Raw genomic sequence first — 63,371 nt, 5'->3', positions numbered from 1 at the left:
CACATAGATTGATAGATAACAGTCATAAATTATAATCAATGACTGCAACTATCACCATTGTAAAAGCGGTCTCAAACTTTCTATTAGAAACCACGACAAAATATAAAAAAGGTAAAAAGAGAAGCCTGTGTACAAATCTGACAATTACATTAACTATGGATAGCAACAGATGTTGAAGCTTCGACCAATTATATGTTTGTGTATCAATATCATGACATTAACAAATAAAGCTATTGCGAGTTATAAACCAACTCTTCAATCCTAGGCTTAATGCCTTAATCCATCCCAATACAGCTGTCTGATATGTAAATTCAAACAGAATATTAAACATTCCATTAATTAAAAACTGAATTTGAGTTGAAATTATTGCTATCAGACTAATGAATGTCACATAGAACTCCTAGGTTTCAAGATCATATCATTTGGCATAAAAAAAAAAAGGAAAATGGAATGGAGTTGAGAGAGAGTTACCTTTTTCAGAGTTGATATACCAAGAATACAACCAGCAGCTTGATTGTAAATCTTGATCAGAAGGGTCAAAAAGAATTTCCACCAGCAAAATGAGAGCAGACTGAAATTGAAATTGAGTAAACCCATAAAACACAAACCCAGTGCTTAATTTGTGTAATGCATAAGTGGACATATGCAATCAAACTTGTTTTATGGATTAAATCTGTATGCCAATCGACAAACCCAGCAAACAAAAACCAATTCCCAAAACAAAATATGAAAACTTTCATTGTTACTTGAATATGAAGATCAAGAATCGAATAAGAACAAAGAAGCCCAAATATCTGAGTTCCAAATCATACCGTAATCCTTGCTGCAGTCTTTGATTTCACCTTGAACTGCAAGCGGAATATGAAATCAACAATGAAAAACACAAATGGAAACCGAACGAAGCAGAAGGAAGAAGCTCAGGTGCTACTGAGTCGACAACGAGAGAGGCGAGGTGGCGAGAAGCTGAGTCGAGGTGGCGGAGCCGCGGAGGTGTTGCGAAGTTGAGGTGACGGAGCCGCGGGGGTGCTGCGAAGTCGAGAGATGAGTCGAGAGAGGCGAGCGCGAGAGTGACTCTCTGTGAGTCTATATAGTAAGGAACTAACTTAGTTCAACTAAGGATTAGGGTTAGATCCACTCATCCACAGATCAACGGCTTAGATCAGTAGTTTTAATTATTTTTTATTATTTTTAATATAACTCGGTTGGTACATGGTATACTGTATTTTGAAAAAATTTGTACCACGTACCAACCGACTTCTAAAACTTGGTACAGTACTACTCTACCGAAAACTCGGTTACCAACTACTTGGCATACCAATTTATTTGGTACGGTTGGTACATGGTTGGTTGGTATCGCCAGGGTCCAAATTGCCACCCATTGTGCGCAGTATGTCTGACAAACGATAGCGACTCCTACGCTGACTTTGAAGAATGAGTACAAAGACAGAATCTCCAACAAAATAGGAGATATAAAATCGATCACTTTCAATGTTGATCATATGTAAAATATTCGATTTTATTTAAATTTTTTCATCATTCAGTTCAGTAAATGAACTATAGTTATCCCATATTTTCCCAGTTTAATTATATATATCGTAATTTTATTCTCATTATCCTAATTGACGATACTTGTAATTGGGATTCACATCAACTCGTCTTACCTATATATGATCCCACAATGGATATTAAGAAGAGTAATGCTAGATGAACCACCATTTGGGAACCACCATTTGAGAACCACCTACAGCCCACCTGACGTGGCAGCTGATGTGGCATACTCATGTCATCAAAGCTTAATTCTTAGTCTTATATATATATATATATTATTTATTTTTTTTTTTACTTATAATTCCGTTTTCTTTTTAGTTTTGTAATTACTTAATTATGTTTTTATATGCATCCTTATGATATATTAAGTAAGGATAATTGGTTGAATGTTCAACAATTCTAGCAGCGAGATGCGTTCCATTATATGTAGAAGTCCCTGGTTCATGTGTTTGACTTGGATGTTTTATTGATGGTGTACATGTCTCAAGCATATCTGTTCTATTTGATATAATTTGTTCTTCAATTATTCAGCTATTTTCAACTAGCCAGCTCGTACGGTCGATCAGTAGCTATCCTCCTTACCATAAGGAGGTGATAAGAGGATTTAAGTACTTTGCATTATTGATGGGTTTGGATTATTGGTACTAGTCAATGCAAAGTAATAGATAAGTTTATAGGCTTATCACGTAGCTCGATACTGAATATTATACTACCGAAGTTAGAAGGCAAAGAGATGTCATTGAGTTATGTGTTATCATAAAATACAGAACTGCGGAATTCTAACTTCATAGGCTTGAAGTTTTGGTACCTCTAAGATTAATCCTTCTCTAATGTAGTAGTTTCCGTAACTACATAGGCTTGAAGTTTTGGTACCTCTAAGTTTAATTTCTTCTCTAAGATATATTAATTAGTTGTAAATGGTTGAGATGCAATGGTGCATACTGAATGGAGAATCGGAGATGCATTCACCCTATGATAGCATGATGCATAGCTCACCAGTCAGGCAGTCACCTGCCCATCATATATAATCTAATTCTCGATTTCTCGATCAAGAAATAGATATCTGTTAAGGACCTGTGAGCACAAATATAATAACTCATTATTAGCATAAGGATGCCCATTGACATTGAAGTTAGAAGTCAACTTATTGTTAGAGATTAGTAGGGTATAGTAAGGATTAAAATATCGGTATTGGTGTATCTATCGGTCATTTGAAAAATAGAGATATCGGATATATCGGGAAAATCCGGGAAAAGTTATCGGGATTTTGGAAAGAATTTTTTTTTTTTGAAATATTTAATTTATTGGATTTACATATAAATATTACAAACATCAACTTCATCAACATCCAGAATGAGAATCTAAGTCATTGATAAGACGCACGTTGGTCTACAAAAGTACAATAATCAGACCAAAACATATGACTCATATAGTACGAATTGTAGTGTTGAATATGATAATCATATATGTCTTTGGAGCAGCCGACTGTTTCCCCTATAAATGGATAATAAAGATGAATCCAACTGGATGACTGATCACTGACTTCCGTGCATTGATTATAGCCATAAACATTATAACCATATTGATTGTTATCTTGGGATTCATTTGAGGTTCCAGTCCCACACTCCCACTACCTAAACTCAAAACTTAGCGCAACTGAAATAATATCTTGATCATCATTTGGACCTCTAGTCCCTCCTCTCATACATGGTATCCTCTTGCGCTCCATACTTAGTACTTCTATAGCCATGATCATGGGAGGCATGATCGTAATTTTCTTCAGATGAAAAATTGTTTAATCCACCAACTGTAGAAGATTGTCCATATACAAACCTGATATTTCCACCACATTTTCCGCTTCCACCGTCTTCATCATCATCTTCTTGAGACCACCACTCTTCATTGGGATACGTACACCTTGAGGGAATTATTTCTCTTTTGGAAATCACTCAAGACCCTAGCTCACTCTTCATTGGGATATACCTCAAAGGAATTACTTCTGTAACACCCCAGACCCAATTTTACCTATTTACTGGGTATTCTACGAGTTACTGAGGAATTTAACTGTGCTCGGTAACCTAGTAAGTTAACACTCAAGTTTATTTACGAGTTTTTCTGGAAATGTCAAATTATTCTTTTAAGGTCTCGGTGTCGTAATTCGTGTCGACACGGGTTCTCCGGTCGTTTTGGTTTATTTTCGGAGCTCTGAAGTATTTTTCTACGATTTATTGAAGGTTTGGTAAAAGAAATTAATTTTCTGAAATTAGAATGGCCATTTAATCTTGGCCGTCGGATCTTTAGGGTTTTGATCTTAACCGTCAAATCAAGTATAAAGGGAAGGGAAGAGTTGACCGAGTCAAGAAGCCACACTCGGGCGTTGACCCGAGCTCCAGCCTCTCTTTCCTCTCTCCAGCTGCGTCAGTCTTCTCCGGCGCATCGTCGCCGATTTCGACCACCACTCACCGCCACACCGGTCTCAACATGACCGTCTCATTCTCTTCTATCTAACCCGGTCCATAGCACTCGACTCTAGCCCGATTCAAAGCCAAACCAAGGGAGAGAAGCCTCGACTGTTTTCCGGTGAATCCTCGAGATTCCGGCCACGGCGTGACGAGTGGGAGGTAGGGTTATCTTCCTCTCTTCCTACTTCACCTTCTGGTACCTTTCTTTTCGCCAAATCGTGCCCTAATTGAAAACCCCTTTTTCTGTGTTTTCCGGGTTTCGAGCTCCTAGTTCCGGCGGCCGGCGCTCGGTGGTTTCTGGCGAGTTCTTCAGCTTTTTAGTAGGTCCTATGAGCTTGGTGTGAAGTTGAGACTGACATTGGTGGAGTTGCTTATCGATCGGGACCGAGGCAGTGGTCTAGTGTGCTTGACCGGAGAGGATCCGAGGTGAATGGTGTTGTCGCAATGAAGAATGAGGCAGCGGTTGTGGATGTTTGGGGGTCCTGCATATTGAGTCCGGACCAGGAGAGTTCTTGGGATAACATTTGAGATCGATGGAAGGTAATCTTGATCTCCTTTGATGTTATATAGTTGTTGTGTGGATATTCAGACTGATTGGATGCATTTTTGGTGTTGCTTGTCGAGAACTTGGTGTATTGAAGAATTGAGGGAGGTCATGGTGAAATTCCGGCAAGAGGCCGGAATCCGGCAGAATATTCCGGCAAGTCGCCAGAGTCTAGCAAGGGGTGGAGCTGGCAGAAATGATGGAGGTAGTGATCGATGTTTCCTTTTCGTTGTATGTCGTTTTAGTAATAGGAAAGTTTGTAGGTTGTAATCGGAAATCTTTCTAAGTGAGGAAAGTTTCTATTTTAGGAAACTTTCCTTTTTTGGAAACTTCTTATTTATGAAAACCCTTTTTGGGTGCCCTTAGTAAATTTTAGGGTGAAGTTGTGTAGAGAGGAAATGAAGGAAATTCTTGGTTTTGTTTGTGAGCATGTTTGATCGTAGGGGATCATAAAATAATTTTGGAAGTATTTTGGTTAATGTGTTAAGGCATGGAAATTGATGGTGACTTTGATTATTAATATATGTCGGTCAATCCTGGTCAACCCAGGATACTTAGTCAATTTAAGAAGTTGAATCAATGATTATTTCGGAATCTGGTTTGACCGATTTATTCTGCTGTTTATCATCAGACGTGGGATTGACTCGAGATTGTGAATAGTGGAGGCAACGCTTGAGGAGTATGCCGAGCATTGGAAGGCTTAGGCCTAATACTGTGAGTGGACTTTTGTTTTAAATAATATGCATGCTATGGTTCATGGTCGAACATTTAAATTGTTGGAGTTTTGACGTCATTTAATTTTGACGCTTTTATTTCTCTTGGACAGTTACCGAAAAATAGGATTTTTCGGGGAGTATAAATATGTATATTGAGGAGAGTATGTATATAAATGCTAGCTAGCCATATGTGTCTGTCCACCTTAATGGCGTAGCATATAGCCGCATTATGGTGTGCCGTGAGCGTTGGACGTGAGCATAGTAACCCTATATGAGTGTTTAATTCATATAGGGGGTATGGACACATATTTATACACCCGTCTGTCCACCTTAATGGCGTAGTGTAGCACCGCATTAAGGTGTGACGTGAGCGTTGGATGCGAGCGTAGTAGCCCTATATAGACCCATGAACTTATATAGGGAGTATAGACGTGTGTAAATACATACATATATGTTAGAGCCTGAGAGGCTCGATATTATGAGATGAAAGTTTTATCGCTTGCATCATGCATTCGATTTTTCTTTGAAAATTGATTTGGGGAAACATAAATATTTTATTTATTAATTTATTTTTGTCCACTCACTTTAACGTTTTAAAATGTTTTCCCCTGGGCCCTTCGTTTTAAAAATGCCCAGTTTGCAGGTTAGTATAGTTGAGGTCGGACGTACATGGAGACGAGGCATAGTCAATAGCATAGCTTCTGCTCATCTTTATGCTTCTGTCTCTTTTTCTTCACTATTAGAATGGCTCTGAACCTATGAGTGGTTGGTTATAATATTATTTTTTTTTTTGATTTTCAGAAGTGCTTGCAGGTGTTTTAGGAAGGGTTGTCCATTTTCAAGGAAGGTTTTATCGATTTTTCGGTAGAATCTCTTTTGGAGGTGGTCCCCGCAGGGTTTACCTCTGGTTTCAGGGTGAAATTCGGGGTGGGTCATGACAACTTCTATCCTAGATATCACTCCAGACCCACACTCTTCATTGAGATATACCTTAAGGGAATTACTTCTATTCTAGATATACCTCAAGGGAATTTCTCTTCCGGAAATCACTCAAGAGTCAAGACCCTCACTCTTCATTGGGATATACCTCGAGAGAATTACTTCTATCTTAAATATCACTCGAGACCCACATTCTTCATTGAGATATACCTCGAGAGAATTACTTCTCTTCCGGATATCATTTCAATTTTTTTTACAGATATTTTTTTAATATATCGGTGATATATCGGAAATATCATAAATATCAGAGATATTTCCTAAATATCTGAGATATTTAATGGTATCGGAGAAATATCGGGGAAATATCGTAGATACGGTGGAAGATAAGATATTGACCCCTATAAATATATCGGTCATTCGAAAAAAGGAGATATCAGATAATATATTGGATATATCACATATATTTTAATCCTATACTTCATCTCAGCCTAAGGTTGACGTTTTAATTAGTTGGAGCAATATATCCAAATATTGAGTCATGTTTAGGTAGTTACTTGATTCAATGCTTACTATCTTTGGATCTACATCAAGAGGGAGAGAATAAACTCTGAGGCAGATAAACTAATTCCAACCATTAAATCATGAAACCTTTGCCAAATAACAGGGTCTAGAAGCCGCTTCTCTAGTTAGGCCTCCATAACCACAATAGCCTTGAGCAGAAAAGAGTGTAGTTGCGACCCTTTGGACTTGTCTACCCTCCGCGTCTCGATTCAAGGTTTGCATGCAAAGCCTAGCTGCATGTCGATCACAGTCGCAACGCACAGACAACTACCTACCTGAAGTCGACCTCCCTCTATGTTTAGAAAAACAATCTGCTTCGCACAGCAACCAAAGAGATCTAGCAGCGAATGAACAAAATCCCATACTAAAATCAACATATGAGCACTGTATAATGCCCAATGCCCGAACATCAAGATGATGCGCACCGGCGCAGCGAAGTTGAAGACTTCCCTGCTCGACATAGGAACGCTAGAGCTAGAGAGTTGCCGCGCTGCAAGCTTTGAAACCCTAGGGTTCCTTCTCTCTGTCTTTTCGAAATATTAGAGAAGAGTAAATCAATGGACAAATGTGAAAAACACCAACTTGGTGGAGTAATCTTTAATTTATGCAACTCTCGAATTCGTTTTCCTCACTATTTCCTGCCCTCTCAACACTCTTGTATGAAAAGTACAAAAGTACAAGGGTCTATTTTATGAAGACAAATAAGAGCTGCTATTTTTAGTTAGATTATCTGTGAATCGGACAGACACAATAATATATATGCATACATATATAACATCTGCCAACATTCTTATCTATTTGTCCTTACCAAGCGAAGCCGATCCAATTTGGATTGACGTAATACACAGTCGACCTCATTTTCTTATTAAAATTGTAAAGCTCTCATAAGATATCAGCAAGAACACTTTGTCTTTGTAGCTAGCTCTTCCTCTCTTTCTGAGGAATTATGAAACGCCGGAAATACAGCTCCCTTCCAATGCATTCCCGACAAAGACCAAGTCGTGCATGTTGTCCGCATCCCTCTTTGAGTAACTGAAAGGTTGTTTGTAATTATATATCATTTAGTATATGACAATGTATGACTTGGATTCTTAATTAAATGAGGAATTCTAATCCAAATGAAGAAAGAAACATACATTAGAGAGGAAGATGGTTCATCGATATCATCCTTCTCATTGGCCATCGATAGATGACTTGCATGTTGTAGGGTTTGAATTTTTCTAAATATATCTGCAGGGTTTAGCCAGTAAGACTTGAAATAATTTATTGGTTATACATGTCGGATGTCTAGCTCATAGAAAGCTAGGGTTTCGAATTTGGTTAATCTTAATTTTAATTTTCTTCTTTTTCTCTTCTGCAAAGAAGACGTTTCAATGAATTGCCAAGTTGTTACATGCAATCCTTGGATAAACTACAGATCGATTACTGAAAAACTTTGAAGGGTGAGCGACATCCAAATGATGCAATCCATCAAATTAAGCAATATACGATTGGAATTTATAGCCGGCCGGACTATATAGCATACATAACTATCTAATAAACTCACAGCAATGTTTGAAATGTACACATACGTTATCCAATAATTAAGCTAAAGAAGAGAAATATGATTTGATGTGTGGAAATTAGGCTACAATGTGGATGAAGAAAACACTCGATTACTGTTACTTCCTATAGCTATATGCAACCTTACAGCTCATAAATCACTGTTGTGAATAACAGCCAACGGTGCTTATTGTCCCTCCTTCAACACGGGTCGATCAGATTGATTTAGGCAATAAGAAATATATAGCAAATTGCTTCTACTTGCAGACCAAAGTGAACACATTAAGAATTAGCATGAATGTAAACACATATAAAACAGTTGGGAACTTGGGGGCGGTGATTGATGAAACTAATACTATTGTATGGTGGTGACGGGTGAGGGCTTTTGATTCTTTTCCCTAGTCCGAAAGGGTAATCACCTAAACAAAGAAAAACTACCCCAATCCAAACAAGTATTATTGGGTTAATTATTTAGCAAATTAGAAGACAAAATTGCTGGGTTTATAAAATAAATTAATATTATGTGCAATATTCCACTCCATTTTGCTTGATTAAATTGTTTAACATGCAAGTAATTAACGTGCTTGGATTTCTTGTACTAAATTGACAAAAACTGTATATCCATCACAGCGAAGTGTACAAAAATCAACTAAAATAATACGGAATGATGTTGTATCTAATTAGTCATTTGAATTTTATCATGAAATACAGAAAGATTAAGGATAACATAGACATGCCCATAATGTATGTTTGTATTATCGATCTGCGAAGATAATATCTCTCTCTGTCTTTAATCTATGCAACCAATACCTTTTGATGGTATTTGTATTCTGCGCATGGACCAATGTGCTGAGCTAAGATTTCCGAATAATTAGGATATTCATTAGAATTAACAAATAAGATTAAGGTATATAGTATGCAGTTGGCTAGGCAATTAAACAGCTGTTGGCCTATTAGACTGGTTATGTGATCCTTTGGGATATACGATGAGACCATTCCTGTTCATTTCAGATGCGGAGAACTGAATCACAAACTCTTTTAGAATATATTTAGAATCTTTCTCGACTCTTCAGAAGTTCAGAGCTATTTACAATGTCAACGCCAAAGCCCTATATAAAAGCCACACTCCCTTCTTATCTTCCTCACACAGCATCACATCTCCATTTTAATCAAGTACAAGTTTCTGCCTCCCGGCCCTTTCTTCCATACTCGAGATCCCCAAAACTCGAAACCCTAAATGGCGGAAGTGGAAGGAGAACCAGGAAGCTCCATGCATGGAGTCACAGGAAAAGAGCAAACGTTTGCATTGTCAGTGGCTTCACCTATTGTCCCAACCGATAGAACAGCAAAATTTGATTTGCCAGTTGATTCTGAGCACAAGGCTAAAGTCTTCAAGCTTTTTTCTTTGGCCAATCCTCACATGAGAACCTTCCACCTCTCTTGGATCTCCTTCTTCACTTGCTTTGTCTCGACTTTCGCTGCAGCTCCTCTCGTCCCTATCATCCGAGACAATCTCAACCTCACCAAGCAAGACATCGGAAATGCTGGAGTCGCTTCTGTTTCAGGTCAGAAATTTCCTTAATTAGTTTCCTAAAATTTCCTTTTCAGATTTGTTCTCTTTGGAAACTATTGACATCTATACACTCCATAAATCTCATTCATTACCATTTGTAAACTCAACAATATATTTCTTGACACACAAAATGAGTTCTGGGACGTATATCCAAACACTCTCCCTAAGTCAATATATTTCTCTTGACACCCTATTCTTTGTTTGTTTCACAGGGAGTATATTCTCTAGGCTTGTAATGGGCGCAGTATGCGACTTACTTGGACCACGATATGGATGCGCATTTCTCATAATGCTTACCGCACCCACAGTGTTCTGCATGTCATTTGTTGCTGATGCTGGGGGTTACTTAGCCGTGAGATTCATGATTGGTTTCTCTCTTGCTACATTTGTTTCTTGCCAGTACTGGATGAGCACCATGTTCAACAGCAAGATCATAGGTTTGGTCAATGGAACAGCAGCAGGTTGGGGTAACATGGGTGGTGGCGCCACTCAGCTCTTGATGCCTATTGTGTTTGATATCATCGGCAGAGCCGGAGCGACTCCTTTCACTGCTTGGAGAATTGCCTTCTTCATTCCTGGTTGGCTTCATATCATTATGGGGATCATGGTCCTGACTCTTGGCCAAGACTTGCCAGACGGGAATCTTGGTGCCCTACAAAAGAAGGGTGAAGTTGCCAAAGATGAATTTAAAAAGGTCAGTTTAATTAGGGTATTTGTTTGTTTTTCTTGTTTCTACTGTTAAAACTTATAAGAATCTGTTAAAACTTAATTAATTAGGAGATTCAATTCAAGGTTACCGAATCTGTTGTTTAAATTGTACAGGTGTTGTGGTACGCTATCACAAACTACAGGACGTGGATCTTCGTCCTTCTCTATGGCTACTCTATGGGGGTTGAGTTGTCGACTGATAATGTCATTGCTGAATATTTCTATGACAGGTTTGTTGATTCTGAATCTTATTTATGTTCTTAATTGATTCTAAATCCTATTTGGATAACAAGTAGATCCTAACAAGTAATTAAAAGGCAAGCTAAACCTAACCAAATGTCAAACCATCTAATAATAGGTTCAACCTCAAGCTCCACACTGCCGGGCTCATTGCCGCCACATTCGGTATGGCCAACTTCTTAGCTCGACCCTTTGGTGGGTTCATTTCCGATCGAGCAGCCAGGTATTTTGGAATGAGGGGCAGGCTATGGACACTCTGGATCCTACAAACCCTAGGAGGAGTCTTCTGCATCTGGCTCGGCCGGGCCAACACACTCCCCGTCGCCATCACCGCCATGATCCTCTTCTCCGTAGGCGCTCAGGCCGCCTGTGGCGCAACTTTCGGAATCATCCCATTCATTTCTCGACGATCTCTTGGGATCATATCAGGTCTCACCGGTGCTGGCGGCAACTTTGGCTCCGGACTGACCCAACTTGTGTTTTTCTCATCCTCAGCCTTCTCCACAGGCACTGGTCTATCTTTCATGGGGGTTATGATAGTGTGCTGCACTCTACCAGTGACTTTGGTTCATTTTCCACAGTGGGGAAGCATGTTCCTCCCAGCTTCTCAACACGTCGAGAAATCTACTGAAGAGTTCTATTATGGGTCTGAGTGGACCGAGGAAGAGAAGCAGAAGGGTCTGCACCAGCAGAGTATCAAGTTTGCAGAGAACAGTAGGTCTGAGCGTGGTAGGCGTGTGGTCTCAGCTCCGACTCCACCCAACACCACACCTTCCCATGTCTAGTCAACAATAGTTGAATAACTACATCAAGGTGCAAGATGATCCAAGGGTGGAACCGACGACTTATACGATTGTATACTATAGTGTACCTCTATCAATGTATTTCATTAGGTTTACAAGTATTTTGGCCTGTTATATACAATTATCTGTCCGTAAGGCAATTTCAAAAAACTGTGCGGAGGCTCACTATTCCGAGGCAAACATTGCTTTAAGGTTGCAGTGTTCTTTGAGCTGGGTTCAAAATACTCCTCCTTTGCTTCACGTTCTCCAATGAATGCAGTCTCTGCTCCCCATGAGGGCTTTGTTCATGGTTTTTTTTTTCCTGTTGATTTCTTCTTTTGTTTAGGAGTGGGCGTTGTGCGGTGTGGTGCGATTTGAGGCCGAAACCGCAGTGCAGACTTGTCATGACTCACCCCGGATTTCCCCCTTGAAAATCCGGGATAAACCCTGCGGGACCCACCTCAAGGGAAATTCTACCAATATTTTGGCATAACCTTCCTTGAAAATAGACAACCCTACTTGGAAAAATAACCAACTCCAAACAAAACACTTCTAATACCAAATCAATCATCATCTCCTGGAGCCACCCGCTCCCTCAAATAAACAACCACCACATCACAAAATATTATCTCAAAGCAATTTCATAATTTAACCTCTCATAACATCAACACTAAATAAATCTTTCAAATCACTTCTACGTTGAGTCATAAACTCTTAACACAAATAACCATAAATTAATACAACATCCCATGGTTATCAGAGTACGTAACTAATTGAAGGAACCGAGAAAATATACAAAATATTTTCATAATTTCATCCCACATCACAAAATATTATCTCAAAGCAATTTCATAATTTAACCTCTAACATCAACACCAAATAAATCTTTCAAATCACTTCTATGTTGAGTCATAAACTCTTAACACACATAACCATAAATTAATACAACATCCCATGGTTATCAGAACAACTAATTGAAGGAACCGAGAAAATATACAAGTAGGTTAAATCGGTAACATATGAGTGAAAACTGGATGAGGTGGAAAATATGACTCATCTCCTACACTTGCCGAATTGAGCTCTGTAGACTGGGCAATTAAAAACGAAAGGCCCAGAGGAGAAGTATTTAAAACGTTAGCGTGAGTGGACAAAAATAAATAACAATAATATTAACTTAAATATAAAACAATGAAACCAAAGTTTATGCTTTCCCAAATTTTCTGTTGAGAAACATTTATATATGCATGACACTCTTGAAATTTTCCAATAATATTTAAGGATAAAAGTGATGAACCTATCCCATTGGTTCAATTAAATCATAAAAATGGGGAAGAGGTTTCACCATAACGATGAGCCTCCAAGGCTAAGGTCGGAGCCTCCCAGGCTCTAATAGCGTCCCACGCTAAGCGCTCTACTCACGTATGGTCAGGACCGCTAATAAAGGCTAGCTAACAATAAATATAAACTGATCGGTGCCTCCCAGGCTATAATAGCATCCCACACTAAGTGCTCTCCTCACCTATGGTGAGGATAGCTAATAATGGCTAGCTAGCAATAATAAATATATATATATATATATCAACCATTTTATGGTGAAGAAAAATAATAGAAATGATAAGAACAACACTTCCCCAAAAATATAATAAATCAATAGCGCACAGTACAATTCCCAACTGTACTGTACTTAGAAATATTACGTAATAATCACGGATGTTGTAATAATATAAAACACTTGACATGTCCCACATGTCAAATAAAATTAGCAAGAGTTCTAGAAAACAAATGGAACTCATTATTCCAAAGAAAATAATAAAACTCCAATATGCCTTTGAAATTAAGGAAACTTTAGCGCATGCATGATGTTAAAATCAAAAGTCCACTCACAGTGCTCGGCTATGCCTGCCGACGATCCTAGGCTTCCTCCACACGAGCTCCTCACGTCCTGAACAGTAGATAATATTAAATCTCAAAACTAAATTGATGCTTTAATAAAAATACCAGAATAAAAGTGAGCCTATAAATTCTTCTCCCTTACCCAACTTCTCCACTTTTAATATATTATGGCCCGAACTTCACCACAAATATCAATAGCCTTAAAACAACATTTTAAAGTTTAATTCATGCTAATCCAACGGCCGGATTTTTATTTTAACAACCGCCAAAATCTTCAATCTTTGAAAAATCTCAAACCTAACCAAAACTTCTCCAAAAATTACAAACTTCCCACCATTAGATTCCTCTCATTATAGTTCCCACATCAGTTCTCAGGAGTCTGTTCCTGTGGATTTTGATGCTGGTTAGCTATCTTTTTGTATCCCTGAACTTATTGGTTCTGTTAATATATATAGTTCTCTTTCGTCAAAGAAAGAAAAAAGGTAAATGGTTTTCTTAAGATTGTAGAACAAGTTTTGCCAACGGATTGATCGTTGGACAAAACTTTCTTAATTAACATTAGTTGAACAAAAGAAAGAACCTTACGCAGAAGAAATGCCAAACTTTCTTAAATAACATCAGGTTTGGCATTGTTTCTATGTAAGTATGGGGTACGTCCATACCTTCTCCCCACACTATAAATCAAATTTAGAGAGGATGTGTTTGTTCTGTTCTATCTGTTTTGAATGACTCTATAAAAATCTCATTGCTTTGTTTGATTGTTTGTAAGTAATGTGTTGGTTTTAGTTTTATTGGTTGATATATGGGTTGTGTGGTTTCTTTGCAAAAGAAGTAATCTTAAAGTGATTGATAGTCAGAATCCAACTTATTGGCCAACACTGTTCGGCTCTTGGAAATTCTGTAGTGATGTGAATGTGTTTTTATAAGAGGAATGAGGTTATATCCTTAAGTACCTGAACTTCTCTATGATTTGAATTCAACTTTCTAGCTTAGTCTTTTTGCTTTACACAATCCAAAGCATCCAAAGCAAGTATTTACAAGTTGTGATCATCTGCTGCGTAATAGGCAAGTCTGTTACATTCTTGGCAGACATACAAGTCTTGAAATTTATATTTGTAAACTGTGTCTTCTCCTCTCTCGCGCACTGGGGGTAAATTATACAAGAATCGAAGTGTGTTAGTTGTCTAGTTACCTTAGTGGAGAGATTTTGTTAGGCACCCTTAATGAAGTGGGAGGCATAATGTGCTTAGGGTAAGAGCTGCTTTCATGTCCAAAAGTTTATCATATGGTACGAGTTCGCCAAGTTGGGTCAACTTTAGCTGGCTTTGATATTTTGATTCCTATAGTTTTAGCAATATAGGCAAATCAATGTCTGGGAGAGCTTCCCATTGTGATTTAGAACTTTACACGAGTTGTAACTTTGATATTTGTTCTCAGGAGTCTGTTCCTGAATTTTGATGCTGGTTAGCTGTCTTTTTGTATCCCTGAACTTGGTTCTCTTGTATATTGTGCTCTTTCGCCAAAAAGAAAATGGTTTTCTTAAGATTGTAGAGCAAGTTTTACCAACGGATTGATCGTCTGAGAAAAGCTTTCTTCAATATCATTAGTCGAACAACTTCTGCCGATATCTACGAGAAGAATCCCCAAGGTTCAATTGCAGTTTTGCTCATATCCTAGACATAAGCATGCTTATTATACTGTGCTGCTGGAAGGGGAGCTTTCCAACATATGAGAATCGCTTTCTCAAAATCGCTTTGCCTAATGCCTAGGCGTCTTCTAAGTACTTCCCTATGAAAATCAGGTTTGGCTTTGTTTGTATGCAAGCATCAACTATACCGGTTTACCATAATTTCTCCCCACACTATAAAGATCAAATATGATTCCAGCATTATTTTCATTCACAATATGCTAGCACTAATCAAGGTCAAATGCGAAGCTTTGAATTGAATAGGGATAAACTGTAAAGCCACATGAACAAATGACAGGTGGCCAGTTAACCTCTTATTTGTATGCCTCCATTTTTTTTTTTGATCAGCAAGACAGAAGTCTATAATTACCATTAATTATTAGGAAAGTTTACGAAGTCTAGGTTCAGTGAAATTTAGGTTCACGCTTTTTATCTGTTACACTTGATTTCTACATCAACGACCTTGTGCTCTACTTTGGTCTTAGGAATGGCGATGTAGTCATGTAGAGAACTGAGAACACCATTCTTGAGCTCTGCGTTCACTTTGCTCTTGTCACAGTTATCCGGAAGCTGAAGTCGTGTGTCGTAGGAACTGAAGCTCCTACTAGACCATGCATCATCCTTGTCCTCTTCCATGTTTTGCTCACCCTTTTGTAACAAGCACGTCATCCTCAATGGACACCTTGACATCCTCTTTAGAGAGCCCTGGCATGTCGAACCGCATTTTGATCTCATTCTCGTCGTCTTCGATGTCCCAATACGCACGAATCTCACCTCCTGATCGGCTTCTGGTGCCGGGGAGGATCACATAGTGTCCTCGAAAATACGGTCCATTGTGTCCAGCATCTGGCGCATTGTCCTCATTGGTGTCATGGGATCTAATAGACCAAAAGGTGAAACATCCACAGCCAACCTTCTAGCACTAGGCCTCTTCTCCATTTGAGTCCCTCTGTTACTACTACGTACCCTGATTCACAGCCACGTCCACACTGCCATCTCCACTGGCCTGAGCTCGCAGCGCCGGCAGCCTACGTGGTGGTGAAGGAAAGCTGGCTGAGTGTGAAATACCAGTTGGCTTAGCTGAAGGCCTGAAGCCAATGTTTTGGTTGCTACAAAAGGTGATGATGATGGCAAGGCAAATGTTGAAGCCATAGTACTAGTGAGTAGTGATAGACAAAGTTGTGCACAGAAAGAGATAGATTAACGGTTGAAGCTAAAGTTGTGCCATGTTGCAGCTACGTACTATAGTTCAAGTGGGAAGAGAAAGCTTCTACCTACAGACCCATTTTTCATGTCTTCGATTTGTACATGTTTCCAACAGCCACAATGAGTTATAAATGAATGTATGATTCAATTTGTTTATGTCAAACATTTTGTTTTCGGCAATGTGAATAGATTGAATTTAGAATCAGTGTATCACCTATATCTGATACCCATCCAATCTGTTCATGAACCAACTTATTATTCCTTCCAAAGCTAAGCTGTTGCTTCAGATAGTTCCTTCTGGGACAGGTTTAAGTGATCAAATCAAAATACTCGATGATGTTTATATATGTCACCCCATTATATAACAAGCACCAACCAAAGTAAATAGCACGCCATCAAATTAGCTAATACTCAAATATTAAGTGGACAACCTTTACTAATTTTCCTGCTTAATTAATCTATAGCATCACTGTGTTAGACATTTTTTTTTCTTTGTTTGAGAATGATCACTGTGTTAGACACTTAGACTGTTAGTGATGAAATTAAAGAGAGAAAACTTCCCCCCAATTGTTTGCTACAACTTACAAGGGCTAAGTTAGGTCAATCATTCAAGTAATTCTTACATAACCATTGTGATATGTACGTGTACACAAAGTTTTGTCCGACCATTAGCTTTGTAATTATCTTAATCCAATGTCTTTATCAAACGGGACACTTATTGATGAGGCTGTCCTCTTGTCATTCAGAATACTCCAATTTGCAGAAAAATCATATGAAAGCATATTAGATATGTTATATGTAGCTCTCTGTCGACTTCAAAACGTTGTGGGTTTTATAATTTCCTTGTTCGTTTGTTTCTCCTAGTACCTGCCACCCAATTGAGGGACTAGTGAAGTCTCAATCTATAACAAAAACCAGTTTGTTTGTTGCATAAAAATAGTTAATCTGGACCTAAACGACCTTCACATTATTGGTTACCAATTTGGTCACATTGTCATCCAAGTAAGGCACTACCCACCACGAGTCTCAACTGAGATATAATGGAGGGGGGATGCATTATAATCTATGGTATGTAGTGCTTGTTTGTTCATGAAGTTTTGTAAGAGTCGAATTAGGTGATATGACATTGCGACTATGAGAATAAGAAGTATCCAGGGTGCAAGTTCGATCGGCAAGTCACGCCAACTTTAGCCGGCATGGCTTTGATATTTTGATTCCTACTTTCCTAAGGTGTAACCAATATGGTCATATTCGAATTCCCAGAAGGATATTCGAGTGTAGATTCTAATTTCTAACTCCCATGCATGTTTCTTCCAGATAGAGATAAACCAACTCGATAAAAACTTGGTGGATTTCCTGCAAGTATACAGGGTGGATGTAGTATAGTGAAATGGAAGAGAAGGGGTTATCGTTCCCACGAGGATATTAGTTCAATTCAAATTATGAAATACCTAAACTAACTATACTAAAACACACAAATCACGATAACAATTTAAAGAAACAAAGAAACAATAAAATAAGTAAACAAATAATGATAAATGAATCTAGGGCGTCAGAATCAACCACTAACAATCTTATGTATGCTTTGATGCAACTAACAGACTCTTTCGTTTCTCTAGATGACAATTCCCGTATCTAAGTCCTTCTCAGGTACTCTAGACCATAATTTTCCTTAAGTGTATGATGCTCTCCCTCTCGGGTAAAGGTCGTATATCCTAACTATGCAGTTTATCCTTCTCAGGTATAAATTTAACATGCAGGACTCATTACGTACTAGAAAATAAGGGAATCAAGCAAACCATTATTCTTTCTCAAGCAACAATGTAATTCACCACACTTAACCACAAGAAGCTATATAAATTATATTGCATCTCTGCTTCAAATTTATCTTCCAATTACTAAATGCAAAGCCCTAAGGTGATCAATCAAAGAACTTAAACATCAAGCATAAAATTCAACCAGTGATCAAGCATTCATCATTAAGAAACTATAAATCTATTAATTAATCATCAAAAACATAAACAATCATGCTAGGGAATCATCCTAACCCTAGAAAAGGTTTAACTAAACATGACTAAATAAAACATAACAAAAACATAAAAAGAACGAAAAGGTGAAGGGTGGATGGATGGATGGATGGATGGTCTCTGCTCATTTAGGCGTCTTCAATGTGCTCTCGAGACCTCCCTTTCATGTGAAATTCGTGCTCTCTTATATAGAAAAGTTTCCTGCTCATCTTTGGCTTCATATTTCCTTGTAAGACTTGGATTCAGACTCCTTTCTTGATATGGAATGGGAAAACCTTGAGATATCCCTTGTAGAACTAGGAATACATGTACTCATTGAATCCTCATCTGCGTTATTGTCCTTGAAGCTTTAGGGTTAATGATCTTGTGCCATAGATCTTGAGTTCTCCACAAAAGCTTGTAATTCCGAGCAGATTTTCTGATCTGACCTATCTTCATTCAAATGATCATAACTCGCTCCACAAGTATCCAAATCGAGATCCGTAAAATTGTACAGAAAGTAGACTTCCATAGCTTTCCAATGACATAAGGCTCATTGTCTGATTTGATATGAGTAGTTCCTTGTAATTTGGCGAAGTTGGATGTTCTGCATAGGCAGATTTTGGCACTTGGGACTGTAGTCGCCTTTCAATCCTTATTTGCTCGTTTTAGCTCATTTTCTTCTCTTTATGACACAAACCTACAAGAACACTAAAATAACGTAAATCAATCACAAATAAGGAAACTAAACACAAATATCAAGATTAAAGGGCTTAGAAATATAGGATAATATGAGCACATCAATTCCATCGGCAACTATTACATAGCAATGAGCAACTCTTGTTTAAAACCATATGAACGTGCTTGTTACTCAAATGTGGATATGTTATTTTCAAATGGTTAGGAATCAAGTAAAGGAAAGCACTTCTATGTCAATAACTAGTACTCTGATTCTCCCATAAAACAATTGTTCTTGACCTATACATATAACACAATAGTTATAGTTTGGTTCACAATGGCCTCCACACAAAGGAAATAGAGCAGAGGTCTAAGGAGAGATTCCGGTGTTGTATGCAGTTTAGGCTCTTAACTGGGTTTAGATCGACCCCAAATTGTATCCTTTTCAGTCCCAGGTATCCATTCCTAGATCAACCTTCCAACAAAACAAGCAAAGAGTTTTCTACTATAATATTGCAGGACAACATTTTAAGAGGGGTTTCTTGAATACTAGTAAAACAATCTTGCCTGATGAACCAATGGGCAATGGGTAAATGGTGTTCTTAAAGCGGGTGTAGAGCTACTTTAACCAAAAAATTCATCTTCGGAAAGGGGATTTCTTGAATCAGATTAGTTGAACAGCTTCTCCCGCGCCACTTTCGGCGTCTGCGAAATGTATTGTTTTCATGGAATGTCATTCCCCTGAGGCTAGAGGATATGAACAGAATCCTAATGTAGCTTTGCTTGTTGCCTAGAAATAACTATGCTTAATGTAGAACTGAAGTTTGGTTATTCCCAAATACGATAATGGTTTGCCTAGAAAAGCAAAAATTGCTTTGCCTAAGCATCTTCTAGATATATGACAATTAAGTTTGGCATGGTTTGTATGCAAGCAGTCAAGCATCACTGTTGGGGTTTACCATATTCTCTACTTACACTAGACAACAAATCTTGAAAGACCAGTTCTGATTCCAGAAGAAAATTCACTCATTCATAATATGCTGGCACTAATCAAGGTCATATATGAAGCTTTGAATTGAAAAATGATAAATTGTAAAGCCCCAGGATCAAATGACAAGTTGGCCAGTTTACCATATAACACTCGCTCAATTATTCACAAACTGAACTTAATGCCTCCATTTGAAACAGAGGAAAGGAGACTACATAAACATCAGATCCCCAAATGGGAAGACGACCACCAAGCTAAAAGTAATGCTGTGATTCTCTATACGCTCCAACAATAGATTGAAGTGAAAAAAGACAATGTAATATGGTAAGAGAATAGCTTTTTTTAACAAAAAGATTTGGATATTTTCAGTCCAACTCCATCAACAGTTTGACATTTTTCTTGGCCTCAAACTGGACTAATAATTCATTGCAGCAATCATAGCAGCTATTATAGTACAAGGGGAAGGTGAAGGCTTCTACCTTCAGACCCACTTCAAGGTAGACCCATTTTATATCAAGAACAATCTTTTCCATCTAGTTTCTAATGATTTTTCCTCCCCAATTATACAATTTAAACAGATTACAGTAATTGAATTAGACCTTGTTTTCCTCGATGGATATCTTGATGTGCTCATGACAAACTGCAGTACAGCACCCTTCCCTAGCCTCCAAATCAGACATCCTACCTCTGCATCAAGGACTGAAAGCAAAAAGAAGAGAGATGAGGTTTTCTATATCAAAAAAATGTATTACAACCTACTAAAAACATAATACAATCCATGGTGACATTAATTCCATGAAGGTAAAGGCTTCTAAAAGGAGGCTAAAAGAACATGTTCTCATATTCGATTTACATCAACATAGTAACAAATTAAGGATTCATGTAAATTATGTTGTACCCATGGAAAAGAAAACGAATAGAGTTTATCGTTATGAATTGTGATCTCTTACTAGATTGATTAGCTTATGCTTATTCTGCCATAATCATCCAGTGAGACTATCATAAATTATTTCACTGGTTGCAGGTGAATGATATCCTTTTTTCCAGCCATAACTCGTATTTTTTTGAATCCTTTTTCTTAAAATATATAAATTTATGTATTTAAGAAACTGAATCAGAAGACCAATTGACTGTAATATACTTATAAGATGTATAGTTTACACCAGCAATAGATGTTTCATGGATACAAGATTCTGCATAACACAAGGTTTACAAACAAAAAGGAAGTTTGTTTAATGGAAAAAACATAACAATTAAACCCATATTTAGTTATGACCAGAGTGATTCTTCAGTGGAAAAATGAAGTGAAAGAAACAAAAATAGCTTTGCGAAATACTTGTATAGAGGCATTACTGGTGAAATCTCCCGCAGCCCATTTCATTAAAATGTCCAAGATACTAATCCAGATTTTAGAAACACAAATTTCAAAAGTAGAAAATGCATACTAGCATAGAATGATGAAACTTCAAAGGTTTAAAAGCAAACAAGTAGCTTCATCCAACCAAATGATTGGAACCAGATATATTGTACAAAGCAAAAGCGTGTCTTAACTGTCTTCCTACATGTAATCTAAGAAAGATGGAAGGAAGACCATGACTCTAGTGCAGTCTTACTTCTTCGTGTTATATACCCTAATAAAAAGGAGTAGGCAAAGTACTTAGCATTTACCTTGACTCCTGCTGGAGTATTGCTAGGCTTAGCTGTAGTTGTGCTCCCAAAAACACCAGTTGAAGAATTTCCAGGCTTAGCTGTAGTTAGGCTGCCCAAGTTAAACTTCGCCCTTTTGTCAGCCGGTTTTAATATTTGGAAAGAGCACATCAATGTGTCGTCCACGCTCATCATGGCACCAGCATTATCGAACTCCCCACAATAATTAGGTGCTGAAAATATCGTCACAAGTTGGCGGTTGGCAAATAACTCATACCCATCCTCCACAACCTGCCAATAGTAGAGTGAAAAACATGAATATTTATATGTGAGCATGGAAACAATTGAAGATCCATATCTTCAATAGTCCTTGCAAGACTTTATATAAAGAACTACGCTAAAACACCAATATCATCACCATAACAATATTGACATGGTGATGTTTGGCTCCAGAAGTATGTTCTCTACGGTCATGCAAGTGTATGGAGGATATGAACACAACCCAGAAAACTACAATCAATACAAACCTGGTGAGCACGACAAACGAGATCCAAATCATGCTTCTCAAGAAACTCAGTAACTGTATCAGGACCAAATGTGTAGGACACTCCCCGGTCATTCCCTCCCCAACCTTGCACATCTTTACTGGGATCAGACCAGAGAAGATCACAGAGTAAACCTGTGTCTGGTACATCAGTTGGCCGGAGTAGAGATCTAATTTGATCTAAATTATTCAGCTCAGGAGAAAGACCCCCATGCATACAGAGAATCTTTTCATCAATCAGGGCTGCAACTGGTAGGCAGTTAAAGCACTCCGTAAATGTCTTCCATAGCCTCACATTGAATCTTCTCTTACACTCGTCATAAAATCCATATATACGGTTTATAGAAGCACACTCATGGTTTCCTCTCAAGAGAAAAAAGTTCTCAGGATACTTTATTTTATATGCAAGGAGAAGACATATTGTTTCTAAACTTTGCTTTCCTCGATCCACATAATCTCCCAAGAACAAGTAATTGGCATTAGGAGGTAATCCCCCATACTCAAAAAGCCTTAAGAGATCCGAGTATTGACCATGTATGTCACCTGAAAACATAAACAGAGTGTACATTTTAGCATAATTATGGTTAACTTTTGCATGTTTAGCAATTATAGTCTCTTAGCTCTTTGTGCGGAATATGAAAACACACTTCTGTATTCAATCTATTTTGGCAGGAGCAAAAAGAAAAGAAACTTACATTACTTGACCTAACCATAACATGCTGAATAGTGCCTCTGATGAGGGATAACTTCAGTATATTCTTAGGTGGAAAATGTTATCCAGTAGATATCATAGATGCAGGACAAAAAATAGCTATATTATCTGATCTTAGACGAGCTCAAACTTTGACTTTATCTTCAGTGACCTTATAACATGTCCTAAATACTAAAGCATCAGACTACAAAGAACTTAGTGAAATACTTTTCATATCCCTATCCTTCTGCACCTGTTATGTCTTTTGATTAAAAATCATGCACCATGTAGCAAGTGCATGTCAAAAGGAGATGCAAACCATCCCTACATCACCTGTAAACCAATGCAGATGGAATTTAACATTCCAACTTCCAATTAAGAAGACCTGATAAAAAGTAGATTCGAAAAAGCTAGGCCTCCAAAACTATGCAACCTATCGATAAGCACACTAAAAAACATAGAGCAGAAAAAGGATCACTGAGCTAGCACAGTGCACCACAAAGCAAACCTGACTCAATTTAATTTTCATAACAATAACAGGGTTTTCATCTTACGAGCTTCAAATCTACAATTAAGCACTTGCATCCACACGAAAACACCATATCTTTTGTCCAGATACAAATGACCAGAACAACAAACAAACGTTACAGCGAAAACATTCCCACCTCCTAAACTGTTAGAGAGCTTACCAAAACAAACACAAGCCATTCTAGAGTCATCTAAAACTGCTCACTCTAGCAATACAAACTTGAACTCCTCTAAAATCTTTTACCACAATAAAAATACAATCTTTAGTGAACACCAAACTACCAACACAACCAAGCAATCCACCTAACCAAATCAAACAAATGCCTTTGCCAAATTAACCAACAAAGGATTCCAAATTCAACCAAGTAAACAAAACACAGTAAAACAAAGACCATGAAAAACTGAAACAAAGAACAAAGCTTGGATTTTTACCACAAATCTTGATGGGTGCTTCAAGCTCTAACAAGTTGGGTTGTTGCAAAAAGATGTCTTTAGAGGCAGAGCAGAGTTGCCGGATCTCGGACTCGGATAGCTGGACCTGCTTTCCGGGTCGGCCTCGGACTTCAAGAAGACGGCTGATTATGTCGTCAAGAACCGATGGGTCCATTTAGTCAACGCCGGGAAGTCAACCGCTATTGAAAGACTGAAACTTTAAGGAGGAGAAGGAGAAGGAGAAGGAGTGTGTGAGAGAAAAAGCATGAGACGTTGTTTTTCTTTGGTTTGGGGGAAAATGATGGGTGTCGTTTTGTGGGGAAAGAGGTGTCGTTTCAAAGTGGTGGTGTTGGAGAGAATAGAGTTTCTTTGTGTTATGAGTAGGAAGAGGAAAAGTGGGGAAGTGGCTTTTTGAGTTTGGAAGAGAGGGGAAGGAGACCAAATAGGAAACACAAAATGGGTGATCTACATTGTGTATGCATTATTGTATGGAAGAAAGTTTTCTTACTTTCTTTTTCCTTTTCCTATTTTCTTCAACTTTACCAAGAAAATAAAAACACGATCAATATAGAAATACACAAAAAAGACAAGTAAATGATAGATCAAACATCCTTCGGTTTTAGAGGGTTTAATGAGGTCACTTTGTACTCATTTTGTAAGTCCTTGATTATGAATGAATCATTCTATTTGATAAAAAAAAAAAAAATAGATAGATCAAACGAGTTTAGGAAGGCTGAAAAGTCGAACAATGTACACAAAGTATTATGAGAGAGTGAGTGAGATGACTCGAGGTGATTACCAAAATAATCAAGCTTTACCTGAATATGTTATCTGACAAGCAAGCAATAGGATTCTTTGTGAAACTCAAGTTCGAGTTGATTACGTACCAAATCCAACGAGGGTTGACTTGGCTCATTCATCCTCAGCTCAAGTCGAACTCAAATAAGTGAAATCAAACTCTCATAAGTTGAGAGTTTTATGGTCGATCATAGCTTTAACCGAACACTAGGTGGATGTAGAATATTTTAAATATATTTACTTTCCTTGTATGTATAGGTTAAATATTATGTATGTGTATGAAATATTTACCTATTAGCACTATAATTGTATCTCTATATAAACCTCCTATATAGAGAAGAATAATACATTGAAGCATACAAAACCATATTAAATCCTTATTTTCTACTTGGCATCAGAGCTTGCCAGGTTCAATCTTTTGAATTTACACCAAAAACACCACAAATCGCTGCATACCAAAACCTCATAAATCACACACAAATTTCCAAATCCCAAAACCAAACCTGAATCCTGAATCACACCACAAACAAATCGTTGCATACATCAAAATCATAATTCCCGAATCCTTGAATCTCAAAAACCAGACCTCCAAAATGGCACACCAAATCAACTACCATATTGCCGCACCATGGCGGTCTCCATGCAAACCAAATTCATATTCGAACTCAAAATGTCCGCTATGTGGAGTATTAGGTCATAGCAAACAACGTTGCTTTGAAACAATTGGGTACCCGGATTGGCGGGATTTCACCCTGAAACCCCGAACGAATCAAGCAAAAACTGTCATAACCACTACAGAGGATGACCAACCATCCAATGCCTCTAATGTCGCACAGTCATGTATGAGTGGTAAGGTATCTATGAATAGGTCATGGATTATTGATACAGGAGCATCAGATCACATGTGTAATGATCCTAGCCTCTTGAAAAAATCAAAACCCTCCTCTCAAAATATTGTTTCCACCGCTGATGGTACTCCAACTCCGGTCACCGGAGAAGGCTCTATTGTCCTATCAAACACATTAACCCTTGATTATGTATTAGTTGTCCCTTCATTGTTATACAATCTTCTCTCAGTTGGCCAAATAATTCAAGAATTATCATGTATTGTCACATTTTACCCTTCTTTCTATGTATTTCAGGACATTCTAACACTGCGGATTTTGGGTTATGGAGTGAAAAAAGGGAAATTGTACTACCTAGATCTGACAGAGACAGGAGAGAAACATATGCAGTCTTTAAGTTAAGCTAATCAGGTCAATAGAGTTGAGAGTGCTAAGAAAGATGTGTGGCTTTGGCACTGCAAGTTGGGTCATCTAAACTTCGGTTATCTTAAGAAGCTGCAACCGCAATTATTTTCAGGTATCGACTATTCAGATTTTCATTGCGACATATGTGAACTGGCCAAGAGCCACCGTATTTCATATTCACCAAGCCTAAATAAAAGTCTTGTTCCATTTATGAAGATTCACTCTGACGTGTGGGGTCCTGTAGAAATTCCTTCTCTCTCTGGCGCCCGGTATTTTATGACGTTTATTGATGATTGTACTCATACGACTTGGGTGTCTCTATTGAAGAACAAGAGCGATGTTTATTCTAGATCCAAAGAATTTCACAAGATGGTGTCCACACAATATCAACAGGTTGTTCGAGTTTTCCAGTCTAATAATGGCGGAGAATAATTAATGGTCATATGCAAGAGTTTATGAAGTTACATGAAATTCGACATCAGACTTCAGATACTTTTACTCCTTAGCAAAATGGATTGGCAAAGAGGAAAAATCGGCAGTTGCTTGAAGTTGTTTGTGCCTCTTTGTTTGGCATGAATGTGCTTGTAGAATATTGGGGAGAAGTTGTGACATCTGCTGCCTACCTTATTAATCATACCTCTTCTTGGGTTATTGAATGTCAAAACCCTCTACAACAGCTTCAAAAACTTCTCTTAATTCCTTCGTTGCCTAACTTGGAGCCTCGTGTATTTGGATGTACAGTGTATGTTCATATTCCAAAACAACAACAGAGTAAGCTTGATCCCCGTGCAAGGAAGTGTATCTTTGTGGGTTATGCAGATTTTCAAAAGAGATATAGATGTTATGATCCTCTTACAGACACCATGCATGTATCCCTTGATGTTTCTTTTCGTGAATCTGAGCCTTACTACTCAGGGGGAGTATTAGAGTCTTCTCTTCAGGGGGAGAGAGCATATGAAGGGAATTCCCAATATTTATTTGAATTCGAAGAATTTAAAGAATTAGAAGCTTTGGAGTCGAGATTTGGAGTAGGAGAAAATAAAAATCATGAAAACGACGTCGTACAACAGCAGACCAACACTGACAAAAACAGTGGGCCTCGCGTCGAAATAGTGGTTGATGGCGTTCAACGTGTCAAACAACAACAGATCTCCTCTGATGCAATAGAATGTGAACCTAACCGTAAGCCGAAAGGAGCTGAAGCCGAGCCACAATTTCAGCTTGGCTCACGTGTCTGCGTTGATCTAGTTTTGGGGAGTGAAGCTGTGCCACGTGTCGTGCACAGAGAGGTTGACATGACTGACGAAGAAGAGAGATTGTCGAACTGGAAGAGGCAGGCACGTAGATAGGGCCACGTGTCACGCATGGATTGGCTGATGCAAATCGACAAGAACCACAATTTTCAATTGATTCGACCACTTGCTCTTCAGATATGTTTCCCTTCGATCTCTACACCATCAATCGAAGAATCCGCTGCAAATGTCCCATCTCAGGTATCTTTGATTTCAAACCAATTATCTGGGGTAGATAATATTGTAACTAGGAAGTCACAGAGGGTTACCAAGGGCATTCCAAAGAAACAATATAAACCAGACATCAAAACCAAAGCTAAATATCCTATAGCTAATTACATGTTAACCATAGGTTGGCTGGGTCACATGCTCTTGTCATTAATCAATTATCCAGTGTTCTATCAATGACGGATCCCAAGTGGACTCAGGCGATGAACGAAGAACTAGAGGCATTACAGAAAAAATTGACTTGAGATATTGTGCCTAAACCAGCTGGGAAGAAGACCGTTGGATGCCGTTGGGTATTCACCGTAAAGTTGAAAGCAGATGAGAGCATTAACATGTATAAAACACGGTTAGTTGCCAAGGGATACACCCAGCGGTATGGCATTGATTATGAAGAAACATTTGCGCCTGTAGCAAAGATCAACACTGTTCGAATCTTGATTTCACTTATGCATACATATGCAGATATTATAGCCTTTTGTCTTTCCAGTAAGTGGATTGATATATATCTAGCCAACACAGTGGCTATGAGTTTTGCATGAATTGATATCTCCATACTTACTATATCTGGAGAAAAGAAGATTGAGGAGAAGAAGCTGCCAGAAGAAGATAATACAGGGTCAAGACCTTGAAGACTTTGTGCAAAGCTACAGCGTGGTTCTACCTTCATAATGACAAGAGGCTCTTATAAAGTAGCCTAGCAGCTTATATGCATCTACATACAGGGAGACGTGATCTTGCTGTGAGTAATTAAAAGTCCGAGATGCCTTCATGCAATTCCCGTATGAGAAGAATAGTCTCGAAACCAGTATTGGGTTTCATGGACTCTGTAGCCACCATTCGCTGAAGGTTCTATTGTACTGGGGGGCTTCAAACCTCATAATGGCAGCATAGATTATTCAAGAGAAGCTTCTGCATGAGGTTGGTATCTCGAAATATGCCTTGGCAGTAAAGAAGAACCGTGCATCGAAACTGAAATTGCAATAAGGGCATATAGACATGCACTCGAGGTACATGATTAAGCGATTCCTTCCTAAGAATATCTGAATCATTGAGGAGTGTGTGTTTTTTGCTTTCATACCATGATATACAGGTTGTTCAGTGATGATGCGTGATTATATATATGGAAGAGCCACCAGTATCATACACATTCTGCCAATTCCTGTGGCAAATTTTTGAAACTTTTCGAGTTTTGAGTTATCTTTTCATTCTTAGAAACCGATCCCTGCGGTTTTAATTTTTATCTCATGTTTTCTGGGACATTCGACTTGCCTATTAGGCTTATTAGCAGCAACAGTTGTCAGGAAACATTGGTTCTTGAGGGCACTTTACCGAGCAGTTCCATACTTTCTGGAAATCCAAGTCAAGCATCTATGGCTTCATGCATGTTCCACTAATGCCAAGGATTAATTTCAGACATTCCACTACTCAGAAATCACAAGGGAATCGTATGGAAATCATCATGCAGGTCCCTTCAATGAGAAAATCTGAAATTTTCAGATAATTGGCTTCCTCTGAGGCATCTTCGTGGCTCATTCGCGCTTCCTTGCAAGGGTTTAATGTCTGTTCGCGATATTCCATTTTGAGCCATGATATTGGAATGAAAATCTGAAAAATGATCATGCCATTCGCTGCTTTGAAGCATGAGTTATGAACTCCAGAAGTCGACACCTTGAAACAGCATTTTCCAGAAACTAAATATGTTTGGGTTTTTGGGGCATTGTTTCGTAATGAGTATCTATCATTGAGGTACTGATTTTTACATCAACATGTAATGTCATAGAGTATTTTGAGTTCAAGAATCATCCATATCAGCCATGGGAAGATCAAGATACAAGTTCAAGAAGTCAGCCAAATAATTAATAAGCAAAAGCTGGAAATTTCAGAATCAGCTTTCCTGGAGCTGTTTTGTGAGATCATCCGCGCCATCTTTCAGGGTTTCTTTGGCCATTCGCTTCATCAATCCTTCAAGTACATATGTTATGCTACATTCCCAGGCCAAGAACTTATCAGAAACGTCATCGGAGCATGGCGTAAATCGTGCATAAATTTGGCATCCTGAGCAACAAAAATCATCAGCTTTTCACAAGGTATTTTTGTGGAGTTGGTTTCTTGGCTTCTTGGAAGTTTCTCATGAAGGAGTTGGTTCAATTCTGCTGCCACGACATCATATATCAATGTTCCATCATAAAACAACCAGTAAGTGGTTCACAAAAGCTTATTCGATTCATCTCAAGTTGGCTTCATGAAATGTGCCTACTTTGAGGCCAAGTTCTATTCAGTTATTGTTAAGACCAATACCTGTGATCTTTGTGCCTTGTTCTAATTTAGCATGGGGGGCTTCTTCTCTATGCCCAGTCATTCGACATGAGCTTCAAGCATGTTCTGGTCAGATGTGTTTCATCATCTTCAAAATCCAGGTATTCATGATTGAGTGCGTTGATTATCATATTGGTGATTAATTGTACTTCTTTGTGAATCGTTTGGAAACCTCTGCTCATTGTCATTCAAAGACCTATTTCAGGGGTCTGTTCTTATATTCTTTCGAGCTAAGTTTTTCTTAGTTTGGAGTAATTGGTCAAGCCAGTAAGTATCCTTAAACTTCTACTTGTATTTCGGTTTATCTATAGCCTAGTCTGCCTTGATAGCATATTGTAAATATAACACAATTTCAGCTACTTGTAGAGTTGTAGTGCAAACAAGTCTCCTGTTCTAGTATTCTCTTTCTGTTTTTTCAACTTTATATAGTACCCAGTATTGAATTGAAGTTGGCTCATTTGAAATTGGTCATTATGATGGAAATATATCTAGTTTCTGAGTGCAAAACTTGGTTCATGAAAAAAAAAAAAAAAGAAAGGAATGTGTAGGGGAGTATTACACCTAGAGGGGAGCATATTAAGCGGAACCAAGACTGTTTGCTTGAGTATTAAAAAGTAGAAACAACCGTGCCTGAAAACATAATGATCAGAAAAGGCTCCTGAAAAGTGGAACCAGAAGGCTGCTAGATATGGCATTTGCTAGATGTGGTATTATAAATATAATAATCGTTCTACTTATTATATACGTTATTTATACGCTCTACTTATTATATGGATTTTTATCTCTCAGTATATGAATCTGTGGAGGACCTGAAGCCGATGGAGGCATATATTACCATCATCTTTATTGATGCTGGATTGAGTGGCATAGTTTCTGTCCATTGATTTAACTTTCAGCTACCCTTTTGGCTTTTGCTAACCCCTTTATTGTTTGGAGCATCTTCGATCACCTCCACTTCTCTTTGGCTCAATTCTCAGAAATTTTATGTTGGGACAAATCCGGACAATCCAATTGATCGAGTTTTCATGTACATAGGTCATTCTACAAGGGTTTACACGCTTAGTAGTTAGGATGATAGTATCCTATAGTTTTTGGACCCGTTCTATACTTCTATACTAGATTCGTGATATTTTGATATCCGTTTCAACATAAAAGAAGGAAAAATGCAGGAATATACGGGCAGGACGTACTATTTCTTCAAGAATTTGGACGTTTTTGTAGTTTTTTCCCCGTATAAATATTTCCTTAGTTCGTCAAAAATATACAAAGAAGTTGGTAATTAGTCCACAACATAGACATTGCCAAAATCTTCCTTCCTCTCTCTCTCACCGATTCCATGATGATCAATAATATTGGTTATAAAAACAGTGTAAGATTATCAGATCGATCAGTTCGTTCCTCCCCCTCCTCCTCCAAAATTAAGATTGTTAAGATTCTAATCCATAAAAATTCAAGCCAATTCAAGTTTTCCATGTTTCTTGTTGATTTGTGGACTACTACTATCCCATTCTTGTTACATTGTCAAGGCATATGCAGCCATTGCATCCATAAGCTAAAAGTGGTGTCATATGTTAGCAGTAGATCACCACCACCGAAACCCAGGGGTCCAGTTCATCTCAAGTCACCACCGCCACGATCACTCGGATAAGTAATGAACGTTGGGTTTAAATGAATGGATGAGATGAGAAGTCAAGGATTATCAAGGCCGAAATAGCCAAGGAGAGGATCTTGATCCGAGATCATGTATCTGAAATTTCAGGAAAATGTATGTCATTCGATTTGTCAAAAGGACTTTAGTGAAAAGTCTAGTTGATCCCCAAACTGTCCAAACAAACTTTCATTTTAATTATAACAAACAACAATTATTCATAGGGGAGGAGAAATTATGTAAGGGTGCTGAAATTTGCACACCCAAAATTGTAAACCACACACCTTTCTCTTTTTTAAATAACTCTTTATCTCACATCTTTCTACACTTCCTAACATACCCTCCAGCCATATTCCATTTCCATTTTTATTTTGTCTTCTCTTTTCCCTCTATCTCGATCCCACCCGTCATATATATTCCAGGGATTAAGTACCAGAAGCAGGATTCATCGATCATTTGTGATCCCTAGCCTACTACAATATCAAGGAAGACGCACGCTACTATCTAGTAGCAACAGATCGATTTATCAACAAGCTTGACACCGAATATATATAGGTGCAAGGCGGTTACTTCCCAACCAAGAGACGACGATGGATTTTATCTGGAAAGATTTGGAGAATTAATGGAGGGAATATCCGTCATACTGTGTCAACAACGACGTTATATTACATGCATCACCAAGCTAGGGTTATATTTAGGTAATGGGTCACTCAAACTTCAACAAGAAAATGACTTCTGAATTCACGGCCTCAATGCTTGATTGAATTATATATGTATTTGGTGTAGCAATTTAGAGATCTAAGACTAACGTACCCACAAAATACCATCAAGAAACCATCTCTTTTGAATATTAGTTACACACACACACACATGTGAGACATTCAACATGTACTAATTAAGAAGAGGCTGAAGAGCAAACAAATTAAAATGCAGTAAGCTAATACTCCAAAACCTTTTTTGCATATCCGCTTTTGTAGCAATCTGAGACAAGTTTGTCACTCATCATCATTATTTTAGACCATGATTTCCATTCATCTTCTGATAACTGTAATCGTCTCAAGTATTGCCACGCAACACACATCACAGTTAAGATGGCGAAGTCAGAACAAACCTACTGTTTTCATGGCCTTGAAATTGTGTAAGCTATATTTTAGATCGTTCTCGCTGTGCAACTTTTCGTGCATGCTTTATGGTAGTTTCTTCGACAGATTTCAATCATATCATTACAAGTTATACTGAGAAAATGAGAAAACTAGCGAGAAACAATATTGCAGATAGGTTGCGGTTACTTGTAAAGAAGCTTACCGGCCACATCCGGCCCCCAGATGTTGATCACGCAAGTTTCTTTACTGTTCCAGTAGCATTCAGCTGGGCAATTCTGCAGCGCATATACATATCAAACACCATCTGATCAACAAACCATTAAAAGAAGAAGCAGATCGAAGAAAAAATGAGGAAGGTGGGAAATAACCTGGCAAATGATGGTGTTGTTAGGTTCTTAGATATAAGCATTTCCATATGGTACTAGCCGGATCGAGGTTGATATTCTGCATGAGATCCAGCTCAAATGCCTTTGGAAGTTCAATTGCATAATCACTGCTTGCTATTTACCAGTTTGAACAGAAGTTCTGAAGTTTACAGTTACGTATATAGCAGTTGGCATGGCCACATATAATTAAGATCAGCTGTGTACGTAAGTCACCTTTCTTTACTCTCACTATAGAAAATTAAACGTACATGTCGAGAGACGATGACTACTCTTCATACAATATGCTTTGTAACATCAGAGAAGCTAGGATGACACCCCTTTCCAATTTTTCCTATGTTTGATCTCCTTCAATTTCCTAAAATTGGAAATAGAATAGCACCTCATGGTGGTATATTGACTATATTGTATGACTGTATTCCAAAACCAGATGCTTTATTCAAAAAAAAAAAAAAAAGACTTGTTTTTACTTTTAATGTTTTTATTGACAAATATCGTTTCACTAAAACGCCGAGAAGAAACTTTTATATGAGCGAGTGCCGAGGGCGTTCGAGGATGTAACCATTTTCCAAAAAAAAAAACTAAAAGAAAATTCAGGCAACGAAGTTCCTATTTTGGACATGGTTTATAAAGAAATTAGGCAAATGGGCCAAGCAAGCAACGAGGAGATCATGTATTTAATGTATTTGAAATTTTTGGAAAGGATATATCTCATACGATGTGTCAAAAAAACGTTAGTGAAAAGTCTAGCTGATCTCCAAACAAATATTCATTTTGAATTTAGCAAATAACAATTCATTTTGTGTTTTAGCAAATAAAAGACGATTATTAGCAATAAAACGTTTGACGCTTGAAACTATGGTCAAAATATTCATAACGTATGCGTCGAACTACCTACGTACGATGTCAAATGTAACTTATTTCATACTGCATGTATAACCACACATAGAGTAAAGATCGTAAAATCTCCTTTTGATGTATATAAAATTTCTTTGATACATTGTCATATGTGATGAGTTAGAGCATCTTTAGTAGACTCTCTACTTTGATTCCTTAGTTATTTTAAAGAGCGTGTTTAGCTTTTTTAGATGTTTTAGAAGCTTCAGCAAACTAACCAAACTTGAGCTATCTCGCTAACTATATTTGGTTAGCGAGATAACTCAAATGAGGCTAGCTATAATTTATTATATTATTTTTAAAATATTTTAGGTGATATATAAATACATTTAAACTATTTAATCTTTATTTAAACAATAATATTAATGTGATGCTAGCTAAAATAGAGAGCATTGATGCATACACATTTCTAAAAGAGTGCGGCTATTGGGACCTCCAAATTTGTTCACTTGACCTCACTCTATTATGAATTATTAAATGACATATTTATTCTCTTACACAATGACTATCAAGGACACTAATTAAACAAATTTATTCTCTCTAAACTTCTAATTCAATAATAATGGTTTGCATTTTATTACTTTCTTTATTGATTTTTATTTTCTAGTTTTACCACATACTTATTAAAGCATTTATATATTTATATTATTATACATGTCACATGCATATACAAAGTGAAAAAATATTTTTACAAAAATTATAATCTATCAATTATTAAATAATTTATCATCATGAGGTATAAAAACAAAAAATATAAACTTACAAAAAAAAATAAGTATATGTAAAATAGAAATACAAAAGTAACAAAAATATAGAAAAGTTCATGTAATTAAGAACATTCTTTTGATAATCGATAAATACTTGAGACACAATCCTTTTGTTTTTTTAATTTTTAAGAGAATAGTATTCTTCATTATTCGAATTAACTTCTCTCGAAAATTGATGTCATTGAAAATTATTTCTTACAATTTGATCAAAAAATGAATGTGTAGTGACGTTTTATGCAAAATAAAAAAATACAAAAAAATAAAGAAAATCAAGAAATCAAGGTGGGGAATGGAGGTTTGACGTTAAAAAGAAAAAAGAAAAAAATTAAAGAATGGAAGTCGGGAATGGATGTTTACATGCAAAAAAAAAAAATGGAGGTATAGTGAGTGAATAAGAGGTGTAATGAGTAATATATTAATATATATATATGAATTACATAAACAAGGCTATTTTAGAAATTTGAAATGAGGTTTAATGAGCAAATGCTTATATTTGAAAGTAAAATAGAGGTGTGGAGAGAATAAGAGGTATACTAAGTAAATTTGGAGGTCTCAATAGCCGCACTCTTTCTAAAATGGCTAACCAAAATAACATTTTAGCTAATTTGATGAAAATTTAACTCAAATATTGCTAACATTGTTAAAGATGCTCTTAAAAGATGTTAGAGTAATAAAGTCCGGTTGATCCCAAAATTTTGATTTCAGTAAGCGACAATTTGTTTATTAGCAAGGAATTTAATCTAAGTTTTTTTTTTAAATGAGGTAATTAAACAAGTTAAATATAAGGAAATTTTGTCACGTCTCTACTAGCATTAAACGTAAGTGAGTCTTAAACTCTTTTAAATTAAAAAAAAAGTCAAATTTTCCCCCCAACACTGCATATCTTAGAGTTACTGTGGTAAAAGAATTGCCTTGGGCAGTTAAGTTAGGTTTTCTATATGTAAACACAGGGAAAGACACGTTGACTTTTAATTGATGATGTAAGAGAAGGATCCTACGAAAGAAAGACAGGCTTTTCCGTTTTCTCTGTTGGTGGGACCCACAATTTCCTCACACCAGGATTCCCATTTTGTTGTTGTTTAAATTTTTTATTTTTTTTTATTTCTTTCTATTTTGGAGCACCCACTTTTCTCTTCGAATCATAATTAATTAAAGAGCAAATGCATATTTAATACTAATTTGAGTTTTGGCTCGGTCCAATGAAAATAAGATTCTATTGCCCATTCTAATTATTCAAGATAAAATAACAAATATACCATAATCTAATAAAAACCCTACACTATCTTCTGCTTCTCCCACCTCTCATTCTCATCTCTCATCGGTCTCTCTCTTCTCTCGATCTCGTCAGCAACGTCACAGATGACGTCCATCACCGACCAAAGGTCTCGGCTCCTCCTCTTCCAGATTGATGCTTCCCTCTGCTCTCATCTGTCGTCACCGCCGCCATCAACCCGGTCGATTTCACCAGTTGGCTTCCTCTACCTCGACCTCGAAGTAACCAGATATGTGAGAAGGTAGCAGCAGTCTCCAATGCGAGCCGAAATCTGAGCTCCAATCTCCAAGCCACCTCTAGGCAATGCGAACCGAGCTTGCCGATCTCCGTCACTTAGTACGGCCGCCTCCGATCAATGCTTCCCCTTCCTCGGCTTCAATTCAGAGCATCTCGTTTGGCTGAAGTTCAGAGGAGAGATGAACAACGACGCGGCTGAAGATTGATGCGGGACTCCTCGCAGCAATTGACGCCGAGGTTTGGAGTTTCTTTAATTTGGTTATGATGTTTGTAATTTCGATTTTGTGGTATGGAGTTCACTTTAGAAATGTGAATTTATGGAGATATTGTATTGCATGTTTACTACCCCTAGTAGAAGTTTACTAGGGGTAGTAAACTTTAATTTTTCGCATATAAGTTGGGTTTTTGTTGTTTTAAAGTGTATACTGACCTGAGAAATATTATATTACAGGTTTACTACCCCCAGTAGAAGTTTACTAGGGGTAGTAAACTTTATTTGTCCGCATCTAAGTTGATTTTTTTGTGTGTTTTAATGTATATACTGACTAGGAAAATATTGTATTGCAAGTTTACTTTATTTTTTCACATTTAAGTTGATTTTTCATTGTTTTAATGTGTATAATGGCATTGGAGCTACTGTTTTGCAAGGTTACTACCACCAGTAAAAGTTTACTACACATCTAAGTTGATTTTTCTCCGTTTGAATATGAATTATGACATTGGAGCTACTGTTTTGCAAGTTTACGGTAGTAAACCTCCAGTAAAAGTTTATTAGGGGTAGTAAACTTCATTTTTTCGCATCTAAGTTGATTTTTCTCCTTTTAAATGTGAATTATGGCATTGGAGCTACTGTTTTGCAAGTTTACTGCTCCCAGTAAAAGTTTACTAGGGGTAGTAAACTTTATTTTTTCGCATCTAAGTTGATTTTTCTCTTTTTCAATGTGAATTATAGCATTGGAGCTACTGTTTTGCAAGTTTACTACCCCCAGTAAAAGTTTACTAGGGGTAGTAAACTTCATTTTTCGTCATCTAAGTTGATTTTCCTCTTTTTCAATGTGAATTATGGCATTGGAGCTACTGTTTAGTAAACTTTATTTTTCTCATCTAAGTTGATTTTTCTCCGTTTGAATGTGAATTATGGCATTTGAGCCACTGTTTTACAAGTTTACTACCCCAGTAAACTTTTACTAGGGGTAATAAACTTCATTTTTTGCATGTAAGTTGATTTTTCTCCGTTTGAATGTGAATTATGGCATCGGGGCTACTGTTTCGCAAGTTTACTACTCCCCCATTAAAAGTTTACTAGGGGTAGTAAACTTTATTTTTTTGCCGGTATGCTTCCGGTAAGATCCGGTGGGTTCCGGTGACATTTTTTTCAAAAAAATCCAGTGAGACTCCGGCGATTTTCCGATCACTATCAATTTTCCGACGGCCAGTGTCCGGTGACCGGAATCCGGCAACCAGTGTTCGGCGACCGGAATCCGATGACCGGCGACCGGCGCCGGTGTCCGGTGTGCTTCCGAGAAAGTCTTCCCTTCTTCTTTTTCATTTTTTCTCTTTAAATAAAGGTTAAGGGTAAAAAAGTCATTTAAAATATCATTTTATTGTGATTTATTAAAAACTTGTGTATTTGGGCACAAAAGAAGTACCTTGTATTTAAATAGGCTAACAAAAAAGATTATCATTGGAATGGGGTTTGACTTTTTTGATTTTGTGCAAATGGTCTTTTTCCCTTAATTAAAACGAACACATATACTTGGGACATTAATTTAGTGAGTCTGAATGAAAAATAAAAGAAATGTGATTATTTTATGTGTTTAAACACCACATATTTATTGTAGGAAGAAGAGAAGAAAATAGAATCTGTCAAACTTAACAAGTCCAAACAAAATATGGTTTAACTTGTTGTCAGATTTAATCACCCGAAAGGCAAACAAAGGTTCACAGTAGTAAACATATGGCGGGTAAGCTCAAACATAACCTTTGACAAATAAGTTTACCAACATATACCCTATCCCAAATATACTACTGGTTCGTCATAAGAACTCGTTAATTACTAAATAAATTAGCTATAAGAAAAAGGTTCTAATCAATCAAGTTATCTTTTAAACATGGTTAGAACACTATTGGCTGTCATGAGAAGAGCCAGCAGCAAACAAGAGCTCTTTATATTAAATCACTTTACACAATTTAAAAAAAAAAAAAAAAAAACACTTGATTTCAGAGGAAAAAAAAGGGGAAATAGACAAAAGAGAGAGGAGGTTGCTTTGTCTTTTAGCCTTGACCTTCCCCTATTGGCTTATTGTTAACAAATCGAAAATGTGGTCCACCCCCCAAATCTGATAAGCCTCCCTGTGAAGAAAACGTGCTTATTGCTATTACTTACTGCTGTACTAACTTGAAGCAAAATAAGAGTTTAGTATCTAAAATCCCAACTTACAAATTAAATCCAATTTTTCTGCCGACTTAAACAAAGGTACACACACCCATTTTCTACTTAGACCCATTTTTTCTTCAAGCTTCTTCTTCATTGTACCACCTCTTCTAAACTTGCACCCACGCACAGAGCAACTTTGATCAATCTTTAACATCTCCATGGTAGGGTTTCTCTAATCCATTTCTTGGTTTTCATGTTCATGTTCACAGGGACGGAGCCAGGATTTTAAAATAATCTGGGCTAAATTTTCATTTGATAAAAATTCCAAAACATATGAATACCTTTTGAAAAATTGCTCATTAATTGAGAGCTGGGTTGATAATAGCGCTCATTTTTTAGTAATAGATGCACTCTAATAAATTCAGTTAAATCGCCTATATACTCAGAATGAGATTTGCATTTGTGTGTACTACATGATGGAGTCAAATAGTCAATCAAGTTTTGAATTCTCTACTAGTTATGACACGATTGCTTGATTTATGGAGTATTTGACTGGGCTAAGATACATATAAACTTAAAATTTAGGATAATTATGCCTTGTTAGTAAAAGATAGAATAGTTCTCTGGGCTGTAGCCCAGGTATTGATTCACCATGCTCCGTCCCTGCATGTTCATGACCCATTTCATGTTCACTGTTTAATGTTGTTTCCTATTTGTTTTTTTTCAATTTTTTTAATTTTTTTTTTTCAGGGGATTTGTACAAGAGAATCAGTACAATGGATAATAATCAAGACGACGAGTTCCATGCAGATTTAATTGCTCTTCTTTTTGGTAACGAGGGTGATAATCAAGAAGTCGGGTAATGGTTTTTATGGGTTTCTTGAAGTGCTCGAATAATGGGTTTTCAAGCCTAAATGATGGGTTTGGCCCATTCGTTTTGCGAATCTTGACTCGGTTGTGATTTTTGTACTTCATTTCAGGGTAGAAGAAATTCCGGAGGCTTTTGAGGGAGTCCAAGAAAATCTAGAGGGTTTTGTGCAAAATCCAGAGGGTTTGGGAGTTGAAGGGGTGCAAGTCCAAGAAAATGTAGAGGGTTTTATGCAAAATCCAGAGGAGGGTTTGGGAGTTGAAGGGAATCCGCAGGTTGTGCAAGTCCAAGAAAATCTAGAGGGTTTTGTGTAAAATCCAGAGGGTTTGGGAGTTGAAGGGAATCACAGGTAGTGCAAGTCCAAGAAAATCTAGAGGGTTTTGTGTAAAATCCTCTAGATTTTCTTGGACTTGCACTACCTGTGGATTCCCTTCAACTCCCAAACCCTCCTCTGGATTTTGCACAAAACCCTCTAGATTTTCTTGGGGCGCCGCCGACGCCGAGCAAGCACAAGGTGCAGAAATCCTAAGCGATTTGGACAAGCCGGTGGTGGTTTACAACGCCAGGGACTCACACGATGACCACGCTGGTACCTCGAAGAAGCGTGGCCGGCCGCGCAAATACGCCACGCCGGAGGAGGCTCGGGCGGCAAAAACCGAGAAGCAGCGGCAGCGGAGACGGCTGAGGAGAAACCCCACCGGTATGTTATTTTTTTCGAATGGGTTAGAATCTTCAATGTTATTTGCTTCCTGGCGGTGTAATGGTGTTTTTGTTATGTATAGATTATATTCTGGAATTTGTATAATGATGATTTTTATGTTATTTAGTGCAAGGTGGCGAAATTCCAACCGACGATGCCGATCAGGAGTTTGTAGCACTTCTGGAGAGTGTTTTGGAGGAAGTTACAGAGTCTACTGTGGAGAATAAGCCTAGCCGGGAAATTATTGATGAGGAGTTGGAGGAAGTTACAGAGTCTACTGCGGAGAATAAGCCTAGCCGGGAAATTACTGATGAGGATTGGACTGGGCGGTGCAGAATTACAAGCCTGAGGAGTTCGATGACTCACACAAGGTCTTTGAAGACTGGCACGATGAATTGAGGGTTGAAACCACAACAGAGGTAGAGGCTTTGTGGGAGGACCCTGAACCCTCTGAACCAAACCCAAACCCAAACCCAGAAGGTAATTCCATCTTGTTCTTGGGTATGTTTGAGTTGATTTAAGTATGGTTCTCTAACAGAGTTCTAGAAGATTATACAGTATTGCTTTCGATATAGCTGATTCATATTAAGAAGCCAAATGTAGAAATAGTAAGAAGGAAAGAACAGGGTTTTTATGAATCAGGGTTTCCTTCTTATTATAGCTGATTCATATAATAAGATCAGGGTTTGCATTATTCCTATTCCTTATTCATTTGCTTATTCATATCAGCTATTCCATATGAATTAGCTATTCCAATTTATCAATCTGTTTTCCTCATATTTAAATGCTGGACCAAACACTAATGGTTCTCAGTTCTTCATTTGCACAGATTAGACCTCATGGCTCGATGGAAAGCACGTTGTGTTTGGGAAAGTGGTTGATGGTTATAGCGTTGTTCAGAAGATGGAGAAGGTTGGTTCGGATTCAGGGTCGACTACAGAACCTGTGGTTATTGAAAATTGTGGTCAGGTATATGAAGACTGATGTTTGAGTAGCTGTTTATCAGTGTATAAAATTAGAGGATGTTGTGTTGTTTAAAATTAGAGGATCTTTAAAATTAGAAGACTGATGCTTGAATAAATACATGTAGTCTGGAGTGGTCTGCTAATGGATGTTGTGTTGTTTACAATCCTATTCGAGTTTTCTGTGTTGACTCCACAGTGAAGCAGTCTGCCATTTGAAATCTCAAATCATTTTGAACTTATCTAGCTTTGGATGCAATGGTTGACATTTTGGGACTCCAGCTCATAGGAGAGCTAAAGCCCCATAATCAGTCCCTCTGCATATCGAACAACTGCACCATTGCCATGCTTCCCGTTCCCGGATTAGTAGTGTAGTGCTGTAAAGTAGAGCTTACAATGGCTCATCCACACTTGCATTTGCCTGCTTGCTTGAGATTCTTTGTCGCCAAGATCAAAAGATATGTCAGAATTAGTAGTCATTAAACCATGTCCAGGTCTCTGCCTAGGATCATCACCTGAACAAAATGATTCCTATAATGTCAAATGCGCGAGCCTAAGCCAGAAGCCATACTAGATCATTTTCAACTATCTGCTGCGCTAGGTTTTCACATACATCGTTTGCCACTTTGGTCTTTCTTTACTACGAAGAAGGTGCCATAAAATATGCCACCGTGAAGCAGCAAGTTGACATTGGAGCGGGCAGCTTTGGAGGGTTTGGGATTCTCACATATGCACCGGCAAACTGGTTTTTATAGTAATTTGTTATGTGATTGGCACAACCTTACGAGCCGGTCTTAGTGGATCATCAATGAGGGTGTTATATCAATGTTATATTGGGATGGTATGTTTGAGTTGATTCAAGTATGATTCTCTAACACAGAGTACTAGCTGATTATGCAGATTCCCTTGTAAACTTCCTGTGTATATAACATTATTTCTTGGTTCCTTCCTTTTCTGACCCCAGCAACATCAATCCATCTGTTTGAGGCTGCATAGATGTTTGACATCAGAACATTGTAGCCGCAATTTTGAGGTTCCAACTGATGAATTGCAGTTGTCTTGCTGCCACTTCAGCCAAGTTGGGACTCGTATGAGTTTTGCAGGCAGCAGGTAGGGAACCCCAAACAATTGTGTTAGGCTCAAGGGGCATGCTTTTAATCACTTTGTGAGCCTCCTCGAGCTTCCCAGCTCTGCCTAGCAAATCCACCATGAAGAAGGGTGTTCTTGGGGAGATGATAGTCGGCGATTAAGTCTCCGTCCTTGAGTTCTTGATTCTTGTAAACTAGGGTTTCTTGTGACTTAAGGTGTCTACCATTAGGGTATTCCTTCTTTAGCTTCCACCGAGTATGCAACCGGCATATCTTTGAATTGAATGAATATAAGCTCTATATCCCTATCCCACCAATCCATTAATTGTATGATCAAATATTCAAAAGAAGAAAATCGGCTTTCCAGTTTTCCACTCGAACTTGGAGCTAGGACTTATTTATGTAAGGATTATACACGTTTTCCAACTAGGTGGAGGAATCATAATCCCAACTAGGATTTTAATTAATTATAAACTTGGTCCAACTAGGAAGAGCAATCCCAACTGGACTAGGGTGTAAAACCCTAATAGAGAAAGGAAAAACGTGGTTAATCTTGGAGGACGTTGTTTGAAAGTTGAACCCCTGCCGAACACTCCTATAAATATGCAGACCTTCAATGAAAATTCATTACAACAAGCTTGCTAGGTTGAAACAACACAGTACCTATTCACCAAAAGAGAGTTTCTGCTCACAATGTCTAACCGGAAAGTTTACCCGGCCGTGATACCTGGTGATAGTGATGTTGATGCTACCACAAACCGCCGCAAAAGAGGTAATAGTAATATTGCCTTAGCTCTCTTCTCACCCGTTAAAAAGCCTAAAAGGTGTGTAATAAATCCACCACCACAATCGACAACCATGATTTCTGATCTCCATGACTCTATAGTTGTCGAAATACTTAGTCGAATTTCTCACATTAAGGCCGTATTCCGGTGCAAGTGCGTGTCCAAGCGATGGTTTAATCTCGTCTCCGATAGTCATTTTGTCAGCCAATTTTTATGTAGACATCGTAGGCGAACAAAGCCTTATGTGACTACTCATGTTGTGTGCCCCTATACGGATGACAGACTTATACCCCTTACCTCGACTTCTAAACTTCCAAGCATATTGTCAATGAATTTCCTCCCGCCTTTTCGAGCTCCTGAGTCTAATATTGTACCAATTGTGGAAGCAACTTTCAATGACTTGGTCTTGTGTTGCGCGACCAGGTACTATCAGCGTGACTACTACATCTGCAATCCAGTCACCAAGCACTGGGTTGCTCTCCCTCCCACCCCTCGAGCTCACAAGTCCAAAGTGCCGGTGGGATTCATATGTGATCCCAACTATGCTGCTGATAAAGCTAGTGCTGACTATAGGTGGCGGGTTGTGCGAATAGTTCCAAATTCAACAGGCAAACTAAAACTCGGTTGGACTTTGGAGATCTTCTCTTCTGAGTGTGGTGAATGGACACAGCATACATTGCTTGATCCAATACGCGCAGACGACTTTAAATATTTCGTTGAATGGCGGCCGGGCGTTGCTTGGAATGGCAAGTTGTATTGGTACAGTTATAGCGGCTTCACTCTTGAAGTGGATCCATTCGATATGAGTGATGGTTGTGATTACACCGTAACCCCGAAACGACGTCGCTGCTTCCAATTAGGCGTCTGCCAAGGGCGTCTGCGGATGTATCCATATTGTATATACGGATCCATTACTATTTGGGAACTGAAAGAAATTTCAGGCATAATGAAATGGTGTGTGGTATTTGACAGCGTTCGTATGTTGGACATGGCCTCCAAAGATCCTAAGATCACTGAAAAAAAATTAGGCAAATTGGAGGTGCTAGGTTTCCTTCCAAGCAATGAGGACATCGTATATTTGAAATTTCCTCAACAGATAGTAATGTGCAATCTTCGTGAAAAGACGTTAGAGAAGAGTCCCCTCGATCCACCTATAGACATTGGATTTGGTTTCAGTCGCTATGTTGGTTGGTTTGCATTAGATCAAGCTGCAAGCGTCTACACATATGTGCTCCCGTGGTGGCCTACACCTGTTCCTATAATCAATAAACCAATTACCAAAGGTTTTCCTCCTACCGAAAAAGGAAAGGAAAAAACCAAAGGTTTCCAGGTAAAGGTCTTGAAACAATTTGAGATATATATATTCCTGGTGTAGCAGCAGGAGTCCAAGATTCAACACCATCAGGCAGCACAATTTTCCGGCATCAGCATAGACAATTAGCTTGGCGTGGTACGCATTCGTGTGTTGAAGGAGTACATAAATTACTGAAGCATTGCCCACTGTAAGAAAACTTGAAGCGACCAACCTACCCTATAAATCATGAGACTTGTTATTAAACGGACGGCGTCATTAACATCGTGTACGTATAGTAGGCCGAGCTTCATATTTAATGTACCGAAGTTTATGTTTTGAAACTTGATGTACTGAAATTCTTAGTGACCCTTCGTGTACTATTCATAAAAGTTCCCCAATTAACAACAACAAAAGAAGTTCTTGCTCCTTAAACTGTTTCAATCTTTCTCTAGTAGAATTAATACTCAGAATACTACCGGACATTTTATTGGTTGAAGTTCTCTGCAAGAAATCTATTGCCTTGACATAGATGGTTGGGGCTGCACTGAGTGCACTCCCTCCTATAGCATACATCTCCCAATGTGTATAGTCATACATGTCTACACCTGCATAGTACGTACTGCTCCAATTTCTTGTAAATCAATCGTATAAAAAAAAAAATCTTGTAAATCAATCAATCAGAAAAACATATCGATCTCCTAACTAATTAGATTTATTATCAATCAAATACCTTGATCTGTTTTGTCTTTTCATTTATAGTAACAACAAATATTGATACATGCAGCAGATCACTTCATCAATAGAGTAATCCTAATCAAATTGATGTATATATGTTTGAGGAGAGGGAGAGGGAGTGTGAGAGAGAAAAGCATGAGACTTTGTTTTCTTTGGTTTGGGGGGAAATGGTGGTTGTCGTTTTGTAGGGAAAGAGGTGTCGTTTCAAAGTGGTGCCGTTGGAGGATGGAGAGTTTCTTTGTGTGTTATGAGTAGGAAGAGGAAAACAGGGGGAGTGGCTTTTTGAGTTTTGAGAAGAGGGTGAGGAGACCAAACAGGATACACAAAATGGGTGATCCACATTGTATGCTTCATTATTGTATGGGAAGATTTTTCATACTTTCTTTTTTCTTCTTCTACTTCTTCAAATTTAACAAAAAATGAAACACAATCAATATAAAAATACACAAAAAGTACAAGTAAATGATATATTGAACATGCTTAGAAATGTTAAAAAGTCGAACAACGTACACAAAATCAAGGTATTATGAGAGTGAGTCAGATGACTCGAGATGATTACCAAAATAATCAAGCTATGTCTTAATATATTTTTTTAACAAGCTACAAGACTGGTTTTGAAACTCAAGTTTGATATGATTACTTACCAAATTAGCCTCTCCAACGAGGGTCGACTTGGCTCATTCATCTCTAACTCAAATCGGACACAGATAAGTGACATCAAACTATTATAGGTTAAAAGTTAACGACCGAGTCTAGCTTTAACTAAACACTAATCGAACTATAACAGATTTTATAAGTTAATTGCTAGAATGAAAAATTTATCTAAACGACGTTAACACTAAATTTTACACACAATTAATTTTATTTTGCAAATTAACTTCAAAGCCGATTAAGTAACTCTCAAGTCACAGTCCCAAACAAAAATTCTCAACTCATTCTCTCATCCAAGAAACTCTCAGCTCATTCTTTCTTTTCCTATTTTTTTTTATTTTTGGCTTTGGTACCTAATATAATGAATGTATTTGTCTGCTACTGGTCTGGTCACTCAATGACTGACACAAATAAAATTCAAGATTACCAAATAGGTTAAACCGCCCCCATAAAACAAGAACATAAAACCCAAACCGTACGAGGTCACTACTTTTGAGTTTTGACAAACCAAACCAAAACACACAACCTTTTCTTTCCAACAATACACAATTCCCGATCACCGGAAAAACAAACCGGCGGCAAGAAAATCCGAGAAATGAGAAGAGGAGGTGGAGGAGGACATTCTTCTGGGAATTACAGGAACCCATGTCTGACTATGCACCAGCCATGGGCGTCTCTGCTCGTTTATGGCATCAAACGCATCGAGGGCAGGTCATGGCCTGCTCCCATTAGAGGTTTGAGCCTTGTAAAACTTTGGTTTCAGTTCAAAATTCAGATTCCCATTCGGATTTATATCTCATGTTTATGATTTGGTAGTAAAGTTTTAGGCTTGAGAATTGTAGTGTGAAGATTTATGGTATTGGAAGAACTAGTATAACTTAACTAGTAAGCTGCAACTTTGAATGTGTTTATCTTGAGAAGAAGGATTGGTCAACTAGCTCAATTTTCTAACATAAGTGTGTACTTAGTGGGATCTTGATCTTTGTCCCTGCAAATATTGAATCTTGATTTTCTAGTACTAGTGTTATTCAATGCTTTTCTTTCTTGATTTGCTTTAGGTTCATGTTTGGTGTAGTTGTTGTTGTTGATTTTCTATTGCTGTGAGTATAGTATGCAGAGTTGTACATGTTGAGTTGGGGATGGACTAATTTTCTAATGCCTGGAGTTTGTCTTTTGAAGGACGTCTTTGGATTCATGCTGCTGGTAAGGTTCCAGAGGAAGCTACAATCAAAGCAATGGAGGCCTTCTACCGGGAAATTTATGCGGTGGATGGAATCACTGATATCAAGTTTCCCGAACACTATCCAATTTCAAGACTTTTAGGTATTCAAAGTTTATGTTCATTCGAACTTTATGCTCACTTAAATGAAAAAGAGAATGGCACATCTTGCTTTTATCGTTCCAACAAATAATGGTTTAATGTATGCAATAGGTTGTGTCGAAGTAGTTGGATGTGTTAGACGCGAAGAGTTAGCTGGTTGGGAGATGGTACCTCAAGGGGTGGGTGCTCAATTACTCATTTAGTTCAGCCATTTTATAATCTAATGCAGTAAGCCAATGATTTCACGGGTGCCAAACTGTGCTGACTAACTTAGACTGTTTTATTACATATGCAGGTGAGGCTAGAAGCACAAACCGATATGTGTTGGCTTTGTGAGCAGCCACAGGTGTGTATTTCTATATGGTCCATTACTGCTATCTTTTGATTTAAAGGATTTGTAAACTGTATGTCTTGGTTTTGGTTAATGCAGAAACTGCTAATTCCGTTTGAAATGCGTGGCTACCAAGGTGTCTATAACTTGGAAAAGAAGGTGCATATTGTGTGCCAAAATTTGCTCCCTCTTGGTTTGGATTGCTGATTTTGTAATGGACCCATCTTTTTTACATGTTACAGATATATGAAGGTGCCATTAGAGGTCTTACACCAGTTGAAGTTCCTCTCCCTGTCAAATTTCCACTTCCAAATCCACAAGATCCATTTTCCTTGAAGCCGGGGTCTATATCTGCAAATGTCGATCAGTCTAGAATATCTGAAGTGGAAAGATCTTCGAGTCTCAATGCAGCCATAGCTGGTGCACAAGCAGCTGCGACACAGTTTTCCAAAAAAGCTCAACCTTTACCAACAACCTCCCTAAATGATACAGCCAAATCTGTGACAGTTCCAATCAAGAGCGAATCTTTTGAAGTGAGTAAAGCAATGCCCACTCATTCCAGTGAGAGCTCAAATGAGGGGTCTAGGACATCAAATGACAAAAATCAAATCAGAAGCCGTGATCAACCTGCTTCTGGATCTTTTAGACCTCATCCTGGTGCACCTTCTAAGGTATGAAGGTTTTTCTCTTGGAATTGCATGAATATATATGAATCAAGTTCATGTTTAATCTCAGTTAACTAGGCTTGCCTAGTTCTTAATGCTGTACACAGACACTAAAGTATGGCATGCAATTTGATATCGTGTGTTATTGTGGTGGGAGTGCAGAATGTTTATGAATGGAGGAGGCGAGGAGATGCCCAGTTTTGACCCTAAGAGGTCCTATAGAAGGCTATCTAGCTTGAGCCTTTTTTCTTTGTAGCAGTACAGATGAGTATCCTTAAACTTCTACTTGTATTTTGGTTTATCTATAGCCTAGTCTGCCTTGATAGCATATTGTAAATATAACAGAATTTCAGCTACTTGTAGTGCAAACAAGTGTCCTGTTCTAGTATTCTCTTTCTGTTTTTTCAACTTTATATAGTACCCAGTATTGAATTGAAGTTGGCTCATTTGAAATTGGAAGTCATTATAATGGAAATATATCTAGTTTCTGAGTGTGAAACTTGGTTCATGAAAAAAAAGAAGGCATGTGTAGGGGAGTATTCCACCTAGAGGGGAGCATATTAAGCGGAACCAAGACTGTTTGCTTGAGTATTAATAAGTAGAAACAACGGGCTCAAAAACATAATGATCAGAAAAGGCTCCTGAAAAGTGGAACATTAGGCCGCTAGGTATGGCATTTGCCAAATGTGGTATAATAAATCTAATACTCGCTCTACTTTCATTTTTGTGACATGTTTTGTACTCCAAAGTGATGCTGGAAATGATACTTGGTATTAACTGTGGAGGTAAGTAGCAATTGTGAATTGCCTGCCATGTAGAATTTGTTAATCATAAGTAAAGATTTTCGCTGAGTTCTCATGATTTTCAGTTCATAAGTGGAACAATGTCAAAGTTTTTTGTTACAAATTGATTGTAGCATCAAACTGTAATGGCAAAGGGAAATTGTTGCAGCTTTTTAACCCTGCAAGATGGTGAAGCCTTAATTTTCAATTGGACTAGTTACTTCTATCACAGCTGGGATTTTTCAAATCCCCTAGCATTAAAAGTAACATGAGGGACAAAGTCCATTTCCTTTTTACTGTTTGAGCTGCTGCGCTTTACTGATTCAAACAATAGGTCTTGAATTTCTGGTGCTTTCTGCATCTTGAAAATCTTTCTGAAAACTGATATTCAGGCTATGCATAAACTTTCTTAGTACACAAGTCAAGTGCAGTTGATCTTTCCAAAATTTATTTACATTTCATTTCCGAGGTGAACGTGAGTGAAACCCTTCTTTTTTATGTTTCTGTTTCTAAATGTCACCATCGAGTTCATATCCTAACTTTAACTTAATTTTATATACATATCTTCTTAACTACTCGCCATAAATACTAATATGGTCCCGAAAATATGCAACTACAGAGAGAATACTTATATGTATAGAATACAGTGTAGTGAAAATCGATCTAGTTACAACAAAAGGTGGAGCAACATGGATCTAAGAAACTGAAACTAAAATGGGTGCCAAGATAATTTCACTTTTGTTCATGGCTACTTTAGTAGTGTTGATTCTGCAACTAGCAGCTGTATCTGGTTCAAGGGATGGAGACACGGCCTTTGCAACAGCTTCTCTACACACGATGCTGCCCAATAGGTTTCTTTTGAGGGCAAGATCTCCGCCGCCTGCTCCTACCGTCAATAAACATCGAAATTTCCAATACAGATGGGTCATCCCTCCTCCTCCTCCATCATCTTCATTGCCACTGCCATCTTCATCACCTCTACCACCACCACCATCACCACCCCCACCTCCACCTCCACCCCCACCTCCGCCATTGCCACCAAGAATCTGAATTATAGGATGTGCTAAAGGTATGTCCGCTACAACATGCACACTTCTCCTTGGTTCTTATGAATGATGAACATCTTGTGCCTTTCGTTGTACGCTTTCACCATTTGCATCCGGGTATACTTTCTCAGTTAAACTTGATATTGATCATAAAGTTAGAATCAACTGTGGTGAATTTCTGGTACTTGTAGAATGAAAATCCAATAATGTTTTAAGCATTGAAGTGTGCGTACCAAACCATTATTACAAAACTGGTGTTATACCAAACCATACATATACTCTAACAGGTTCAGGCTGAAATGTAGCAAATGAAAATGGGTGTTTATTTCGTTTCATACTTTTTCATGACTACTATATATGCTTATATAGTAGCGGTGTTGATTCTGGGATTACCAGGATCGAGTTTTAGGGCACAAGCCATTGAGACTGCTTCTCTGCTTTAGTTAATACCAAACAGGCTACCTCTTAGGGCAAGATCTCCCCCGCCACCTCCATCCGTCCATCCACGGACATTTCCACTCCATTATTCACTTCGACCACCGCCACCGTTCGTGTCTCCACCACCACCACTACCAGCATTGCCGTCACCACCACCACCACCACCATTGCTGTCTCCACCGCTGGCTGCCTCAATTGCCGTCTCTATTATCTTTAACACAACCGCCGCCATTTCCATCGTCTCCATGAACACCACCGCTAACATCTATGTCAATCCCACCACCTCCATAACGTGAATGAACAAAAGGATCGATGTACGTTTATATATAGTATCTGGTTATATATGGTGTATCCACATCATGCGCCCTTATTTGCTACTTGGTCATATATTGAATCAAGAGTTCAAGACGTGTTTCGATCGAATTCCTTGTATTATAGATATTTCACTTTTTACTACGATATGTATCATTTTAGCTCGTTCTGAATCTTATGATTATTCCTATACCTTTTTTCACAGTCAATCTGTGAAACCTTTTTATATACGTTTAATGCAGCTAGCCTTGAACTATGGATTTTTATCTATCAATATATGAATCTGTGAAGGTCCTGAAGCCGATGGATCGGAGGCATATATTATCATCATCGATATCTTTATTGATGCGCGCTGCACCTTCCCTAGACATTATAATGCAATCAAATCGACTTGCTTGTCCATATAGCTGGATTGAGTGGCACAGTGTCGAACACTTGCATCCATTGATTTAATTTTCAGCTACCCTTTTGCTACCGACTTTATTGTTTGGAGCATCTTCGATTACCTTCTCTTCTCTTTGGATCAATTCTCAGACCCTAGCTAGCAAGGCAAGTAAACAGAAATTTGCTGCAGGGACAATTGGACAAAGCCAATGGATCGAGTAGTATTCATGTATACGTGCAGGTCATTCTACAAGGGTTTACACGCTTAGTATATCCTAAAGTTTTTAGACCCATTCTATACGAGATCCTTGATATTTCGATATATAATTCTCTTCCTTTTCGGACCATTTCTCGTCTCCGTTTGAATAAAAGAAAGAAAAATGCAGGTATATATGGGCAGTACGTACTATTTCTTCAAAAACTTGGACTTTTGGTAGTTTTTCCCCACGTAAATATTTCCTTAGTTGATCAAAAGTCTACAAAGAAGATGGTACTTGGTGCAAAAGATAGACATTGTCAAAATCTTCATCCCGGCCTCTCTCGCCGATTCCATGATGATCAATTCGTTATAATATTGGTTATAAAAACAGACTAAGATTATCAGATCGATCAATTCGTTCCTCCCCTAGCTAGCTACCCCCTCCAAACTAAGATTGTTATTAAGGTTCTAATCCACAAAAATGCAAGCCAATTCAAGTTTGCCAAGTTTCTTGTTGATTTGTGGACTACTACTGTCGCACTCTTGTTATATTGTCAAGGCATCTGAAGGTTTCTCCAGCCATTCCATCCATAAGCTAAAAGTGGTGTCTTATAGGGTTAGCAGTAGATCACCACCACCACCACCGAAACCCAGTGCTCCAGTTCATTTCAAATCACCACCGCCACGACCACTAGGGCCACCACCTCCACTGCCCCCTTCTCCGGTTCCGTCATCACCAGAGCCATGATATTATCTTCGTATCCGGTTCATTAAGAGAAATTCTTCTGTGGGTCAGTCGTGCCACCTGGCACATGCGCACCCAATGTTTTTTTTTCTCACTCCTGCGTGTTCATCTTCTTCTTCCTTTCTCCGGCAGATCTTCTTCTTCCTTTCTCCGGCGAAGCTTCTTCTTCCTTCCTTTTCGACGCGGCCGAAGGTCCCTGCGGCTTCTCCGGCACGGCAGAGAACATGGACCGGACCACCACCCTGAGTTTCGGCGACCGGCCGGGACCTTTGGATCACCATAGGTGAAATATGAGAGGGAGGGTTTGCATGCATTGTCATGGTGGTCGACGGTGGCATCGAAGAGGAAGGAAGAAGAAGATCCGCCGGAGACAGGAAGAAGAAGAAGAACGCAGGTTGGGGGGAACACGTGTTTGCATCTGGTTGGGTGGTCGCATGTGCCAGGTGGCACGACCGTCCCACGGAAGAATTTCTCTTAATCATTGTTACGTTCATGCATATAAACTATATTATTTTGCTTAAAATTATTTCTAAAGGACAAGAGGACGTAGATTTTGTCGTCTGTCTCGACTCTTGACTTTGGACCTATATCTTGTTGCTTCTGATACAAGTGGATTTCAATCGAGAAAAAATGTGGTGGTAGGTGGACGTTGTGGAATTTTACGTAGAAGATGAGAGAACGTTTGGCTATAAATTCCGTGCCAAACTCATATAATCATATTGTGGTGATCGAAGCCGTGAAGGTACTATGACAAAAATGGATACCGCTCCAAGTTCGATTATTGTCTTGTTGGTTTTTGGATTACTACTATCCAAGTACCCTAGTTACATGGTTAAGGCTGCTGTAGGGTTTTCCGCCCTTTCTGTAAGTAGATTTGAAGTGGTGTCAAACAAGGCCAAGCGGATACCTCCACCACCGTCACCAAGGCGAGGGCCTGTATACGTACCTAAGCTACCGCCACGGCCACCAATACCTCCATCCCCACCGCCACCTCTCCCCTGAGCTAGTGAAGTTAGCAAACCACATGATGCAGGCATGCATATATGCTGCCATATATGCATATGTGTACTGCTTAATTAGTATACTCCTAATTAGGGTGTTCTTCAAATTTTTCCATTTGGAAAAATTTGGTGGTAATAAAATCCTTCATCAATGATCAAGTGGTTAATTTTCAATCCTTTTTGTTCGTTTGTTCAAAGATTATGTATAGTACTTGTTTAATTAGTATCGAAGATAAGAAAGAACTATATATGTCGACTGTGGGCTATAAAAACAAATAAGTTCAAACGCCTGATCTGTATTAGCATCCAGTTTGCTAACTGTATACAGTCCTGTCAAACGTAGCTAGTATATATCCTAGGCTTAATTATTCAGTTCATTATCGGTGAGAGGTGTCCACCATATCCACCACCAGTCCACCACAGCAACCGCATCGGCCGCCGCATACAGCCATATTCGTATGCATGTTCTTAATTAATCGGCGACGTACTTATACATCATATATAGATTCATAGATCTTCTGCTCATGATCATCTGGATTTTTAATTGTGGTCCAGCTGGAGTGTTCGTTTTGATGTATCTATAAAAGAGAATTAGTATGTCAATTTACATGAAAAAAAAAATGTTGACAATTAATCTGACCTGACTAGAAGGTGTAAGAAAGTCTATGTTTCATTTGTTTAAAGCTTTAAGGAGTTGTTGAGTGATTTTTCCTTCGTAGTTTAATTTCAGTAATATGAAAAACGTCGAAGAAGGTTCATGGGGTGCATGCAGACACTTCGACGACCCAAATTAAAAATAGTGATAGCTAGGAATAGATCGAATTAGACTAAATGGCACAAAGTTTGTCTTTCTCTTGACTTTTAACCATATACATGCAATAGAAAGTTGTAGTATAAATATATGGACGCAGACAAGTTGGTCATTAGGCCGGTCGAGGTTATCTCCTTGTTTGGTTTAGAAAAGGGAATTAGTACGTAATTCGTTTTCTATTTTCTATAGAAAAAGATAGAATTATATATTCCATGAACCTATTTTTTTTCTTCTTTTTTTTTAAAAGGGTTTGGAACCCAGCCTAGCTGGGAGGCTCAGCCCCACGCCCATTTTTATTTATTACATTAATATTAAAATTCTGCATCCGGGGGGACATAACATCTGAACCCCGAGCTACAATATGTAAATTGCAAAAATCTTCGTAGAGAACGTCCTGAATAATAGCAGGAGTCTCCGATCCTCTAACCACTCATCCTCAAGAACTCCTAAACTAGCAAGGTGTGCTAATCTATCTGCAACACCATTTGCTTCCCTATAGATGTGTCGCGAACAGATTGAAAGCTCTAATATTCCATGAACCTTTTATTTCAGTAAGTTATTAAATTTTTATCAAATCATTTAAATCATTAAATGTAAGGAAATAAAGGAGGAATTAACCAAAAGCTCTAATTCTGTAAACTAAACCAAACAAGGATTTGATCATCCTATGATTCATCCTTCGATTTAATGATCATGATCAAGTTGTCGATGAGATGCTCTGAATTATATAAACCAAAGGAAAGTTGTTGATCCAAATTAAAGCCGGACTTTATGCATAGCACCAAACAAATATGATATCTTTTATAATTAATTACAATAAAGCTGTAGAACACTTCGATTAAGAAATTTTTAATCAGTGGTCAACTTGTCAAGTTAAATATAGAAGACAAACGAATATATATTGGCTATAAGAACAGCAATAAGATCATCATCGCTCCTCATACTGAATCTTATTTACGTACCAGAACGATGAAGGGTTACCCAGCTTTGCTATCCTTCTTGTTGATTTGTGGATTACTACTACTATCGCAGTCCTCGAGTAACAAGGTTGAAGCGGCGTCTGAAGGTTTTTCCGGCCATTTCATGAGTAAATTAAGAGTGGAATCCCACAGGGTCAGCCGCAGGTCTCCACCGCCGCCTCCGAAACCCAATCCTACAGTTCACCCCTCTCCACCACCACCACAGACGCCACCACCGGCGTAGCCACCACATGATTATGTTTTTATACGACATTAGATATATGTAGTATCATATCTCATCTCTGGTTCGATCGATCAGGATGTCTTATGTACGGTCCAAATAAATCCCCATAATGCATCTCGATATGCTTGATCGGATGTACTTCTCATTTAAGCTTCTTAGACAGTTCATGAATTCAACGAGAAATTATCAATTTTATGCTGAAGTCTGAAGATTTCAGATATATACTATTAAATTTGATGAATATATGTGAAATTTTCTTTGATATGATTCAGAAGAGAATAATTAATCTGTCTAGGTTATTAATCGACAACCATTGTGCTCTTTCGTGTTCAGATTGAATGATTTATGTCTTTACAATCCACACCTCTTTCGTCTCTTTCGGTTTACATTGAATGAATACCAATAGACAAAGAACGTTTGATTCTATACACAATAAGAAGCATTAGCAACAATTTCTTTAGTTGATCAAAAATCTACAAAGAAGATGGTACTTGGTGCAAAAGATAGACATTGTCAAAGTCTTCATCCCTCTCTCACCGATTCCATGATGATCGATCTTCAATAATATTGGTTATAAAAACAGACTAAGATTATCAGATCGATCAATTCGTTCCTCCCCCTAGCTAGCTCCCCCTCCAAAACTAAGATTGTTATTAAGGTTCTAATCCACAAAAATGCAAGCCAATTCGAGTTTGATAATTAAGTTTCTTGTTGATTTGTGGACTGCTACTGTCGCACTCTTTGTTACATTGTCAAGGCATCTGAAGGTATCTCCAGCCATTCCATCCATAAGCTAAAAGTGGTGTCTTATAGGGTTGCCAGTAGATCACCACCCCCACCACCGAAACCCAGTGCTCCAGTTCATCTCAAATCACCACCGCCACGACCACTAGGGCCACCACCTCCACTGCCCCCTTCTCCGGTTCAGTCATCACCAGAACCATGATATTATCTTCGTATCTGGTCAATTAATCATCGTTCATGCATAGACTATATTATTTTGCTTAAAATTATTTGTTAAGGACAAGAGGACGTAGACTTTGTCTTCTGTCTTGACTCTTGACTTTGGACCTATACGGCTATATCTTGTTGCTTCTGATACAAGTGGATCTCAATCGAGAAAAAATGTAGTGTAGTTAGATTGTGTGGTAGGTGTTGTGGAATTTTACGTAGAAGATGAGAGAACGTTTGGCTATAAATTCTGTGCCAAACTCATATAATCATATTGTGGTGATCGAAGCCGTGAAGGTATTATGACAAAAATGGATGCCGCTCCAAGTTCGATAACTGTCTTGTTGGTTTTTGGATTACTACTATCCAAGTACCCTAGTTACATGGTTAAGGCTGCTGAAGGGTTTTCCGACCTTTCCGTGAGTAAATTTGAAGTGGTATCAAACAAGGCCAGTCGGATACCTCCACCACCACCACCAAGGCGAGGGACTCGACAGATACCGCGACATATGCCGAGAAAGCAACCGCTACCTCCATCCCCACCGCCACCTCTCCCCTGAGCTAATGAAGTTAGCAAACCACATGATGCAGAGGCATGCATATATGCTGTCATATATGCATGCATGTGTACTGCTTAGTATACCCTAATTGGGGTGTGGTCTTCAATTTTTTCCATTTGGAAAAAATTTGGTGGTTAATAAAATCCTTCATCAATGATCAAGTGGTTAATTTTCAATCCTTTTCTTTTTTTGTTTCAATGATTTTGTACAGAGAAGCTCTTCTAACGAGGACTCTTAAGTTGAGGACTTTTCGTCTTATCCCATTTTTCGATTTTATATCCACATCTTGACCGTTTAGTTTATAGGTATTTATGAGTAGATCATTTCTGTAAATTTTCAGCCATATTGAAAATCGTTAAGACATTTATACGTGTGATTTATCAATTATGAACGTGAACAGTTCATGTTTGACAGATTTGGTTCGTTCATTAATTTGATCTAGTTTGTTACCTTAATGATCACCTATTTGGCTAAAAATTTGTAAGGCTGATCTACACATATAGACCTAGAAACTGAACAGATGAGATGCCCATGTGATCGAAAAATATGTCTTTTTAATCATAAACCAAAAAGTTCTAAACTAGTCCTCAACTTAAGGGTGATGATTCTGGGATTACCAGGATCGAGTTTTAGGGCACAAGCCATTGAGACTGCTTCTCTGCTTTAATTAGTTAATACCAAACAGGCTACCTCTTAGGGCAAGATCTCCCCCGCCACCTCCATCTGTCCATCCACGGACATTTCCACTCCATTATTCACTTCGACCACCGCCACCGTTCGTGTCTCCACCACCACCACTACCAGCATTGCCGTCACCACCACCACCACCACCATTGCTGTCTCCACCGCTGGCTGCCTCAATTGCCGTCTCTATTATCTTTAACACAACCGCCGCCATTTCCATCGTCTCCATGAACACCACCGCTAACATCTATGTCAATCCCACCACCTCCATAACGTGAATGAACAAAAGGATCGATGTACGTTTATATATAGTATCTGGTTATATATGGTGTATCCACATCATGCGCCCTTATTTGCTACTTGGTCATATATTGAATCAAGAGTTCAAGACGTGTTTCGATCGAATTCCTTGTATTATAGATATTTCACTTTTTACTACGATATGTATCATTTTAGCTCGTTCTGAATCTTATGATTATTCCTATACCTTTTTCACAGTCAATCTGTGAAACCTTTTTATATACGTTTAATGCAGCTAGCCTTGAACTATGGATTTTTATCTATCAATATATGAATCTGTGAAGGTCCTGAAGCCGATGGATCGGAGGCATATATTATCATCATCGATATCTTTATTGATGCGCGCTGCACCTTCCCTAGACATTATAATGCAATCAAATCGACTTGCTTGTCCATATAGCTGGATTGAGTGGCACAGTGTCGAACACTTGCATCCATTGATTTAAGAGTGGAATCCCACAGGGTCAGCCGCAGGTCTCCACCGCCGCCTCCGAAACCCAATCCTACAGTTCACCCCTCTCCACCACCACCACAGACGCCACCACCAGCGTAGCCACCACATGATTATGTTTTTATACGACATTAGATATATGCAGTATCATATCTCATCTCTGGTTCGATTGATCAGGATGTGTTATGTATGGTTTAATTAAATAAATCCCACATTGCATCTCTATATGCTTGATCGGATATTGTACTTCTCATTTAAGTTTCTTATACAGTTCATGAGTTCAACGAGAAATTATCAATTTTATGCTGAAGTCTGAAGATTTCAGATATATACTATTAAATTTGATGAATATATGTGAAATTTTCTTTGATATGATTCAGAAGAGAGTAATTAATCTATCTGGGTTGTTAATCGACAACCATTGTGGTCTTTCGTGTTCAGATTGAATGATTTATGTCTTTACAATCCACACCTCTTTCGACTCTTTCGGTTTACATTGAATGAATACCAATAGACAAAGAACGTTTGATTCTATACACAATAAGAAGCATTAGCAACAATTTCTTTAATTAGTTGATCAAAAATCTACAAAGAAGATGGTACTTGGTGCAAAATATAGACATTGTCAAAGTCTTCATCCCTCTCTCACCGATTCCATGATGATCGATCTTCAATAATATTGGTTATAAAAACAGACTAAGATTATTAGATCGATCAATTCGTTCCTCCCCCTAGCTAGCTCCCCCTCCAAAACTAAGATTGTTATTAAGGTTCTAATCCACAAAAATAGCAAGCCAATTCAAGTTTGATAAGTTTCTTGCTGATTTGTGGACTACTACTGTCGCACTCTTGTTACATTGTCAAGGCATCTGAAGGTTTCTCCAGCCATTCCATCCATAAGCTAAAAGTGGTGTCTTATAGGGTTAGCAGTAGATCACCACCACCACCACCGAAACCCAGTGCTCCAGTTCATCTCAAATCACCACCGCCACGACCAATATAGCCACCACCTCCACTGCCCCCTTCTCCGGTTCAGTCATCACCAGAACCATGATATTATCTTCGTATCTGGTCAATTAATCAGCGTTCATGCATAAACTATATTATTTTGCTTAAAATTATTTGTAAAGGACTAGAGGACGTAGACTTTGTTTTCTGTCTTGACTCTTGACTTTGGACCTATATCTTGTTGCTTCTGATACAAGTGGATTTCAATCGAGAAAAAATGTGGTGTAGTTAGATTGTGTGGTAGGTGTTGTGGAAGTTTACGTAGAAGATGAGAGAACGTTTGGCTATAAATTCTGTACCAAACTCATATAATCATATTGTGGTGATCGAAGCCGTGAATGTACTATGACAAAAATGGATGCCGCTCCAAGTTCGACAACTGTCCTGTTGGTTTTTGGATTACTACTATCCAAGTACCCTAGTTACATGGTTAAGGCTGCTGAAGGGTTTTCCGACCTTTCCGTGAGTAGATTTGAAGTGGTGTCAAACAAGGCCAAGCGGACACGTCCACCACCGTCACCAAGGGGAGGGACTCGACAGGCACCAAGAAATCTACCGCTACCTCCATCCCCACCGCCACCTCTCCCCTGAGCTAGTGAAGTTAGCAAACCACATGATGCGGGGGCATGCATATATGTACTGCTTAGTATAGCCTAATTAGGATGTGGTCTTCAATTTTTTCCATTTGTAATAAAATCCTTCATCGATGATCAAGTGGTTAATTTTCATCGAAGATTCTGTATAGTACTTGTTTAGTATCAAAGATACGAAAAAACTATATATGTCTATGGGCTATAAACACAAAGTTCAAACTCCTGATCTGTACGTAGTAGCATCCAATTTGCTAACTGTACAGCACTGTCAAACTTAGCTGGTATATATCCTAGGCTTATTCAGTTCATTATTGGTGAGAGGTGTCCACCATATCCACCACCACAGCAACCGCATCTGGCCGCCAGCCGCCGCATACAGCCATATACGTATGCATGTTCTTAATTAATTGATCAACGACCTACTCTTATACATCATATGTAGATTCATAGATCGAATACCATCTTTTGCTCATGATCATCTGGATTTTTAATTATGGTCCAGCTGGAGTGTTCGTTTTGATGTATCTATAAAAGAGAATTAGTATGTCAATTTACATGAAAAAAAAATGTTGACAATTAAATTGACCTGACTAGAAGGTGTAAGAAAGTCTCTGTGTACCCAGGCTAGGGTTTCATTTGGTTAAAGCTTTGAGGAGTTGTTGAGTGATTTTTCCTTCGTAGTTTAATTTCAGTTATAAGAAAAACGTCGAAGAAGGTTCATGCAGACACTTCGACGACCTTAATTAAAAATAGTGGTAGCTAGGACTGTTGGTTACCATAGTTTCTGTTGCCATCCCTGGACTTGTGTTACTAGTACTGATTTCAGATTATGCATATAGGTCATGTTCTTGTGGCTATATTTTTGGTGGACTCACCTAATTAGGAACTAATGTTATTCAAGCTCTTGGAGGTGTAGAGGGAAAACACACCTTATTCAAAGGAACAAAGTAAGTTTGGTTTTCAATTTAGTCTTCTCAATATTGAAGTTTGTTTTCATTTATCTACATAAGCATTAAAGTACTATTCTTTGATGTTCATTTAGAGGTCAGTTTTTGTTTGTTTTAGAAGCATACTCTTTTGATTTTCTTATGAGCTTAAGCTTACACGATCTTCTGGATATGTGCAGTCGGTTTGACTTATGGTGTAACTACATTTGTGGCTTCAGTTTTACCAGCTAGAAGCATTTATACTAAGAAGACATAACAGAAAAATTCAGAATTCAAACAGGTTAAGTACCAAGTGTACACTCAGGAAATATCTATTTTTAATTTTTTCTGGAGGTATATGAAATTTGATTCTGATAATGTACGGGTGATGTTTGCAAGCATATTGTTGAGATATCTATCTCACATCGGGAATAAGGGACCTTGTCTGTGGGTTTATAAGGGTTTGGGCCACTCCACTCAAGCCATTGCCAATTGGTTTTAGATGTGAATCTCAGACTACTTTATCATGGTATCAGAGCGGGTTACCCACGTCCACGTGTGAATGTGTAACGGCCACACGAACTCCACGTCACCCTAAATGTTGTCCACGTGTTAGGCTTGAAAATTCGTCACACGTGCGGGGGCGTGTTGTGATATCTATCCCACATCATGAATAAAAGACCTTGCATGTGGGTTTATAAGGGTTTGGGCCACTTCACCCATTGCCAATTGGTTTTTGATGTGAACCCCATACTAATTTATCACATTTATCACATATACTAGGTGAAGCTGTTAGCGCTTTGAATGTCAAGGAACTTAAGAGCCTAGAAGGAATATTGGAGAAAAGAATCAGCGGAATAAGATCCAAAAAGGTACCGAGTGAACATTCCTTTTTTATCTGGGACATATTTATTTAATTAAGTATTTACTCAGAATTTCAATCCACATTTTCCAATATATATGCCACCAAAATGAAATGATGTTTGCTGAAATGTTTTTTTAATAATGTTTATTGGATTGTTTTTCAGGATATATTTTGGCAAGAGCCATTGGAGGAGTTTGTTAGTGCTGACGAAGTGTTCATTGTCCAGGGAAAAGATTATGTAGATTTTCATTCGAGTATATGTATTGAGAAGTATTGTATTTTCATTTGGTAGCTTGTACTTAACATTTTTGCTGTGGTACAATACATGACAAAAAACTGGGTCCCCATTAGTAAAACCAAAACCAAGGTAAATAATTCAAAACCGGATTTGGTGTTTTATTGAAATTTTCAGTTTTTTTATATTTGTTTGTTAAATTTGCTTAAATTAGGCACGCGGATGAATATACGGTGTATCAAATTTCACCGCAACAGATCAGATTATTATACTATATAAAAAACATAGAGCACTGTTACTGTCATAGAGGGAAAAAGAGAGTGTGTGCGTGAGTATGATGCTCAGGGTGGGACGGACAGGAAAATCCGTCTTCAAATTGCAAAAACCCAATATGGAGATGGTACATCCTGGCTCAGAGAGAAAATCAGTCCCCAAGGCTTTATAGTGACGGATCATGTTCCCTATAATCTCAATGGAGACGGAAAACACGCTTTGCCTACTGACCCACATCCTAGTAGTGTGATACAAGTGGATTTCAATCGAGAAAAAAATGTGGTGGTAGGTGTACGTTGTGGAATTTTTAGTAGAAGATAAGAGAACGTACGTTTGGCTATAAATTCTGTGCCAAACTCATATAATCATATAGTGGTGATCGAAGCCGTGAAGGTACTATGACAAAAATGGATGCCGCTCCAAGTTCGATTATTGTCTTGTTGGTTTTTGGATTACTACTATCCAAGTACCCTAGTTACATGGTTAAGGCAGCTGAAGGGTTTTCCGACCTTTCTGTGAGTAGATTTGAAGTGGTGTCAAACAAGGCCAAGCGGATACCTCCACCACCGCCACCAAGGCGATGGACTCGACCGGTACCGCGAACGGAACCGCTACCTCCATCCCCACCGCCACCTCTCCCCTGAGCTAGTGAAGTTAGCAGCATGATGAAGGCGTGCAGCCATATATGCATGCATGTGTGCTGTTTAGTATACCCCTTATTGGGCGTCGAGTTCTTCAAGTAGATCAATAAAATCATAGTTCAAACTCCTTCGAATTCTGTAGTAGCATCCAGTTTGCTAACTGTACAGTACTGTCATTCGTAGTATATATCCTACTAATCCTATTCTTTTAATTTCCGGGAGTTCAAAGCTAGCATAAGTAAAATTTTCAGTCGTCAATCTCCACCACCCGCACGAAAGGCAATAATATTCAGTTCATTTTAGGTGAGAGGTGTCCACCGTGACGTTATCCACCACCACTGATAGTCGCATATTTGTGCGACTTTTATCATGCTAATTATTCTTATTACTTATTTATTTTGTGATGTTTTCCTATTTTTAATTAACTTTATTTGTTTTTAGGTGTTTTGAAGTCAAACAAAGAAAAGAAGATAATTGGGCTTAATTAGGATCCCTAATCCTAGTTGGATTGGTGATGGACGTGAGATATAGGTTAACTAACCTATTTATACAAGGGAGCAGCCAAACAAGAGGAAAAACAAGAACCAGAGAGAGAAAAAGAGAAGAAAGAAAGAGAAGAAAAAGAGAGAGAAGGAGAAGAAAGAAAGGAGAGGAAAAAGAACTCGATCGGCAAAGATCTTCTTCAATCAAGTTTTCTTCTTCTCACCCTTATTTCATCTTCCATGTATTCTCTGATGTTCTTAATCAAGATTATATGTAACTAAACTCCTTAGTAGTTAGGGGCTGATCAAAGCCCTAGATATGTCTTCGATTTCAAACCCCAATTGATTTATATAATTTTAGATGAGAATTTCTTCACTGATTGTTCATTGATAATTCTATTGCATGTTTCATTGAGTCGACACTTTGATGCATGTTTTAGAGTTTATTATTTTGAATGTGTTTATGACTGACATATCGTTGCATATTCTATGAGAGATAACAAGTTCTTTCCAGGTACTTGTGTGAAGTGATCCTTGGTAATCTAAGGCTACCGACATTGACCTTAGATTCTTTGTTGTCTACTCAAATGTTCTTAG

At 38.2% G+C, this 63,371-nt stretch overlaps 4 protein-coding genes, 1 non-coding gene and 1 pseudogene across 5 annotated transcripts; 4 read left to right on the top strand and 2 right to left on the bottom strand.

The window, feature by feature from the left end:
- Window positions 1-9,549: 9,549 nt before the first annotated feature.
- Window positions 9,550-11,922, top strand: LOC101313814 (high-affinity nitrate transporter 2.1-like). Its single transcript, XM_004302034.1, has 4 exons — window positions 9,550-9,877; window positions 10,098-10,579; window positions 10,708-10,823; window positions 10,952-11,922. The coding sequence occupies exons 1-4, from the start codon at window positions 9,550-9,552 to the stop codon at window positions 11,616-11,618; spliced, it is 1,593 nt and encodes a 530-aa protein (XP_004302082.1). The 3' UTR covers window positions 11,619-11,922.
- Window positions 11,923-15,624: 3,702 nt separating this feature from the next.
- LOC101292235 lies at window positions 15,625-16,347 on the bottom strand (annotated as a pseudogene).
- Window positions 16,348-20,394: 4,047 nt separating this feature from the next.
- Window positions 20,395-24,462, bottom strand: LOC101313527 (serine/threonine-protein phosphatase PP1-like). Its single transcript, XM_004302033.1, has 4 exons — window positions 23,916-24,462; window positions 22,248-22,807; window positions 21,742-22,011; window positions 20,395-20,772 (listed from the first exon to the last, which is right to left on the bottom strand). The coding sequence occupies exons 1-4, from the start codon at window positions 24,088-24,090 to the stop codon at window positions 20,755-20,757; spliced, it is 1,023 nt and encodes a 340-aa protein (XP_004302081.1). The 5' UTR covers window positions 24,091-24,462; the 3' UTR covers window positions 20,395-20,754.
- A 3,353-nt stretch (window positions 24,463-27,815) lies between these two features.
- LOC101291945 lies at window positions 27,816-41,180 on the top strand. The gene is made up of 6 exons (XM_004304719.1): window positions 27,816-27,969; window positions 39,235-39,343; window positions 39,465-39,662; window positions 39,829-40,052; window positions 40,180-40,532; window positions 40,882-41,180. The coding sequence occupies exons 1-5, from the start codon at window positions 27,816-27,818 to the stop codon at window positions 40,449-40,451; spliced, it is 957 nt and encodes a 318-aa protein (XP_004304767.1). The 3' UTR covers window positions 40,452-40,532; window positions 40,882-41,180.
- Window positions 41,181-46,074: 4,894 nt separating this feature from the next.
- Window positions 46,075-48,237, top strand: LOC101313226. Its single transcript, XM_004302032.1, has 7 exons — window positions 46,075-46,301; window positions 46,747-46,890; window positions 47,000-47,067; window positions 47,184-47,234; window positions 47,319-47,378; window positions 47,462-47,890; window positions 48,047-48,237. The coding sequence occupies exons 1-7, from the start codon at window positions 46,163-46,165 to the stop codon at window positions 48,086-48,088; spliced, it is 933 nt and encodes a 310-aa protein (XP_004302080.1). The 5' UTR covers window positions 46,075-46,162; the 3' UTR covers window positions 48,089-48,237.
- Window positions 48,238-62,018: 13,781 nt separating this feature from the next.
- On the top strand, window positions 62,019-62,900 carry LOC101313032. The gene is made up of 2 exons (XR_184843.1): window positions 62,019-62,595; window positions 62,734-62,900. It is a non-coding gene; the product is annotated as an uncharacterized LOC101313032 (transcript).
- Window positions 62,901-63,371: the final 471 nt, after the last annotated feature.

Source organism: Fragaria vesca, linkage group LG6 (genome assembly GCF_000184155.1).
Source record: "Fragaria vesca subsp. vesca linkage group LG6, FraVesHawaii_1.0, whole genome shotgun sequence".
NCBI lineage: Eukaryota > Viridiplantae > Streptophyta > Magnoliopsida > Rosales > Rosaceae > Fragaria > Fragaria vesca.
This window is presented reverse-complemented; position numbering and strand designations above follow the sequence as displayed.

Bases quoted from the DNA above. Each gene is read 5' to 3' on its own strand.
- LOC101313814 (XM_004302034.1), top strand. From the start codon at position 9,550: ATGGCGGAAGTGGAAGGAGAACCAGGAAGCTCCATGCATGGAGTCACA. The intron at 9,878-10,097 runs GTCAGAAATTTC...TTTGTTTCACAG, and splicing joins TGGAGTCGCTTCTGTTTCAG to GGAGTATATTCTCTAGGCTT. The intron at 10,580-10,707 runs GTCAGTTTAATT...TAAATTGTACAG, and splicing joins CCAAAGATGAATTTAAAAAG to GTGTTGTGGTACGCTATCAC.
- LOC101313527 (XM_004302033.1), bottom strand. From the start codon at position 24,090: ATGGACCCATCGGTTCTTGACGACATAATCAGCCGTCTTCTTGAAGTC. The intron at 22,808-23,915 runs GTAAAAATCCAA...TTATGTTTTCAG, and splicing joins AGCACCCATCAAGATTTGTG to GTGACATACATGGTCAATAC. The intron at 22,012-22,247 runs GTTTGTATTGAT...TACTATTGGCAG, and splicing joins TCGTTTGTCGTGCTCACCAG to GTTGTGGAGGATGGGTATGA.
- LOC101291945 (XM_004304719.1), top strand. From the start codon at position 27,816: ATGTATAAAACACGGTTAGTTGCCAAGGGATACACCCAGCGGTATGGC. The intron at 39,344-39,464 runs GTAATGGTTTTT...ACTTCATTTCAG, and splicing joins GGTGATAATCAAGAAGTCGG to GGTAGAAGAAATTCCGGAGG. The intron at 39,663-39,828 runs GTAAAATCCAGA...AAAACCCTCTAG, and splicing joins GAAAATCTAGAGGGTTTTGT to ATTTTCTTGGGGCGCCGCCG.
- LOC101313226 (XM_004302032.1), top strand. From the start codon at position 46,163: ATGAGAAGAGGAGGTGGAGGAGGACATTCTTCTGGGAATTACAGGAAC. The intron at 46,891-46,999 runs GTATTCAAAGTT...TGTATGCAATAG, and splicing joins TCCAATTTCAAGACTTTTAG to GTTGTGTCGAAGTAGTTGGA. The intron at 47,068-47,183 runs GTGGGTGCTCAA...TTACATATGCAG, and splicing joins GGGAGATGGTACCTCAAGGG to GTGAGGCTAGAAGCACAAAC.